This window comes from Podarcis erhardii (assembly GCF_964252035.2).
Source record: "Podarcis erhardii genome assembly, chromosome: 6".
Classification (NCBI taxonomy): Eukaryota; Metazoa; Chordata; class Lepidosauria; order Squamata; family Lacertidae; genus Podarcis; species Podarcis erhardii.
In genome coordinates, this window is record NC_138510.1 from 34,254,269 (window position 1) to 34,318,954 (window position 64,686).

At 40.7% G+C, this 64,686-nt stretch overlaps 1 protein-coding gene across 1 annotated transcript; it reads right to left on the reverse strand.

Annotated features, from left to right (window-relative positions):
- Nucleotides 1–8,021: 8,021 nt before the first annotated feature.
- Nucleotides 8,022–55,607, reverse strand: PKP1 (plakophilin 1). The gene is made up of 14 exons (XM_081864916.1): nt 55,189–55,607; nt 41,686–41,786; nt 29,915–30,333; nt 24,944–25,088; nt 21,702–21,909; nt 20,504–20,681; nt 17,117–17,231; nt 16,774–16,929; nt 16,327–16,503; nt 16,024–16,177; nt 15,011–15,197; nt 13,711–13,795; nt 12,929–13,032; nt 8,022–11,432 (listed from the first exon to the last, which is right to left on the reverse strand). The coding sequence occupies exons 1-13, from the start codon at nt 55,403–55,405 to the stop codon at nt 12,961–12,963; spliced, it is 2,214 nt and encodes a 737-aa protein (XP_081721042.1). The 5' UTR covers nt 55,406–55,607; the 3' UTR covers nt 8,022–11,432; nt 12,929–12,960.
- Nucleotides 55,608–64,686: the final 9,079 nt, after the last annotated feature.

Genomic DNA, 64,686 nt, shown 5'->3' on the forward strand with positions numbered 1-64,686 from the left:
CAGTGGTGTACTTCCATTGCTGGGTTCTGTTGAAAAATGGCAAACCAGGAAGTGACCTCTCCAGACACTGGAATGATCTCCTGGGTGACATAGACACCATTATGCAGTTGAATGTGCATGTGTACTGTTTCTCTCCCTTCCACTCCCCTCGCCCTTGCCGCTCCGGGCACTGGCAACCCATGCTACACCACCTGCTTGACAGTTTAGAATATGCAGAGGACAAAGGAAAGTGGTTTCAGAACCCTCCTGGCATTTTTCAGTACTGATAAAAAAATTATGCGTATGTATCTGTGTTTGTGGGGAGGGGGGAGAGGCAGTGATGGTGAACTCTTTGTGCTTTCACCTCGGGTCCTTTTGACATCTGGACATGATTTTTATATTATATTATTTATTAAATTTATATCCCACCCTTCATCTAAAGATGTCAGGGCAGTTTAAACATAAAACGTTGGGCACCCCAATGGCAGCTTGGATACTGGAGGAGTGACCCTGATTGTGCTATCCGTCATCACAAAAAAGAGATCCTTACACTGCCAGTCTGCCTCTTTTGGCTAATTCTGTGTGAACAAGCCCAGTCCCAGTGAAATGAACAAGTGCTGACTTTGCAAATGCTGAAGCCATCACTCTATCTCTGAGCCTTCCTTTCCCACATTCTCTTTGATTGAAGTGGAGCTGTGATTCACCTCGGAGTTGCCTCTGTGCCAAGAGTTGAGCTGAGCCGAGTCCTCTTTCTCCCTCCTGTTCCCATGCCAGTTAACCACAGCCAGAATATTAAAGTGCCTCCGCAGAGCTCCTACAGGACAGGTTTCAGGGACATAAAACCCACATGGGTGTGTCTTTTGTTCTGCATCACCCCGCCCCATGATGTCATGGCTTTAGGGAGTGTAATAACAATCATCTGCTCCACCCAGGACAGTCCTTTAACCCTTGTAACTGCTGGTTCCTCCTTCTTTCTGATAATATTGAGTCATTCTCCAATCACACAGACTTAAGTGCTATTAACTCCCTTAAAAAAATATCAGACACGATTAGATGACTACCAGCACCAAAACAGTAACTAGTAGTAGCTGCAATGTTACAATATACTTTCCTGTTGCAAGAGAAGAGAGGGGTTTCTACCCTAGAGCATGATAAGAAATTGCTGTCCCTGAGACTACAGTATTTACTGGAGAAGTGGTACCCGCTGTCAATCATGCCGACAGTTTTGCTGTAAGAAGCCATGCTGGTAAAATCAGCCATGCACAGTTGCTCTTCTAGTGCTTTGGCTAGAATGGGAGAAACCATTCAACAATGTTGTCAATTCTAGAGCACACATCCTGCTTTTGTGAAAGAGACTCTTGATGTAAGTGAGAAGTGACTAGCACTAAGACAGGCATAGGCAAACTTGGGGCTCCAGATGTTTTGGGACTACAACTCCCATCATCCCTACCTAACAGGACCAGTGGTCAGGGATGATGGAACAAGCATCACATCAGTGCAAGGATTTGCTTGCACCATGGAGAATTCACCCTTCTTCTCCTTGCACCCCTAAATCTGTTCTAGAGGTTTCCCCAGTTCCCTAGAGCAGATCTGGGTAGGGTACAGGGCACAGGGAAGGGGGCAGGAGAGGGGGAAGTCCTGTTCTTGTGCAAGTGGACATATTTGTGCTGATGGGATTGGCTGGCTGAATACTGCCTATTGTGTATATCAAACCTTGAAAACACTCAGTTCAACCAGTTTAGAAATTAAAGGTAAATGGGGTCTCTGTAGATCAGTGGCGCAGCGTGGGGGGTGCAGAGGGGGCCGGCAGCACTGGGCTCAACATCGGGGGGGGGGCACGCTCGCACTCACAGCTCTCTGCCCCTACCTGGCTCACTCAGGTTTAGGGGGCGCAAATTACTTGCCTTGCCCTGGGTGCTGACAACCCACGCTACGCCACTGCTGTAGATAGATATATGTTGAGGACTCAGCTAGGGACCATCTGACAAAAGACCCCTGGACCCAATAATGGACAGTGAGGGCAACCTCCCCACTGCCTTACCCTTCTTGCTCTCCCTCATGGTAAGCAACGGTGACTCTTCTGTCAGGAGGTCAGGTAAGCAACACCCTCCACCCTGTTGTCCACTACTGCCTGGGTCCTCTTCACCATTGTAATCAGCTTGATTGTTCATCTGCTTCTCGCTTCAGCTCAGTCAACTCTGGTGGTAAAGGAGATACAGTAGCTGCTACTGCCTGCTTGCTATTTGGCTCTCTGCCTGGTAAGGAAGTGAGTGATAGCAATGAAGAAGAGGAGCAGCAGTAGTTGGTAGATGCAGTGAGCTGGTAGATGCAGGGAGTGGGGGTCCATGAGAAGGTCTTGCCGAATGGTCCTCCAAAGTCTGAAGCTGATACTAGAACCCATTGTCTCAGGATGGGAGTGAACATTAGTCCAAGTGAACTTCAAAAGAGAAGGAGGGAGAAGGAGGAGCGAGCTCTGCTGTAAGTGGGCAGTTTTGATGCAGTCTAAAGCAGCCTTCCCAAACTTGGCTGGGGTTGATGAAAGTTGCAGTCCAAAACATCTGGAGATCACCAGGTTGGGGAAGGCTGGTCTAAAGGAATAGTCTCTAAGTGCCCCAGTAGACTATGTCAGCATATGTATTGATTAAATGCCCCAGTGGGTTGTGGTCAAAAATCATAATCATAACTTTTTAAGTTTCCTAGTTCTGAAAGCCTGAAGCTTTGCCTTGTGAGTGTAACTATAATCATGAGTTCAGTACTTTTGTGCGTGCTTACTTTTGCTTTATGGCCCTGTCCACATGTGTGCATCAGTATTAACTGCTATGTGCTTCCAAGGAAAATGCACAACACATTTCTGTTTATTGTTTATATTGCTGAACCTTCATTCAGGTTAAATCCCCTGTGATCTCATGTGTGTAACCAGGAGGTCCCCCCACCTGCCCCTGCTACTGGCTGCAGGTAAAGTTTGTGTGGGCCATTGCAGCTGACCAGGGAAGGGAACACATCCAATCCCACATACCATCTCACTTTGATCTGCCCTCCATTCAGAGTAAACCGTAAATATTAGCAGGGAATTGCTTTGCCAGGTGTGCTTGAAGGTTGAGAAGACCACCCTACTGACTTATTCACTAAATATAATGATACACCTTGCAGCATTTAGTATCTTCCAACAATGTCAGCAATATCTGCTGGTAAGTTTTGTAGTTGATGATTGGCAGTCGTAATCTAGATGTCAGCATCTTACCAAAATCCCAGGGTAGCCTTATTTGCATCGCTGCCCTCTAGGCTTTACTTTTAATATGGTAAAATGTTCCATATCTCTGGCCTCTTTGATGTTGTGTAATGCTTCAACCTGGCTGCAAGTCTGTACTCCATAAAAGGGCCTCAGCTGCAACTATGGTGTGAGACAAAGCTCAAGGGGTCATCTTCCAGCTCTTCATTATTTCTGGATAAAAACATCAACAGGATTAAGGCTATATTCGCATCATACATTTAAAGCACTGTGATACAACTTGAAACAGTTATGGCTTCCCCCAAAGCATTCTGGGAGCTGTAGATTGTTAAGGGTGCTGAGAGTTGTTAGGAGACCCCTATTGCCCAAACAGAACTACAATCTCAGAGCTCCCTGTGACGAGAGATTGACTGTTAAGCCACATAACAAACTACAGCTCCCAGAATTCTTTGGGAGGAGCCATGACCATTTAAAGTGGTATCATGGTGCTTTAAATATATGGTGTGAATGTGGCCTAAGAATGACATGGAATTAGATGGAATTCTCCATAGATAGACCCTCTTAGGAAACTGCTAGGCACAACTGTGCTGATTTCTATCTGGTTGGCATATTCTTTTCTACTTGGGTACTACTATTCCAGTTTTACAGTAGCTTTTTGAAGTTTTGTGGCCATGATTTATGTGGGCAATTACTTCATTCCAAAGTATAAAAATGTCACTCTGCTTAAACTTTCCTGAGAATCTGCTGGGGGCTATAAAAGGTTTGCCTTTGGCTATCTTGACTTTATTTCAAATGATGAAGTGACTTAATTTCATGCAACAGCAGAGCTTTGTACCTGCCTGTGCTTACAAAGGGAAAATGAGGCAGAGTGACGTGCATTCTGCTGCAGCCGATGGCATAAGCAAACATTAAAAGATTAGGCATCTTTATTGCTGTTTTTGACAGCCCTTGTCTAATAGATATGCTGGATAACATCAACACAGCACACAGAAGAGCAGCCAGTATTTATTTCTATGGGAAATTGCAGATTTAGTATTTAGCCCCCCATGTTGAATATCTTTGGGAGAGAGACTAGAATAAATGGACTTCAAGGTTCAGAGGGTCTATTACAGTAATTTATTCTTTTTTTTAAAAAAAATACATGATCTTTATTAAACTGTTCATATTACAACAAAAGAACAGTACAGCAGACTGAAATATCACATATGTACATGGAAACTTCCATTTTCTTTTATTATCAATACCTTTCTATGCACATCTCCACACTCCATGACTTCCTGTAAAGTACCAGATGGTGTCCCTCAAACATGTTCTTCTGTCATATCTCGTGTTCATCTGGTGGACCTGCATGGCTTTCTCTGTCCCAGATAGCAGATTTCAACTAAGGAATCTTGTTTAACCACTCCCCTCAGCCAACTGATGTGCTGTGTCAGCTTTTTTGATATGCCACATGACAGATCCTGCCATATCACCTTTGAGCAGTGATCTAGTGTCGAGAAATCTCCATTCATGTTGTGACTTGCAAAAACGCCACTAGGGGTATGTACTTATTAACAGCTTGGAACACAGCAAGGCCATTCCCCACCCCCACCCCCAATTGCATTTCAAGATGTATTTGCAGCATTGCCCACATCTGAGAGAGAGTGATGATGATGTCACCCATTGGGCATGATGTTTTTGGTCCCTGCTGCAATTCCCCCCACCAAACTCTTATTCATTAAGCTATCATCTGTGCACATAAATTCACCTGTGGGTGTGTGACGGCTGTTAGGGTATATTCGTGTTATCACTTTCTCTATATCCAGATTTGTAGTTGGACTGAAGCGAGTTTGAGGGGAAAAACACATCAAACTGCAGTCTTTGTCAATGAGCTGCTAGGATCATTCTGGGTAATGCTATGTGAATGCACCTTCAGAAACCAGCAGTGGGAGTGCAGTGGATGTAGAGAAAGCTGTAATGGGAATGTAGCCTAAATCTTTATAGGGTATCTGTTCTGCAAATTCCTAATACATTCACAATAATACAAGCCACATTTTTAAAATATGAAATGGATACATTCATTGACACAAAGTGAGACCTATGTTGAATATTTAGTTCAAGAAGTAAATATGAACTATGTTTCTCCATATCAGTCAGGGCTAGCATACTTGCTGTATACAGACACTTAGAAAGGACTTAAAAGTTTCATGCTTCAGTGCTAAAGCTCACCAACAAAGCAATGATATCTGATTATTAAGTGTCAGACTCAAGCTGTCATGGAAGAGAAGATCTGATATGACTGTGAACTAGATGTTAAGCAAAATAACCTCCAACGATATAATCCAGGCACCTGCATGCTTCAAAAACTCTAGATCTAAACTTTTAATCACAAAGCTTCATTTTGTATCATATGGCAAAGGATTAACTGGTGCAATTTGGTGGTGTTCAAAGGAATTCTGTAACAGCATATAAGTATAAAATGAAACAACTTAGAAATGAAACAAAATACCTAACATATGCCTTTGTCAAGAAAGAAAGAAAGAAAGAAAGAAAGAAAGAAAGAAAGAAAGAAAGAAAGAAAGACGGACAATTAGATGGTTTTAGCCTGGGGATGATGTATAATTTACAGAGAAGACACAAGAAGGCCCTAGCTTAGAAAATGATGCAAGTGTACCTGGTCATTTTGTATTACTTAATTTTGCATTACATAGGTATGGGACCTATCGTTGGTCTGAAATTCCAGCTAATTTCTCTTGGGCTCTAGTGCTTCTGTGGCAACTACATTGTTTCTTTTTTAAGGGAGGTGGGATTTCTAACACTCTGCTGTGTCAACACACTTGCATCTCCCTTTGAAATTGTGAGATCCTCATGGCATCTGCTTCACCGCAACAGGCATGCAGCTGCAGGTTCCAAGCTTTGGTGTAGCGTCAGGCCTATTATCCCCTCCTATCCTTGGAGTGAAACCAGATGCAATCGGGAAAGCAGGGCAGCCAATAGGAGCAGAGGACTATTCATTTCTTAAATTAATTTATGTTTTCATATGCAGTTGTTTCATCTGGTCATGTCTCCACAAGCTGCTACTGTCTGCAAGCCAGTTTGGTAAGGGAAAAATAAAACCACCTTCTCAAAAGATGCCAATGCTACAGTTTCTTATCATGGTGTATCTAATTCCTTCCACCACTCCCTACTCAGATGAAGGAGTGTGGTTAACATCTGCAAGTGTCTATATGGAGCCTTTTTCTCTGAACAGCTATTGCAGATTGTCAACTGATGCTACTGGTAGCACCAGTCAATGTTGGTAAAGCTGTATTTATATGGCAGCCCTGAGAAAAAACCAACAGCCTCCCGTCATCACCAGATATACCATATCACAGGCCTTGGGTTCTCCAAATGTAAGTCAGGCCCAAAGCGCAACATTGCAACTTGAAGAGCAAGTGTTTTGCTTTAAATGTGCACAATCCAGAGTGAGATGAGATCACTGTGGCTGCTCTCGCCCATTTGACTGACCACCCTTCTGCCTGCAGTGAGGGTTTGCTTTACTGCAGGCAGAGGAGGAGGGTGGAGACCATGACAAGCAGAGGGATGGGCAGGAGCTATCTCCTTTCTCACTTAACTGGTGCATTGAAATGGAAAATCCACATTCTCTAGATAGCAATTGGGCAACCCTAAGACAAGCATCTTGACCAGACAAAAATAAATTGCTAGGTGAGGTGCCAGCTACTTCCAGACTCCCTCCTCCAGCTCATCATTTAGATTTCTCTTCGCTGCTCCAAGAGAGTCTAGAACTATTCCTTCGTGTTTTAGTTTTTATATGTACTTTTTATTAAATTTTCTGTTATATAATTTCAAATGAACAGTTTACATACTTTAAAATATCCAATGACTTCCCTTCTTCTCTTTCTATGGTTCATTTTGCATATCTTACCTCCCTGCATATTTTACAATAACTATTCCAATGGGTTCTCCACTATTACATCCTTCAAAAATTATTTACTCTGTTGAACTTATCTTAATGCCGCCTGCGTTTTCAGCTGTACACAGTTATTTTCCATATACTCAATAAACTTTTTCCAATCTTCTTTAAAAGTATTTTCTTGCTCTCTTATTCTATATGTTAAATGTGCAAGTTGTGCATATTCTGTCAACTTAAGTTGCCAATCTTCTTTAGTTGAGACCTCACTCACTTTCCATTTTGGGACTAACAAAACATGGGCTGCACTTGCTGCATACATAAAAAACCTTTTCTGACATTTGGGGATTTCTCTTTTCAGGAGAAAGGACTCTGGTTTGGGCAGGGGGGAAGTAATTTTAAACATTTTCCCCAGTTCATTATAGACCATTTCCCAATACTCTTTTACCTTTTTAGATGCCCATGTTCTTCTATGTTTTTGAATTAATCCAACTCTAAGAATATCCACTGTCCTTAAGAAAACAGTCTTTTTTTTTAGCTGATCCACAAGGCTGGGAGTCCAAGAATAACCTTCCTCCTCCTTAAGGAGTTCATGTTGCTGAAATATACCACTGGCTTGTGAGAATGTATTTATGTGCTGAGGGAGAAGCAGTATAGATAGCAGCTCCTAGAAACACAGTGCTATGATCTATAGTGAGACTGAGGCATGTCCTCACCTACTACCATAGTCCTCCTGCTTCTGTCTTTCATTAAAGCTGCACAAAGCTGATGGCGCATAATAGGAAATATGTTTTGAGATCTTTAGAAGAAAGGACAGTGTTCCACTAACTGCAAAATGAAGAAAACTGAATTATTTAAGTAATTTGCTTTATTTATCAATATATTTGGTGGCAGACAGAAGCAAAGTAAGCACAATAGCCAAGGTGAAAAGTTAAAAGATCTCCCAACTCTTTATTGATTTCAGATGTTCCAATGAAGCAAATACACATACAGTACAGGAAAAAACAAAGTTGACATGGAATTCTTGTACATATATATTACAGAATACTTTGTATAGCTGGGTTAGTGATATGGTTGGTAATAAAAGGTAGTAAATTAATACAACAGAGGAGTAAGCTTGCAAAAGTTCATTTCTTCTAGTTGTGCCCATGAGCCTTCTGAAATGATGCATTGGACATCCAAGACATCCTTTGACTAGCATTTTAGAATGCATAAAACAAAGCAAGCCCTAATAAGGTAAGCACTTTTTGCTATCTTGAGGTCATAACAGGCTCTAGCATTTATTTACATGACTCATGTCCTATGCAAACATCAGCCTGTTGCATCTTGCTTCTCATGTGGCAGGGCCAAAAGAAATGTTCAGCCCATCCTCACAAATAATATTCTGTCCATCCATTCCATGCTAGCAAATGATATATACACTGGAGCCATTTCTCTCTGGATAATAATTTAGAAGAAGAGGGCTGATCAGGGATCATGAGCCATTGTAGAGCATTTGACTTTACTGCTCACGTAGATCTCTTCAAGATCAATTTGCCTTGCTAAATACCATAACAATACCAGTCGTAAGGATTCTCTTACTACATGCCAAACATTGACAAAACTGGGTTATGGAGGGCAAGTGCAGATGACAGGTAGTTCTTGATTATCTGATAACTGACTAGTTGTGCCAAAGCCTTCTATTAACTCAATGATAATCATTCTGCTAATCATTCTGTTAACAAATCTGGTGTATGTGTAGACACACACTTTATGCTTACATATATGAACACTATTAAGACTATTAGTAGCTTTTCGTTATGAAATATCAAATGTTAAAAATGTAGTTCATGACCAGGTCTGGCATCACCACACAGCAACTCTTGGGACCTGACTCTGGTAGGGCCTCCTAATGACATGTGACCTGTGCTTGCCCCCTCATCTACCCCCCCCAGCAGCCAGGACTCTAAATCAACACTGGGCACCACTTTTACAATTCCCACAATACCATGGAGTGATGCAACATAGGCATTGTGGGAAATTAAACATCAGCATCATGTCCCTGTAAGTTAGGCAGGAGTTGATTTTGCTGAGGGTCCTCTGAAAACTTGGAACCAATCAAACTGATGAAGATGAGATGATGCACATGTAATCCAGAAACCTACTGCCGATACATTTGATTGGTTAATTCAAAGGTAAATTGCAACACTGTTAATTTCTACAGTTCCTGGCCATGTGCAGCCTTCCTGTTTGCTCATTCTCTTTCCTAGTTTCTTTCTCTCTTGGAATCCTCCCTCTCCTCTCAGCTCCACTCCTCTCAACTCCTCTCCATTATTCTGTACCACTCCTTGTCCCAGTCTTCCTTTCCAAGACTTCACTTCTTCCCTAGGTCTCTGCTCTCTCAGCTGCCTGATGGCTCCTTTTCCCCTGCATGCCATTCTACATGGTGCAGTAGAGTCCCCCATCCTCTGGAGAGTTCCCCACCTGGAGACTGCAAATATCTGCAGGGAGAAGGAGGGGACAGGAAACTTTCCCGCCCTCAACTTCTTTGAATTAACTTACCTTTGTCATTTATTTGGAATGACACAGCAACTTGCTTTCATAAATGTACTTTTATCACTGAATAACGACGCACCATTTGCCCAAGCTAAAGCTCCTCTACAAAATGCCATAACCACCCCAGGAGTATTACAACACACCACTGAAAAACGTACAAAAACCTATGACAGGATGCCTCTGAGGTGTGAAGACTGAAATGGTAGTCGAAAAGCATAGGGCAAATCCATTTTAGATCCAGCAGAAACTGCTTGAACATATTTCTTTTTTAAAAAATAATGAAAACCACCATCCCTTTCCTCCCATGCTTCTAAAATGGTCTGACAAGAAACAGTTCGATTTCATAGCTACTTGTTAAACACTGTAATTTCATTTTGGTTCCTACTCATGAGCCTTGGGAGAAGGCTCTGGGTACATTCAAAGTGAAGTCAGAAGACTTCTGTTCTCACAATGGAGCGTTTCTCTTTCCTTTTCTCTTCACCCCCAATCCAATTCTATGACCTCCCCCTACATCTTCAAAATCTACTTCAGAGGCTTGGAAGATCCTGTGAAGGGGGCTTGGGGCCCACAGGGCAGAGGAGAGGAGAGGAAAGTTCCATTGGGTGAGAGGAAATTGTTTGTGCAACTGAGTGAACATGACAGGAATTCTCAAAGAGTAGATCACGTCTATTTTTCTTTTTTCTGAGTATATATCGGCAGACCTGTTCAGCTGATGGATTTATGAAATAGCAAGAATCCGACTTTGGTAAAGCAAATTTTTTTGAAAAGCCACATAGAAGCTTGTGGTAGATTATATCCTTAGTAAGACCTTGGGGGTCTTCCACACAATCCATTACTTATATATAGTAAAAAAATAAAGTTTTCAAAAACTATCAAGAATCAATTCAGGAGAAATTTATCTGACATGAATTTGCTTCTTGGGATTTGGAAACTAAGTGACCTATAGGGAGAAAAATGCTTAGCCATAAAATGGAATACGAAAGCAGAACTGGTGCCCACACCCTCACCCCCCCCCCAAAAAAAAAGATGAATGCAGAAGAAACTCTGTGATGTCAGTAAAGTTTAGGGAGAAATAATTTCAGCAATCTAAAACAGGAGCTCTATACTAATTATCTATGTAGAATGACCACTGACAAAGAAATAAACACATAAGGTATTAGTAATTTTACACAATTTGTTGGAAATGAGGAATAAAAAGGACTTAAAGCACTATCCTGTGCATGGTTATTAAGAAGGAAGCCACGCTATGTTCAATGGGGCTAACTCCCAACCCTTTAGGTTGTGCAATCCTGTGCACATTTTCATGGGAGTAATCCCCAGTGAACTCAGTTTTCCAAATAAACAAACATTGAATTGTCCTGTTAGACAACTGAATGGTACCCAAATGCCTTTGGTGACACTGGAATTCCACTTCTCCTGCTCTATATACGTATGCCCACTAAATATATACATACATAGGTGCTACCTCCTTAAAAGTTTCCTAACACAGCATCAATTGGGAGGTAGGTGTCTAACTTATTCATCGTACCTCTCAAAATTGTAAGCCCCCGTTTGTTTTTAAAAATACTAACAATTGACATCAAGTACCATTAACCTCCAGCCTCCCAGCCTATCCCCAGAAAAAGAGAAAGAAATATTTAAAACAGCCATTAGAACATTTTAAGATATGCCAGACAATACAGCTTTTGTACCTAGTTTTACAAGTGTCTTGAAATCTGGCAACATTCTCTCTGTGTGTATGTTAATGTCCAAACAATTTCTTGACGGCAGAGGCCTCTAGGCAGAAAAGAGTTACAAACTCTGAAAGAAAAAGAAAAAGGCTGAAGAATTAGTCATTTCCAAGTGTCCCTCATGTACATATTGAGAAATGCCCCTGTGCGCCTTTAATGCGCAGTTGTACCTGTGGAAGGAGATACCGTATTTTTTGCTCCATAAGACTCACTTTTTCCCTCCTAAAAAGTAAGGGGAAATGTGTGTGCGTCTTATGGCACAAATGCAGGCTGCACAGCTATCCCAGAAGCCAGAATAGCAAGAGGGATTGCTGCTTTCACCGCGCAGCGATCCCTCTTGCTGTTCTGGCTTCTGAGATTCAGAATTTTTTTTTCTTGTTTTCCTCCTCCAAAAACTAGGTGCATCTTATGGTCTGGTGCGTCTTATAGAGCGAAAAATACGGTACATAACACACATAGGAGTCAAATCCTAGGGGCTTCAGCCCCACCATAAAGTATTTGAGGGGGCCATGCCCGCACAAAGTTGATGAGCATTCTCATTCAAATGGTGTGTGTACACTGTATCATGTGATCAATTTATTCAAGTTGGCACCCCTGATAGGACACAACTCAACTGAGTCTTCTTCCTGTTGCTTTTCTGTTGAGCTATGAGTTCATAGCTGCACACAGATCACAGTGCGCTCAGAATGGGAGGGTGCTATATGCTCCCTAAATAATCCTTCACTTCTCCCTCTTAAGGCAGCAACTTAACCCACTAATAACCCTCTTGAAGTACAACCTTTTGGGGGGGGGGAGATAAGAGGTTTCCCTTGAGTCCTGTACCCAGCAGTGGATGATGTGGTGGCCTGCGAGTGTACCCCTGCCATCCAGTTGGTTGTATTGCTGCTGCTTAATTAAAGTCATGGTTTTCCCAGTAGTGATGTATGGAAGTGAGAGCTGGACCATAAAGAAGGCTGATTGCCAAAGAATTGATGCTTTTGAATTATGGTGCTGGATGAGACTCTTGAGAGTCCCATGGACTGCAAGAAGATCAAACCTCTCCATTCTTAAGGAAATTAGCCCTGAGTGCTCACTGGAAGGACAGATTGTGAAGCTGAGGCTCCAATACTTTGGCCACCTCATGAGAAGAGAAGACTCCCTGGAAAAGACCCTGATGTTGGGAAAGATGGAAGGCACAAGGAGAAGGGGACGACAGAGGACGAGATGGTTGGACAGTGTTCTTGAAGCTACCAGCATGAGTTTGACCAAACTGTGGGAGGCAGTGGAAGACAGGAGTGCCTGGCGTGCTCTGGTCCATGGGGTCACGAAGAGTCTAACACGACTAAACAACAACAACCTGCTGTGGGGGAAGGCAACGGAGAAGTTGGCATGGTGCAAACAAACCAGCAGAGCCAATCCAGTGCTTCTACCAGTTTATTTGCACCATGCTGACCTGGCCATCAACTCACATCTCTCCCTCTACCTCCCAGCAGTGATATGACTGACCAGCCCCACATACTGAGGCTAATCTAGATGTGACTAAGGTTCCCCCCCCCCCAGCTTTGAAAGTCTGATTCAGTTGTTTACCTGTAAGCCAAACATGCAGGAAAGGTATCTTCTTAGAACCTTGAAGAAAGGGTCCTGAGAGTGCTTCCTGTTAAGGATCCCATCATATTTCTATCATATCCTTGCTGCAGAATGGAAGGTTGTAGATCACATAAGGATAAATCAGATGAAGAACCATTATGTTATGAGGAGTCAGGTGTTATGACATAAGCATGAGAGAAGTCAAATTCAGGCAAATGTTTGGATGCACTCACAAACTATATATGTTGCACGTGTAAAACTCTAAGGCACAACAAGAGTGGTTTCAACTGAAGACTTCTAGCAGCCTCACTTAATAACTCATATATAAATGCAAAAACATTTTGCAAAGCTTCTGAATTTTTTTGCTTCTGTGTCCACAATTAGTCGACGTATATCTTTCTGTTCTTTTCTTTTTAATTGTCATCCATCAGCAGACCAGAGGAGCAAAACTAGCAAAGCACTAGAAAATGCATTGCATTTTTTTTTTTAAAAAAAAGATATGTCACAGTATATATTATTTACACTGAAGATCTGAAAAGATAATTCCTTTTCATCCAGAAGAGATGCCTCTAAAACAATTCTGTATGAAATGAAACAAAATGACAGCTCTGCTTTCCAAGACAGCTTACCATCACAACTTTTTGTTAAAAAAAACACTGTTTCTATTATCTTAGGAGACATTCACCACAGGGCTAGCTACATCTTTTATTATGTGAGTGGGGCTGTCCAAGTGCCATGCTGTTTTATGAGAAACAGTGAAAAAGACCACATTATTCTCTTACCTGTTTTAGTATAGTTTGGAGCTCCCTGTTTGACCATAGGTCAGACAACAGCATCCGAGCAGCTTCAGCTGCTTTTGGATAAGATCTACAGAAAAGAAAGATGGCAAATGAGCTTTCCAGAAAAAGATGGATGACAACAACTTTCTTGCTGTTCTTCTGCTGGCAGGTAAAGACTTTCTTGTTCCAACAGGCCTTTGGAAATTGACTAGTTTTTATTGTAATTATTGTTGTGTTTTAAACAGATTTTATATAGGTATATATTATTATATTATATTATATTATATTATATTATATTATATTATATTATATTATATTATATATAGCCTCGATCCTGTATACCTGAAGGAGTGTCTCCACCCCCATCGTTCCACCCAGACACTGAGGTCCAGCGCCAAGGGCCTTCTGGTGGTTCCCTCACTGCAAGAAGTCAAGTTACAGGGAACCTTCTTGGTAGTGGCACCTGCCCTGTGGAACGCCCTTCCATCAGATGTCAAAGAGAAAAACTACTACCAGACTTTTAGAAGACATCTGAAGGCAGCCCTGTTTAGGGAAGCTTTTAATATTTGACAGACTATTGTATTTTAATATTTTGTTGGAAGCCGCCCAGATAGGCGGGATATAAATAAATTATTATTTTTATTATTTTTATTATTATTATTATTATTATTATTATTATTATTATTATTATTAATTATTATTAGTGGGCCTTTGGGGATGAATTCAAACCACTGGAGAGTTATAGCATCTGCTGAGGTTGTAGAGACCAATATGGGAAAGACATGTTTGATGTGCTGTTGCAGGTGTACTATGGCATTTCTTCTTTCTGTACTCCTCCCTCTGGCTCAGTGTTACATGCAAATCTTCAGAATGTAGTTTACAAAATAAGCTACAATAGCCAAAGTTTAAAATGCCATTCAGTAGACAGTAGCCACCACCAACCCCATTCCATGGTATTAATGAGTGTCTAGGTTCAAAGTTAAGGGCAGCGCTGAGGAGCTTTATAAAGCCCATCATCTCTGACTATTGGCCATGCTGGCTGGGCCTGATGGAAACTGGGATCAAATAACAAAAGAGGACCACAGGTTTCCCATCAGTGGTTTAGGAAAACAAACTCAGTATCTGAGACTCACACTAACCACAGCTTTTAAACATGCTTATGGTGAGGTGTCAGTGTTCTGCAATAAATAAATTAGAAATGGAAAAGTTCTAAGTTGCACATATATATGATATGCAAAGAAAGGGTATACTCAAATCATGGTTCAAATCTCTCATATGCCCACTTTTCATCACCATTACTCACCCATTACGGCATAGGCCTACAACATTATTTATCAAGCTGCCTGTCAGGTAGGGCTTGGCCATTTGTGGATTGGACATGATTAGGTTCCTCAGTGTGTAGCAAGCAGATGTCATAATGTCCCCATAGTTGCTGGAACCTGGAGCCTGGAGGGCCAGGAGACGAGTCACATCTGGGAGCACCTGATTAGCTGAAGGGCAGAAACAGATTACCATTAAATACAACTCAAAAAAGCTATTGAGTTGTCTAAAACTCAAAAGGGTTACTGAAACTAAATAAGCATTACTCAATAAGGTCTACAATTGGGCATAAGGGGAATATTAGTCACCCTTGGGAGTTGTAGCAACAGATCCCACTTTTGCTAAAAAGCAAAATTATCAGGTGGGAAGAGCCACAGCAGATCAGCTTTAGGTAGTACTGAAGTTCATGTAGCTGTGACTGTGGTACCAAGCCTAACCTAACACACATGCCCCCTCCAAACCCCAGCCAACAGCATTTTACATGAGAGAGATAGCATCATCCGGAGGGTAAATAATTCTTTGCTTATTCTCTTGTTCAAGATCATTCAAGACCTGCTGATCTTGAACAAACATGAAAGCACAAAACTGGATAAGAACACAAAGAATGTTGAACCAGCTTCTCACCGATGAACACTTTACAGTGGTACCTCTGGTTACATACGCTTCAGGTTGCAGACTCCGCTAACCAAGATATAGTACCTCAGGTTAAGAACTTTGCTTCAGGATGAGAACAGAAATCGTGCTCCAGCGGCGCGGCGGCAGCAGGAGGCCCCATTAGCTAAAGTAGTGCTTCAGGTTAAGAACAGTTTCAGGTTAAGAACGGACCTCCGGAACAAATTAAGTACTTAACCCGAGGTACCACTATATTGTGATAGAAGAGATTTAAACACTCTGATCATTTAGCAGAGTGGGACTTTGGAAAATAAACGACATATATGAAGAAAAGCATGTGAATGTAAAGAAAGGAAAATAGGTAGAATACAAAATGGTGCCTACCCATTGTTTTGTGTAGAATAGGGTGTCGAGACATATTGCTCAGCAAGGATGTTCCAGAGCGAACTACTTCAGCATTATTGGACTGCAGAAGGCGTGCTATACGGGGCAAACCTTTCTCCTTTAGACCAATCAACTGGCTCATTGCATTTGACATCTAGAAAAGTAAATAATTAAGCATTTCTTATTTCTAGAGTTTTGGGGTGGTAGCCAGCATACATCATACACAGAGTGTCTACTATCATCAGTCAACAAAGTGCTTTTCCAGATGTCTAACCAGATGTGGGGTCAAAATAAGGCATTTACCAGTCCTCTGCTTGCAGTCAGATTTTGCAGGGCTCCAGCACAAGCCTCCAGGGTAGCATCTTTCTTGCTCTGGTCCATCAGAGACAGATATGTGCGGATGGCATCTGAATGGTACAACCAGCTGGACCCTCTGGGTTTATAGTCCTCTTCAGGAAGAGGGAGGTCATAGTCATCATACTAAGGGTAAATAAGAATAATTAAAAAATCAAAGAAGTTGAAGTTTTACAAAAGAACCCCTTTTTTTAACCCATGTTTTGCAAAAGAACCCCATTTTACCTATTTATTACACAAAACTAATATTAAACTGTTTTTGAATATTGCATTTTTGAATTGCTGACATCCACCCTGGGACTTTATGGTGAAAGGCGGGCAAGAAATTGAAATAATCGTCATCCAATGTTGCCTTTAACACAAGGCAATGATGTAGCTCTATGCACCAAATCTCACCTCCAGTTTTCCACCTCTGTTGTTGAAGCAGCCAGTCAGGGTTTTGTCTGTGTAACTGTTCCTGGCCATGTGGTTGAGCTGCGTGTATTTATTAGGCACCTCAGCGTCAAGGCGGTAGGACAGATTGTGAAGGATACAGATGCAGTTCTCCACAGACTAAAACAAAGAAAGCGAGATAACCAGTCACTTCTCTCAGTTGTCAGTGCATAAATACTTTACAGAGGGCAGGATTCTTTAAAAAAAAGACATTGCTGTAAAAATACTTCTGGGTTTACAATTCTGGCAATGTTAACAAGAGTTATATCAGCTGATGAACAAACATTACTCTACGTCTGACTTGTACCTTGTCATCTGGCCGGTTGGCAGCCACACAATTCTGAGAATAAGCCATTACAGAGTCAATCAGTCCAGGGTGGTTTCTCATGGTTTGACGTCCAACATCTGCAGAACTCAGGTTCCTAGAGGGAAGACACATTTTATAAATCAAAGGGAAAAGTAATCAGATCAGTCAGGCACCTCAGTTACTCTTGTCCTGTGCTCACCAATCTCTCTCTAGTTCTCTTTGATTCAATGAGGGTGAAATTCTCCTATACAGAGAGCATGTGGAATATATCGCAGACCTATTCCACAAAATAGATGTGCTCCTAAGCACAACTATTAGCTTCATGGCAGCTTTCTTTCTAAAGCTAATAGCTGGGATCACAGCTGGGGAATAAATGGTTAAACCTCCCCTCCCCACATGCTGTAGGCCTCAATGAAAATCATCTGCAATATCTATTAAGTTTTCTTTTTCTTTTTAAGCCCAATATTGGCTGTGTACATATTACTGGCTTAAAACACATCTCAGTCTTTCTTTTGCTGAATTTGGATTAAAGATGATTGGGGGGGGGGCGAGACGACACATCAAAATGGTGAATTTCATAAAGAATGGCAGGACAGATACAGAATAGATATGGATTATGGCTAATGTGGAATGTACACTGCTTCCAAAACCAGCGGTGGGAGCACACTGGGTGCAAAGTAAAAGGGAGTGTGTACACAGCCAGGGCTTCTAATAATGCATTTAGCATTGGGTCTAGCTTGGTCCCAAAAGCTGCATATGCTGAGAGAAACAGGGTGCTTTAATATTAGCTGATTCTAATCATCTAAATAACTATTCAAAAATAATGTTTTTAAGGGGGTGAATATAATATCTGAAAGTTCATTAATCCAAGTACAGTGGTACCTTGGTTCTCAAACGCCTTGGTACTCAGACACCTTGGATCTCAAACGCCAAAAACCCAGAAGTAAGTGTTCCGATTTTCAAACATTTTTTGGAAGCCAACATCTGATGCGGCTGTTGGCTATTGTTTCTGGGGCACCTGCACCTTGGTTTTCAAACATTTTGAAAGTCAAACAGATTTCTGGAATGGATTAAGTTTGGCGCTTTTGTTTTTGTTATTTATTTTGTGTTTTTGTTTTTGAGGCTTTTTCAGTTAATTGTGTGGAACCCAGTTCAGCTACTGATTGATTGATTGATTGATTGATTGTGTGACTAAGGAAATACATAAAAGCCCTCCATCCAAACAATGACTATCATCAGTGCAGGTAAGAATTTTTATTTTTTTTTATCATCTACAATACTGTCTTATTTATTTTATAGTACAGTACACTGATTATTGCTTTCATTTTATTGATCAATGGTCTCATTATATAGTAAAATCCATGTTATAATAGCTGTTTTAGGGGTCATTTTTAAAAGGCTGGAACAGATTAATCCATTTTGCATTACTTTCTATGGGAAAGCACGCCTTGGTTTTGGAATGCTTTGGTTTTGGAACAGACTTCTGGAACGGATTAAGTTTGAGAACCAAGGTACCACTGTATTTAATTTAACAATTCTGGTTGGTTTTCCAGGGGTTGCAAGGGAGTCTGAGAACTTTCTCCTTTCAATAGCTCAAACTCATCTCCTTTTGCTCAGCTACACTACCATTAAGTCTGATGCCTGCCAAGTTTCATAACACAACCATTAAGACGAAACAATCTTTCAAAATGTTTGAGGGCAAATGCAAATACTTCGTTTGATCAAAGGAAATAGTGCTGTTTGGATGGTTATAGCTAACGTCTTCAAGACACTGTTTTTTCTCACAAGAGGCTTACTTCACAATACTGTGTCAAGATGCTGAGATTTTTTTTTTTTAACAGAGACCATTTCTGATACACAAACAAGCCCGAACTAGTTTTAAGATCACTATGGAACTATTTTTACTGTTTTCCCTTCAGACTCCCAAAGGTTTGAAGATATGGAGCTTGGAATGCTTCCATTTTGCACTGAGTCATTTTATAAGGGAGCTCTCTCTCCATTATCTACCTAAGCAAGAATGGAAATAATTTACTATTGTACAGTGCGTTTACAAGCTGCTTATATCAGCTTCTTAGACCCCTGGACCAAGAAAGCTGCAGTCGCTGATGCAGTTCATCTTTTTCATTTCAGCAAACAATGGTACTTTTAGTTCATGTGTGTGCTTGAGGCTGCTGCTCAATCCCCTAAGGGTGAACTTCTAATTGTGTAGCTCTTCCATTGGCTCATTCAGTGATTCTCAGATGCTGGCAGCCAAGCATTGCTGGAGATCAGTAAGAGAAACTGCAAGTCAGGACTGATACGTTCATGCCAAGGAGTTTGATAGCTTTTCCTAAGCATGAATAAAACTACTGCATGCTAACTAAGAGGCTTCCTACAGTTTAAAAGTGGGTGGTTGTAGAGGACTAGGGCATCTAATGAAGAAAACCAATATGGAGGGCAATTCAAAGGAAAGTCATTGCCAGAGGCAGTCATTAAAATTCAATGAGGAGCAAGCAGAAGGTTTGTGTGTTTTTTAACATGCAGGTGAAGAACTTTTGGTCAGAGTACCAGCACACACCTGGTACCTGCGCCTCCAGTCTTTATGCATACAACAAAAATACATCTAGATGACTGCAATGAGAATGGTTGAGAAGCTACATTTTGTGCAGAATCGGATAGTGCTTGATGCAAACTTAAAGGAACTTCACTGTCTGTCAATTTAAAGGCTGGCACTTAACCTTTTAACCTTTACAACCCTAAATAGCTTTGTGCTCAAACTACCACACCTCACATGCTTATCAATGATACTGGGAATTTGCATCTACTGGGCCTGAAATCTCTGAGTCCAGTCCCTATTTTCATTCTGGTTTGTTACTAGAATAGGGAACCAAAAGCAGCGAATCAATGACCTTCTCGAAATACCACTTTCATTGGAATTTTGGCTTACAATTCCAAGTCTTTTTCAGACATGGAGCTCTACAATGGATTGCTCTACCCAGGAATGGTATGCCTGGTATATATTGAATTTTAAGTGACATGCAAAAACCTTTCAATTCACCCAAGCTTTTAAAAATTTCTTTTATCTTAAATTTTTAACCTTCAAATCCCACTGCTGGAATGTGAAATGCTTGCAACATTCTAGTGACTTTTGGGGTTGTCCCAATTGTAGACAATTTCTGAGAGTTTATTGTTGACCAATACGGCTATTCTTTGTTTCTTAAAATTTTTAAACTCTTGGACTCTTAATTGCACTTTCATGCATTATTTGTTTTGTTGCTTTAATTTTTGTATACTGACTTGAAATCATTGATAAAAGACAGTATATCAACATTCTAAATTACATACATAACATAAATGCACCTCAGTTTTTTCAATATGATCAAAATACTAATATGTCTGTTGACCTACCTCAGACAGCCAGTGGCATTGAAGAATACCTCTGGGTCAATAATTTCTCTTGATCTAGTACTAACACCATCAGACCAGCCAGAAAAAGGAATAATAACACGATCAGTCAGAACAGGAAGAGCTTCATGTATTAAATCTTCTTTCAGTTCATCTGTGGACGATAAGTTCCAGAGCAATCCTGGAAAGCAAATACATGAGACACATTGCTATAGCTTCCTGTCATTCTCATTTGGATTCATAATAATAATAATTTTATTATTTATACCCACCCACTCTGGGCGGCTCCCAGCAGAACATTAAAAACAGAATACAACTTCAGACATTAAAAACTTCCTTAAATAGGGATTCAAGAGGAAACTGTAAAACTAATAGGTATTCTGAAAGTGAGTCTCCAAATGTTCATGGAAGGCATTCAAGCTACAGTCATGTTAAAATAAATTCTACCTGCCTCACTGCCTGCTTATGAATGATACTGGGAATCTACGTCTACTGGGCCTGAAATCTCTGATCCCACATAGCTTTATTTCTGTTCTGGTGTGTTACTGGGATAGGGAAGAAAAAAACCAAGGAACCAAAATATCAGTCTAGAAGATTGTCTTTCCTTTTAACAAACTGGTAGTGTTTCTTTATTAAATTCCAACTTCTCTTCCACTTGCTGCATTAAATGAAAAAGCACCAATACTGAGGTTTTCCAATACAGTGGTACCTCAGGTTACAAACAGTCCTGTTTATGAATTATTCGGTCTACGAACTCCGCAAAACCGGAAGTAGTGTTCTGGCTTGTGAACTTTACCTCGGTCTACAAACGGAATCCGAATGGTGGAAGGGCACCGGTGGAGGGAGGCCTCATTAGGGAACGGATTTGGTTTAAGAACGTACTTCTGGAATGGATTAAGTTCGTAAACCAAGGTACCACTGTATACAAATATATTGAAGTTTAGTCAATTTTAGGTTACCTATATTGAGGGCTTCCACCTGCACAACAAGACTTCCTCTTCTCTCCCCAATCTGTTCAGGTTTTGGTGGGTAGCACAGGGAGCACACAGAGTGAAGAGATGGAAGAAGTTGCATTGTGAAGGTATAAATCCTTGCACTAATGGGAAACCTTTGTTGGACACAACCCAATATTTATGTACTAATTTGTATTAGCGATTTACTGTTCCAGTTGCTCCAACATTGTTATAAAAGGGTGGGGTACCTGTCAGCTGCTTCTGTATCTCTGTACTCCCAGTCCTTCTCAGGAGGCTCACACATTCTCGAATTCCATTCTGACGGCGGGTTTCTAGCTTGTTGGTTGGATTTCTGAAAACTAAGTTTCGGAGGGCCCCAGCTGCAGCCTGTTGCACGTTCTCATCTGGGCTGCGCAGAAGCTCAATAAGCTTGGAAATGCCACCAAGCCGATAGACCTAACAAAGAAGGGATTTAAATGTTTGTTGATCAAAACTGTTTAGAAACCTCTCTTGTTTTTTCTGCAGATAGGAAGCATTCGTGTTGAAGGTTAACATATGACGTATACTCATTGCAGTGACCAGTGTTGAACTACTACTGGCTTTACTGTTAATATTCATTCATTTAATTTATTTATTTATTAAATCTGTATACTTCCCTTCATCTGTAGAGCTCAGGGAAGTTCACAGCATAAAAATACAAAATAAAAATACATAATACATAATACATAATATAAACATAATAAACACATGGCAAAGTACATAATAAAAACAAAAACAAAACAATAACGCCCTCCCACTATATATGTATATGTGCCCCTTATAGTAGGTTTTATTGCATGCATAAACTGCTGCTTCCTATTGCACATGATAGCATTAAGAGTTTATAGTGTGTTCCTTGGGGCCCAAAATCTCTTCTTCCTTTAAAATAATGAACCAATGCTTTTGATTGGTTCAAAAGCCACCTTGGTGCAGAGGTCACTTACTATACGTGAAGGAAGGAACGCTTTGCTGATGAGTCAGGGCAGTTTCTGCAATTCATCAGTTCAGGTGATAGCAGTCTAAGTTCCAACATGCCATGTACCGTAGGGGAAAGGGTGTGCTCTTGTTCGTTGACTGCTGAAAGCTCTGGTCTAGACCTCACTTGGTTCAATGACCCTTGTACAATATTATTTGAAAAGGTGGAAGTGAGACTGGAAAGCTTATGTGTTAAAGAGGAAATGGGTGCTGCTCTAGGAAAGCCAGACTAGTCGTGATGTAGAAAGTAAATATAAATGAACTGTTTATTGCAAACTGTTTAAGTTGTTGGACAGGCAATTAATCAGGATCACTCCACTGATATTTTATGACATGGCACTATAGAAATACTTTTTATAAATAAAAAATAATTCAGAATAAGTGCTTTCCTACTGGTCATATTTATTTCTCAAAATACTTTTTATCTTGCTCCTTCCATTGCCTAGTGGATAGGCATTATTGTTTGATATTAGAGCAAATTATATGTCCCAAACAGGTACTTTTTCCAAAAGTGTGCAAGATTTATTTGCCCTCATTGCAAGTTTGTTCTGAGTAAATATTGGAAAAGACAGCATGGTTATGTTATTCAGTAAAGTATCATTTTTGTTAATGGCATGATAATATGAATAATAATATTAACTGGATCCTGGCCTGCACCCAGCTTTGGCTAATGGGGATGCAGGATCGGGACTTGGGCTGTGCCAGGGGGCAGAGCCAACGGAGCAGGTAGGCTTCCCTTGCATCCACCCCTTGCCCATTTAAACAACTCACACCTATTTGTTCCTTCAGCAGTCCCCTGCACACCCACCCTCGGTTTAAGCATATAGTCAATGACTTTGTGGTGGCTATGGTGGTTGCTGTTCTTTAAGGAGGCCAGGTAGGAATTTGCCCACCGGGCTAACTGGCACTGACCTGGTGGTTTTGCCTACCTCATAGCAATCGCCATAACTGGTTGGGCATTGGGCCAATCCTTTTTTTTGGATGGAGGGGAGGTTGTAGTCTCCATCAGCCCCTCCAAAAGCTGGGGTATCCTGTTAAAGGGATCCAGGGGGAGTGGCCATGTCTGCATGCCCAGGTGGGTTCCAGGGCCGAAGGCACTCTCCCAGACAGCGGTCCCTGCAGGGGCTGCCCTATTTGATGTAAATCTTAGGAACCCCCATCTGGATTGGCCACTCGTCACTTCCAGTAGTTAGGCCGGAAGTATTTTGATTGCCTCATGCATAAGCCAAACCTCTTTCATCTGTATTCAATAAAGTTGTGGTGTGTTTTGACCCCAAAACCAGCCTCATTGGTCTCTTATTTGCATGGGTAGGGGGAGTATGGAGTAGGGGGAGGGTATTTGTCTGACAGCTTACTTTCATAGAATCATAGAACCTTAGAGTTGGGTTCATCTAGTCCAAGCCCCTGCAATGCAGGAATCTCAACTAAAGCATCCATGACGGATGGCCATTCAACCTCTGTTTAAAAATCTCCAAGGAAGGAGAGTCCACCACCTCTTGTGAGAGTCTGTTCCACTGCGGAACAGCTCTTACTTTCAGAAAGTTTTTCCAAATGCCTAGCCAGAATCTCCTTTCTTGAAACTTGAAGCCATTGGTTCGAGTCCTACACTCCAGAGCAGGGGAAAACATGCATACTCCCTCCTCCACGTGACAACCCTTAAGATATTTGAAGGTAGCTAGCATATCTCCTCTCAGCCTCCTCTTTTCCAGGCTAAACATACCCAGCTCCTTCAAACGCTCTTCATAAGGCTTAGTTTCCAGACCCTTGATTATCTTGGTCACCCTCCTCTGCACACATTCCAGCTTGTCAACATCCTTCTTAAATTGTGATGCCCAGAATTGGACACAGTATTCCAAGTGTGGTCAGTGAGAATTTCAGAATGAGATAACCAATTTGTTCTGAAGGAACAAAAGTGGATATCCTAACTGTTTCGAAGCTGAATTTTGATACATTTATGGGATCTGACTGATGCATGCTAACGTTGGTGCTGTTTTAGAAGTCAAATACTCAAAATGAAAGTTTTCTCAGTTGTATTTGCAATTCTGACACAGTTCTTGAAAACATAAATTTAAAACAACTATATTTCAATTATCATTACCCAAAAAACATAATCACTCATATGCATCTGCATCAATTCAAATAACCACATCTGAACCTATGCCAAGAATTTTGAAGTCAGATGCTGAATTTTGAAGTCAGATGTTTGGAAGTTTAAACATAAGTTATTTGCAGAGAAGTAGAGCTTTGTGTGTGCCTAATACCTACCCAAAAAGCGCACCCAATGCACTAATGGTGAAGCCCCCTTTATACCCCTAGTATTACCTCTTAGTGTTGAATGGACAAGATACCTCTTCCCAATCTGACTTCCTCTTCTTTCTGGTGGAGCTACAGGAAACACGAGTCCTGACATAATTCCACACATTAAAGCATCTCCTACAAAGCCACACACAGCTGAAGTAGTGAGGGATAACTTTACCTCTTGCTTGGCAGATTCATCTTGAAAACAGGTGTGCTGCAGGTAGTAAGCCCCCATGGCATGGTACTTCTCATCTGAAGAACACAGGAACTGGATGGCTTTCTGAATAGTCATTGCTCCATAATCCATCTCATCATTGACTATTCTAAACGTTAAAAGGGGAAGGAAATGTCATTCACTGTGAGGCAGATTCCTAGCCGTTTAATAGCAAAATAGTGGAAGAGCTAAAAATGAGTTACATCCTCTTCTTATCTAGGTGACAAGTATTAACAGGGAAGTACAGGAACTCTGAACAGTGCATAAATCCCACCCTGTAAACTATGTAAACACTATCTATCAACCAAAAAGTTGTAAATATACAACAATAAGATTAAAATAACAAGATTACACTAAAGTTAAGATTCTAGCTACCTCCTTGCTCAATAAAACCATCCCACCATCTCTTCTGTACCATATTGAATGGACACCACTTCCCATAATGTAAAATCAGGCATAGGCAAACTCCGGCCCTCCAGATGTTTGGGACTACAATTCCCATCATCCCTGACCACCGGTCCTGTTAGCTAGGGATGATGGGAATCATAGTCCCAAACATCTGGAGGGCCAGAGTTTGCCTATGCCTGATGTAAATGATTCACCTAAATTAAAGGGTCAAAACCTTTATCCCATCCTCATCCCTTTTAGGCATAATCCAGCCTCATTTCCTCTTCAGTTCCTATTTTAGCATAAAATTGTCCTGTCATTCTCTTCTACTCACCCACCTAACTAGACCCCAGTATAGAAGTTATCCAACAGGATGGCAAACTAAGGGAAAGGACCAAGTGAACAATCTTCTAAGACATCTGGCTTGCATGGCAGCAAAGCAATTTTACCTCATTCTAAATAATAATAATAATAATAATAATAATAATAATAATAATAATAATAAAATAATAATAATAATAATAATAATAATAATAATAATAATAATAATTTATACCCCACCCATCTGGCTGAGTTTCCCCAGCCACTCTGGGTGGCTTCCAATCAAGTGTTATGGTCCCAAAGTACTTGCTACCACCCAAGAGTTGGGTAGCATAGGATAATTCTGTACCAACACAATCGTTATAAGCAGTGCTTATAGGAAAAAAGGTGCTGGTACTCACCACGAAGTTGTTACAATAAGTGCCACACTTTTAACATTTGTGTGTGGGGGGGGGAATATGCCAGTACTGCATACCCTTGAGTACCCCAAGAAAAAAAGCCATGGTTGTATACCTGTAGACCTTGGAAATGTGAATGTACATAGCTACATGCCTAAGTTATTTTGTCTTGGAGTTTTAACTAGGAGCTGCAGCATGGTGCCATAGATAGCACGGTGTACTAATACAAAACTTATTTACATCTGCCACATCCAAAAGCAGCTGCCAAGTTCTGCACTACAAGTGCATATGGAAGATCACGGTTGAATCTTTTTTCTTCAGGTGAATCTCAAATTACCAGTTGTGATTTCCTTTTTAATCATCGTTTCTCTCTTTTTTTGGACTAGAAGCATTGGTATCCCAATGGTATCCCAAAGGGATTCAGGGTGGAGGTGCTTCTGTCCAGGCACCCAGATGGGTGTTGACAGGTCAGGTGATCACAGGTGGGGTCACCTTGATTTGGTGTGTGTCATAGGGTGGTTCATAACCTTGGTTAACCCTGCCAAAATAATCAACCAGCAACTGGGCTGGTTGATCCAGGTTACACACCCAGTGCCTGCACCCAAAACCTGTTGACATCTGTAATCAATAAAGTTGTGACCTGTATAAATCTCAAGTGGTTTTCCTGCGTTTATTGCAATTCTACAAGGCTTGGGGCTGACCACCCACAGCTTCACTGTGCCTGGGGCCCACAACCATCTATTCAGTCTTAGGCAAGTCTTAAAATAGGTAATGAGAAAAAAACTCCATCAGGCAAGGCCTCCTTCCACCTGCCTTGCCCCACCCCCTGGTTCTGGGATTCTTCATAAGGAAGCTATGCCTGGAGGAAGAACTGTGAGGGGAGAGACTCCATCAGGCAAGGCCTCTTTCCACCTGCCTTGCCCCACCCTCCAGTCTCTGCTTCTTATTTTGTATTGTATTATGTTGTGCACTGTGGTTTGCTGTTGTTTTATTGATTGGAGTTTAGAAATTACTTATTGTAATTGCTGAGTGGATTTCTGTTTAATTTTGAAATGCTGATATTTAATATTATTCTATATTATTTTAATGAATGTTGAATGTTATTTTATTTGCATATTGCATATTGTATTATGCATATTGTCTTATTTATATGATGTTAGCTGCTCTGAGCCTGTCTTTGGCTGGGGAGAGCGGGATACAAATAAAATTTATTATTATTATTATTATTATTATTATTATTATTATTATTATTATTATTTTTCTGCTCAATCCTGATAAAATATCCAAAGTAGAAATAATTCTATAAGCATGTGATGGAGCTGGAATATCAGAGCTAACTGATGGAGCTGGAATATCAGAGCAAATGTTTGGCATACTTAGGTGTAGCAATCCATCCTGGAATGTTTTACACCCAGAGATAAATCAATTCTCAAGTCTCAACTGATAACCATTCTCAGTCCTCAGCCTGTCCCATATTTGTAGGTACACGGTGCTCTATTATGCAATGTGCCACTTAATAGGTTTTCAGGACACCAGGAATAACTATGAACATGCATCAGAACATTTTGCAAAAACCAAACAAAACCAAAAACCCTAGAAAATTTACCTAGTGATCATTGCACTAAGCCCCTGTTTCTGGTTTAAGTCTCATTGTTTCATAAAAAAGCCCAATCCCTTCCCATTTCTGCAGTTTAGGCAAATTAACATATTTTATTTGAAAGCAAAAGCTAAGGGCTTTTCTACCAAGTAAGAAAGTTACTTTCCGAAAGAATTTTCTTCTACAAGCCACTACACATTCATATCCTAGAACCACTTTGCTTCCTCTATTGTGAATATAGCAATTACAAAAATGTTTTGTAAATATACAAATAGGGCAGCCTCTCAGTTTAGACATGTTCTTTCATAGTTATCCATCTCTGCACTTCTCCTCCTTCTGTGGTCATAAACATGGGGGGGGGATGTGGTTGCAGGATGACCAGGGACTGACAAGCTTTGCTCTGGACACACTCCATGTGAAGTGACTTTGCCCAGCAGTGCATGGCCTAGAGAGCAGTGAAATAGGTGGAATTTCATCCTCACATCAGGGCTCTTGCACAGTCTTATAGGAGGGATCTCAAGAGAGAAGGATGGGGTCAGAGGATTTTCAAGGCCATTTTGATCTGCGAATTACCCACCCTGAAATTAGAAGCAGATTTAGGGGAGTTTGACCAGTTGCAATGGGCATGGAGCTTTGGGGATGTCACCAAAGACATCACAACTATTATTTAGAATGGAATGAGAGAGGTCTCTGCAGAACCAAGAGCAGCTGGCCCATCTCCCCCACTTGTCCTACCCGCCAGATTATTTAAAAACAGTTTTCAATTTGAAGATTCTGTTTTCAGAGGCCTATAGGTTATAGAAGCTTTTTCCCTTGGAGAAAGAATTGGCATTACCAGTGGCATCAAATCCTCTCCAAATTAGATACTGGACTGAATTTTCAAGTTCTACAGTGCTTCAGAACCATGCAGATAGTCTCAATTCTAGAAAGGAGACAACTCCCCAACAAGAACAAGTTCAACTGGCAAGAAGATTCAGCTACCAGGCCCAGTGCTTCAAGACAGACAACTCCCAAATCTGAACCAGTTCTACAAGGTGAACCACACCCTATCAGGAAAGGTGCTACAAAGAGACCACTCCTGAGAGACATTTGGCAGAGGACAGTGTTTCTCACTCAACAGTTATGCTGCTGATGAATCTTCATGAGCTGAAATGGCTCTCTCATTTTTTAAAAGCTCTATAATAAACCAGATCTGTAATAATATTTTCAATGGTAACTAGCCTTTTCTTAGGGAGAAGTTTGGGCAGGGCAACTAATTTGACACTCCAGAGTGGCAGAATCTTCTCCTCACACACCCAAAAGAGTCATGAGTGGTGTTATAGAGACTAACACATTTATTATGACATAGACTTTGGTGGACTAATATCCACTTTGCCATAAGTCTGAAGTGCTATCCTAAGTTAGCAGGTATGCAGCAGCCCATACTTGTCTGCTTAGGATAACACTTCAGGCCTCTAAATAAGTAGACTCTAGTTCATAAAAGCTTGTGCCATTTTCTGTTCTTTAAAGGTGCAACAAGACTTTTTGTAATTTTAAGCTAAAGTTCCATAGAGTTCCAAAACATTTTTCTGGATTCCATGTCACATGCCTCAAAATAATAATAATAATAATAATAATAATAATAATAATAATAATAATAATAATATACTGCCCTATACCCGTAAGTCTCAGGGCGGTTCACAGAATAAATCTAACTGAAGGGTCAATACATCAGTTTTCACTGGAATTTTCTTTATTCCAAAGCTTAAGACATTTTAAAATTACCACTAGTAGGCTAAACGAATTACTTGAACCTCACTTAAAACTTTAGTTCATAACTCTTTACTTGGGAAGAACAGATAGAGTAGAGGCATATGTTATTGGTGCTGAATATCTGACTGCCATTATTAGTGTCACAGACAAATGATCTGTTAAATCTGGTTTCAAGTTATATTCTTTAACATGGAATTTTCCCTTTCCAGCTGAGATCCAAACAGTGCAATCCTATGAATGGTTACTTAGAAGCTCCATTGTGTCTAGTCCAACTTGCTTAGGATTGCAAACTAAATGGCTCAAGTCTTGATTCATACAAGCCACATCAAAAAATCAGGAGGCAAAACACCAGAATAAGGTTCTGATGGGATTCAGAATTGGCAAACCTTTTCTTTCTGCATGGTGATGAAAATCAAGTAAATTGCCCCGCAGACCATGAAGAAGAAATCACAAGCAGAAAGGACACACATGAGAACTTACTTTGAGTTAACCTGTCCATAGACTGCATCCTGCTTGCTGCTAGCAACAGGCTGTACATAGACCATGCTGGCAGAGGTGCAAGAGGGGCTGCGGACTGGAACTACTTTGTTTGGCCTTGTTGCAGTTGTAATTCCATGCTGGTTGTTGCTTGTGCTGTTGTATAGGCTATGGCGATGCATACTGGCCTTGTGACTCACACGGCTTCCACTCTGGTTTCTCCTCAGCGTACCTCTTGGAGGGTCATAGTAGAGGTCTGGCTCACTCCGGCTACTCTTCATAGTCTGCACAAGGCAGTAATCACTGCCAGGAACAGTTGGGCTACAGACCTTGTTGTAGTTCCGGCTGCCCCAGCCGTCCATTTGGCTGTAGGAGCTGTAGCGTTTGTTCTCGGCTTCTCTTTTGAGAGTTCCATTGTACAGCTGGGGGAGATTGGGGAGAGGGAGAAGGGGGAGAATAGGAAATACAAGGATCAAAGTTAGAATTTCACTTGCTTTACAAAGACCACTTAGATCCCTGAGAGGTACCGAACACCATGTCCAATGAAAGTAGAGTGGCCATGTGCTCTTATACTGGACAACCTTCCATTCGAAGGGCTGTCCAGTCCAAGCCCAGCTTAAAGATGAAGTACCCTAAGAAGGCAAAGCAGGGGCCTTGACATTGCCCATCAACAGTTACTACTTGTCAGCACACTGATCAGTATTCCCCTCTATGTGTTTCTATTTAAATTAGAATATCTATTTTTCAAAATAAAATAAAATGCATCTATACAAAAAATATCCTATGCAAATTTTATGTGTTTCTTCTATCTGGGGGATGCATAAGTAACCACTCTAATCAAAAGTAGCATTCCACTCATTACCTTTGATAGGAAGAATGAATGAGCCATGTTCAGTAGAAGCAGTGACAGCCCAAGACATTTTGCTACCTGAAGCAAAGTCCACATGGCATACCCATCACCAATATTTGGGCCAATATTTTTTTTTTAAGGCTTTCTGCACCATATAGGAGGCACTCTTTTTCTGCCACACCTCACCAGTGCTGCTTTATGGAGCCATAGCCAGATCTACTCATGAAAGCTATAGCGAAAGGGGCAGGGAGCAGGATAATCAGTCCTGAATCAGGCTGGTGCAACAATGGGGCCTGGATCCCCATACAGCTGTGCCACAGATCCTGGCCTGGCTCATCCCCACATGTGAAACATCCCTTTAAGGATACTGCAAAGCCTTCCATGAGACTGGTGGTCAGTGGGAGGCTGCCAGAACTGGATGGAGCCCCTCCTAATCCAACACACAAACACACATCTGGTAGAAGGACAGTTTAGGTTGCTCTGGACGAAACCAATTCCTGCCTTCATCTAGTCTCATAATGGTTCTGCCTAAAGCAAGTCATTTCACATTGCTGGTGAATTTCACTCTACTCAGCACCCCTCAGGATTTTTCTCATCACAGCGTTACACATTAATATGAACCGAGTGTATTTTTACCCCTCCACTCTCAACCACAAAGTAGAGGGGAAAGGACAAAAAGTGCAAATAAAATAGAGAATTGCAACCACAGGCCAGAGCTGCCTCAGCAATTCACTGAAGTTCAGTGCAGCAATTTAAGAACTTCCTAATCCCCCCCCCATTTTCCCCCCACCTCACTGAGGCTTTTTGCATCTACTTAATGAACATATGTTCAGAAATTTGGATTTGTGAACAATTTCAAGTATGTCCTGGCCTACAGTGTAAACATGTTGAACCATCTCCAAGCCTGGAGTATCTCTATCCTGTCTGGCAAAGTAACTCTCTTAAGAGAAGGAGAGAGACTGTGAAACACCTTAATATGGATTCATTCAGTCCAAGGCTTTTTGTGTGCTCATTTGAAGGTTACTCTTTTACCACACATTTCAAGCAGAATATACATCCATGTATCCATGTAACAATAACAACTTCAGTAATTTGTGCTTGAGCTTGCTTTTCCCTCCATTCTCCCACCCTCCTTTTCTTCATGTACCATGTCCTTTTAGATGGTGAGCCTGAGGGCAGGGACCTACTACAGATATTTGTAAGCTGCTCCACGAGGCATTCTGCCTAAAGGGTGGGTTTTAGAAATGCAATAAATAAATAGCCAAACCAGAATGTGCAGCAACATCCCATGGTGTTTACTCAGGATAAGTAAATCCCACTGTATTCACTAGGATTTTTGCTTTCAGTTAGCACACATATTAAGGCTAGATCTAGACACATCAAAGAAGCGGTTCAGTTAAATGCACTGTAAACTCATACAGAGAAATCCAGTAGTGAAAGACAGGACCCCACAGTGCCATCTGTTGTCACAGTTTTATATCGCATATACAACGCTTTTTCTTTACCAATCTAGCTGAGTCCTAAGTGTCTGTGAGACAGCTGCTAATTATATCCCTAACATGATGCATTCAACCAAAGTGTTAATGTCATAACTTCTGAGTTTGTTTTTTAAGCATGCACACCAGCTCTACTGCAGGCTTCCTCAACCTTGGCCCTCCAGATGTTTTTGGCCTACAACTCCCATGATCCCCAGCTAGCAGGACCAGTGGTCAGGGATGCTGGGAATTGTAGTCTCAAAACATCTGGAGGGCCGAGGTTGAGGAAGCCTGCTCTACTGGATCACTAGGATTCAGTGGGTTCTCTGAGACCTTCTCCCTTGTGTAGAGTACTATTCCAGTTAAAATGCACCCAAATTTATGCCTAAGTCTTCCAAACTCAGGGAAGCGTTTCGCTGACACAAAGCTTGCCCTGACAAGAATGTGCCCTTGTTGGAGACAGAACATTTTCCTTTCCTGATAAACATGAGAAGTGATGGCCCTCTCCTGTCCATCTTACTGAGAGACCATCTGCTATCTGACATGGCAGAAAAAAAAAGAAAAGAAAGCTGAAGAGCAAAAGTAGATCTATGCTTTCAGTATAAAATAGCAAACTGCAATGCTGTCTATTAAAAAACAAACCATCAGCTAGAATCTTGGGAAAGAACGAGATGCAGAACTTTGGAGCCTGTGATATCAGGGTTCAGCTTATAGCAAAATTCAAACATTGGTTTTGATAATGAGCTTCTTTTAACACCATAGAAGCTGTTTTTCCACATCTCTGCAGGATAAATCTTGTGCATCTCACTCCACCCAAGCTGTGCTTGCATTGACTTGTTTCTAAGAACTTGTTTAGCAGAAAGGTGTCTTCCCAGAGCTAATAACTTGGCATCCACAGCTCCCAAGCTTCACTGGGAAGAAGAACGTGTTAACAGCTCAATAGCACAGAAAAGGAGCCTGCCATTCCAAAATTCAGGATACCCCCCTTGATAATTCCTTCTCATAAACACATCGAAATGAACAGTGTACAAACACACTTGTGCACAAACATCTTTTTCGTTTGTTCTCCTTCCAGACACTTGATGTGAATAAATGCAAAAGAAAACAGAAGCCCTACATAAATAATATGTTAAGTCTTTAATGGAAACATAATAGCTAGCTTTTGTTAGCTGCAAATGCCCCAGGGACTCAACGTCTGTGCCAAGCTGCTATCTCTCTATTATTCTCTCTTTTGCTGCTATAAAGGTGTATGGCTTACTAAAAAAAAAAAAAAAAAGAGTGTAGCCAAGGTAAGTCTCCAGCCATTCAAGCTAGATCAGACAGCCTTGAACATAGCCCACATAGTTTGAATGCAGCAAATGTCAACACTGGAGCAGCAAATAGCTGATCAAGCTAGCACTCAACTTGAAGTGCAAGAAGTAGAATGATGGAGAAGGGGACTACAATGCCATGTGGAATTTAGTATAACAGCCTTTGGGTATCTCTCATTTAGCCCATACCACCAAGACTGGTCCTGGTAGTTTCCCAGTCTGTGTTTGGTTCTGGGATGAGGAATCAGCAGTAGGATTAGCACAGCTGAACCAAGACATTTTGGCATCCAAGGTGGACCCCAAAATGGTGTTCCTTATCCTGCCAGGGAAGAAAGTGTGAGAGGAGATCTACAGCAGGAACAAAGAGTAAGGTTGATAGTGGGATCTGCTGCCTCTATAGATCTTGCCACCTGAGGCAGTCACCTCACCTTTCCTCCTGGGTGGGCTGGCCCTGAGGATCAGCATAGTAGCCCTACCATCATTTGATTGTCTTAAACCAGTATTGAAGAGTCATCTTTTTTCCATAGCCTTTACTGGCTACTGCACATCAAGCTGTGGAAATGGTTCCTGTTTCCACATATGGTCAATTGATAATCAAAGAAGGAGGAAAATGGAAACTAAAGCCATACGAACAAGTTAGAGAACATGTTTATGACTGGTTGCATTACTTTCAGGTCAATGAAATGTTTAAAAAAGATATTAAAGAAAAGGGCTATGTAGAAAAAGATTCAAAGTTCCAGACGGAAGTGATAAATAATGATTCTAAAATTCTGTCAAAAATGTACAAAATATTGTTGGAATGGAATATGAAAGATGAGGAAGTTAAATTGGTAATGATACAATGGGCCAAAGATTTTGGTTATAATATACAGTTTGAGGATTGGGAAAAACTGTGGATGGAGAACTTAAGATTCACTGCTTGTATGACACTAAAAGAAAATGTTATGAAAATGTTTTACAGATGGTATATCACACCGGTAAAATTAGCAAAAATGTATAAGACATGTAATAAATGTTGGAAATGTAAGGAAACAGAAGGAACGTTTTATCACATGTGGTGGGAATGTAAGAAAGTGAAGGGATTTTGGGAGATGATATACAATGAAATGAAAAAGATGTTAAAATGTACATTTGCAAAGAAACCAGAGATATTTCTTTTAGGGATTACAGGAAAGGAAATAAGAAGAAAGGACTTTAAACTTTTCCAATATGCAGTTACAGCAGCAAGAATCCTATTGGCCCAGAATTGGAAACAAGAGGAAATACCGACAGTAGAAGAATGGAGACTGAAGCTGACAGACTATGCAGAACTGGACAGACTAACTGGGAAAATCAGATATCTTCGAGACCAAAAGTTCATCGAGGACTGGGGGAAATTTGTTGAATATCTGAAAAGAACATGTGTTGTGCAAACAACGCTAGTGGGGTTCCAAGAAGCACTGTGAAAGTTGAGATATATTGTTTGAACAGAAATAGAAGTGGGAGGGAAGGTTAATGGCAATATAAACAGAAGAAATGCGTAACTAGGAGGCAAATATGGATGATTGTCAGAGAAGCTGAAGGAAGTCCAAATAGAGTTAAATTTGTGGAAATTCTGATATGATTGTTTATTTGTGTTGGAAAATTAATAAAAATTATTATGAAAAAAAAGGAAATGGTTCCTGTTTGTCTAGGTATTTGTTGGGTTATTTGTTGCTTTTCTGATGGCTCTTACAGTTGTTATGAAATAGATAACTTCAAATGGTACAAATTTTATTTTATTTTATGTCCATATTGTAAAGCACCTGGTGATGGAATTTCCTTGAAAAGTGGGTCATAAATCGTATTTGATCCTATAAATAAATGGTGGGGTATCAAAAGCACTAAATCAACACAACTGACACGATCCCAACCCACCTCCACACAAAACAAAACCCTTTATGCAAAGGCAGCCTGAACATGTTGAACCCTTGCAGCTTGACATGAAACAAATATGTTTGGACATATTGTGTATACCTTACAGACTGTTTAAATGCCAATCCACTCTTTTCAACAAACCTTTTGAATAGGCTCAGGTTCTGGCTGCCAACTTTGTGTGCATGCCAAGATCACCAAAAACAAGGAACTACTGATTTGGTGAACAGACTCTCTGCATTCTTCTGCCAAGTCCATTTGCAATTGAGGCTGGCCTGTTAGGTGAAGGGGCACTGCCTCACTAACCTAAGCTTGCCTTCAGCCAGCCCTCCAGCTGCCTGTTTCTACTACAACAACTCTAGGTAATGACAATGGCTATAACCTTCTTTCTCCTGAGTCCCAGTGTTGTCCCTTGCAGAACTTAGCAGGGACGAGGTTGCAGACAAAGACAGAATTAGTTGGCTCTGCCTGTCAATGACTCTGGCTACACCCACTGTTGACCTGCCTGCCCCACCAGTCCCAACAGACCCCAGCACCACTGTCCATTTCCAACAGAAGGTGGCTGCTTTAAGCAAATATCTCTCACTGCTTGAATTATTGAGTACCGCTATGGAAGCAGTCAATGTCAGATCCACTAACATGTGGCTAACAAGGGCAGTTGGCAGGGGCAAGTTTTTCACATTTGTTTTGTTTCAGGCTAGAGCAGCTGAAAAGCATTAGAATCAGGTTCCTTGGGGGATCCATCATGCTTTGGACCCAGTAGATCCATAGATTCAGTTTTAGCGTGGGTGGTGCTGTGGTCTAAACCACTGAGCCTCTTGGGCTTGCCGATCAGAAGGTCAGTGGTTTGAATCCCCACGATGGGGTGAGCACCCATTGCTTGGTCCCAGCTCCTGCCAACCTAGCAGTTTGAAAGCCCGTCAAAGTGCAAGTAGATCAATAGGTACCACTCTGGTGGGAAGGTAAATGGTGTTTCCGTGCACTGCTCTGGTTTCGCCAGAAGTGGCTTAGTCATGCTGGCCACATGACCCGGAAGCTGTATGCCGGTTCCCTCGGCCAATAAAGCGAGATGAGTGCCACAACCCCAGAGTCGTCTGTGACTGGACTTAACTGTCAGGGGTTCTTTACCTTTACCTTTTACTGGCTACCACTGATAGTAGCTTCTGCCCACCAATGGCACTCCTCTCTGATGGCAGAAGTTTATGGGGATTTTTAAATTTTGCTCTAAACTATGACTGAGGCCAAGCAATCCAATTTCTGCTAATGTATATCAGCAGCTTGTTAATGTCAGCATAACACCAGTGTATCTTAGGATCCCATAGCAATCTAGGTGTCGTAGATGGAAAATATATTAATGCCTTATTAATCATCATCCACTTAGTAATAATAATTTGTACAGTACTTTAGTGTTGGATTATCTCAGTAATCCAGGCCTGCACAACTTGCCACTCGCCAAGTCAAATGTAGTCTATCTTCTTTTTAAAACATGGTTAATTAAATATATTAACACCCCCATAAGTTAAGTAAGTAGCAATTATTGTAAATGTTCATATCACCAAAATGATTCACAAAGCACTTAAGTGACATGATAATACATTTATAATTTTTATTGTGCGAGGCTGTGGTCACCAAGAACTTTTCAGAAGTGGATCCCTATCATTCTCTACCCTGTCTAACTGGAGAAAGTGAACCACAACCTGCACACATAGACACAGACACACAGAGACAATTGGAAGTCAATGGGAGAGACAGGAATTGAACCCACTCATGAGCCTACTTATTAGGTGGTTCCAATTTCTATAGCTAGCAAAGCGATTAGTAGAAAGATAGGAACCGAACAAAAAAACTACAGGTGGTTTAGTTACTTCTACAGCAGCAAATGGTGTGGAGGTAAAACAATAAAATTGCACAAACACGTTGGGAGGAGGTGTCTCTCAGGCCAGAGGGGAAAGCCAAAGCAATGAAATATGATGGAGTGCCACCCTGAATGATGTATTGTGCACACCCTGGATCCTGCTTGCGAAATGCACTCATTCCAGTCTGTTACACACAACTGGAACAGAAAAACTTGGATAACAACTAAAAATAAAATAAAATAAAATTTCATCTGGATTTGAAATATTTCTTCCCTTCACTTTCATATTTTTCTTTGACACTTTCCCATTTCTTTCAGAAAGCACAGGTGTCCAAGTGTCTATTTATTTATTTATTTATTTATAAAATTTGTTATTTTGTATGCTCTCTTTAATCAATTGATCCAAAGACAGCTTGGGCATAATTTGATCAGAATGTGAAAATGAATTCAGATAACGTTTCTTCTCACACTCACACATAATTTTTTTTTGGTCATCTTATAGTGCAATCTATTTCATATTGCCCTGGTATCCACATGGCAGAATTGTTTAATATACAAAAACAAACAAATAAATAAACACCCCTATGTCTGACATATTGTCTGACACTAGCCTCAATCACAGGCAAGTTTTAAAAAAACCAATTTTGTTCAACTGGCTGGTGTTATGAGAATGCATTTGACTCTGAAATTATCCAGTTCTGCATAAATCTCACTGCAAGATGACTGGGGGGAAATGTTTCATGCTCAGTACAGATCCTCATTTATCTGTCTGGGTGGTATGATGCTTTAATCCCCAGATAAACAGACAATTCTCCTTCCTTCTCTGCTGGGCTGCAAAGAGTTTAGCTCTCAGTGGCGTCCCACGTCACTATTGCAGCTCAGCCAGCTGGTTTCAGAGGATTCCCCGATGCAAGCAGTATGGGCAGAAGATTACAAAGATTTCCCTTTCCATCTCTCAGACTTATAATACTGGTGAAACAGGATTACCAGGGACAGCGTTATCACATTACAATACATTTAGATGATGGCTATTTGAATGTTTTAACAGGATCCAATTTGCAGAGCCATGAAAAACAGCAGCTTTGTAACCTGGCCCGGTCATGGGAAACTCAGACAGCCGTGGATTTAACCAACACCCAACATATTCTTTCTCTCTCCCACCTCCTTTATTACTTGCACAGCATGATTCTTCTCTCATGTTTGCCTGAATCTGTCTGACTGCAGCATCACCGACTTTGAGTTTATACAGTACATTGTTAGGCGTGCCCTCTGCAATGAGTAGCTTTCGTTCTCCCCAGCCTGTAAATTCCCTCGTTTACAAAAGATTTAACATGCTTCGGCAGTAGTCATTTCCATGACTAATTAAAGAAATATTTCTAATGAAACTAAGAAATACAGAAGCCGAGTGACACGTGTGTGCAATGAGAGAAGATGTTCTCCTGAGAATCTCTCCCTAGGTTACGGAATGTAATACGCAGCAGAGTTTCGGAAAGCAATGATGCCCATTCAGTTAGCTTTATAGGAGGCAGAGAAACAGCTTGAAGCCAGTTTTCACACTGAATCTGGGAGACAAGAGAGTGTGCATGCTTACACTACGCTCTTCATACACTTTGTGGCTGTGTGTGAAGAAAATGTCAGTTATGTGTGTTTCATTTTGTAGAAGAGACCAGGGAAATAAGACATGATATGCACTCTGTCCTGAGACTTATTGCTGAGCACATGCTGTTGTTGCTGGGAAGGAGAGATCTTCTGTTATGTTGTAGACTTCAATATCCCAAAGAGACAAAACCAACATAAAAAGTTTCATTAATGAGAATGATCAAAGAATTGCTCAGAAGAGAAGGCAGCCTAAGGGAGAAACATGGTATGCAGTGGGATGTCCTATTGTCCTATCATCATGCTCTCCAAGATAGGAAGTTCCCCCACAGCTGGTGATTATTTAGGCAACCCAGGTTAGTGAAGGATGTGGTTCTTCTCCATTAGGGCAATGAGATTCATCTTTGGAGGGGTGTGTGCTCTCCATCTTCCTTGTTTGTTTACGAAGGCTACTGCTTTTGTTTTGAGGTTAGTGAGAGTGCCAAGGAAACCAAGCTGAGCTGGCTATTTCCTGTGACAGGAGGAGGAGTGTATGAGAAGCAGCTTGGAAAGGCAGTGAAAACCATCCTTAAATGTGACTTACACAAGGAAGAAGAGAGCAGGAGTTCTGCAACAATCTCTCAGCGGGAGGCACGAGGTGGACTGCACACAGCAATACTGGGAAGCTGCTGGGCGGAGAATGCTTGTACATGTAGGATTGCAAATAGGGACTGGCTCAGGATTGAGCCAGAAAGGCAGGGATTGATTTTGAGTGGCAGGACAGCCATCTCAGTACAGTTTCCTTGGGTGCCTGATTAGAAGCTAAGCACACTTGCCTCCACACTAGTTTCATTGCCATTGTAATCTTAGACAGAGATAAAAATAAAGTTGTGTTTTGTTTCTAGTCAAGTTCTGGTGCCCCTCCTTTATTACTCCACAATGCTGCTTGCTCTGTTGAAACATTGCTTCTGCTTGGCTCTGGCAAAATTCATGAGATCTTGAAATACTATGTAATATAAATGCACAAATAGAGCAAAAATATAGTTCCATAAACGTCTTCAAGCATGACCAGCAACTGAGCCTCAATTCGCCCCCCATGGTAATGGACTTGTAGCCTAGGCCAAGTCCCTGCTTTACATGACTGCCCCCACCCCAAATCCAAGCAGATGATTGGGATCTGAGTAGTTTTTAGAGTAAAATTGAGTTATGCTAAAGCTCAAAAACTACCAGGTGACTGTCTGGTGACATTAAATTCACGGATAATTAAAGACAGAATCCTACAGACCAATTTTGAGAAGAAGCTGCACATAGGCAACCAAAGAATAATCATACTTAAAGAAACTCCAGCTCGAATTTTGAGAGAAAAAAATAATTATAAATTTTTGACGGAAGCACTAAAAACACACGAGATCTGTTATAGATGGGAATACCCGGAAGGCATCTCATTTACATTTAATGGAAAGAAACAAAGATGTAGAGACCCAAATGAGGCAGAAACATTCTGGGAAAGAAATAAGAAAAAGCTGAAAGCAAAGAGACCTGAACCAGATGAGGAAGAAAAAGGAGCAGTGGGAGGATGAAGAGAACAGGATAAAGATAATCTTAAGGACTCTAAATAAAGCAGAGAAATGGATTTGACTTGGAACATTAACAGACTGAATAATAAAAAGAAGCAAAACAAAATAGAATATATTTTACAAAAACAAAATCTGGATATAATTTGTTTACAGAAAACACATGCTGCTAGAAGACATAAAAGAGTGTTAATAAATAAAAGATCGGGTTTGGACTTTGTTTCTTCAGATGAAAGCAAAGAAAGAGGCATGATAATCTATATAAAAGAAAAACTTGAAACGGAAAAAATATAAGGACAAAAAGAGACGAGTGATAGTGGTACAGGTATCATCACAAGGGGAAAAAATAGTAATTGTGGGGATTTATGCACCAAATTTAAAAAGAAATCGGAATTTTACAAAGAATTAGAGGGGGAAATGTTTGAATTTATGGACCAGAAAATAATATTAATAGGTGACTTGAATGGTGTTCTCTCCCTAGATATGGACAGAACAATAAGAAAATCAGATTCTAAAGAAGGGAGACTACCTATAAATCTTTTCAATCTGGTTGAGAATTTTAAATTGAATGATGTACAGAGATATAAACACTTGTTTGAAAGACAATTTACACATTTCTCAGAGCCTAATCAGTCTGCTGGAAGAACTCACTCAATATGTATCTCAGAAGAAATATTGATAAGAACAAGAAGGACAGAAATACAACCTAGGAACCTCTCGGACCATAATCCAGTATATCTGGAATTAAAAGGACAGCAGAACTCAACATTCAGATGGAGACTAAATGAAAGCTTATTGGACAGCCAATTGACCCTGGAAAAGGCAGAAAATCTTTTGAAGGACTATTTTGAAATAAATTTAAATCAAGATACAGATATAAATGTGACTTGGGGCACTAGCAAAGCTGTGATGAGGGGCTTCTTCATACAGCAGAGTGCTTACAGGAAAAAAATAAGAGAAGAAAAAAGAAAAGGGGGGAAAAGGAGATCATGGAAGAATTAATGGGAAATGGGGAAAAAATGATAAAGGCCCCCACCCCAAATCTAAGCAGATGATTGGGTTCTGAGTCAATATATTCAACAACACATCATATAGCATAACAGTGACATATCATTCTTGTTTCAAATGAGTTATTGCCTTTCCAAGGAAGAAAGCTATTTTTGCTTTGTGACAGAAGAGCCCCGCCACTGTTTCTCCCCTTGCCCACCATCAGCATCCCAGGGTTCTTAGAGAAAACCTTACCCCATGTCCCCAGTTGTTGCTCCCTGTGTGAGCTTTGGCATAGTAGGAACCACGGGCTGTTCCATAGCTGTGACCATCAGCCAGACCATCGTACATGGAACCTGGAAGCAGAGCAAAAGAATTAGGTGTGAAAAGGAGGCACTCTGAATCCTGATTTGATTGAATATTTCAGTGACTGAAGTTTAGTCTCTCAGGAAAATAAATCTCCCCCCCCCTCCACCCAATAGGTAAAGCACAATGGACTCAACAGTAATCAAGAAGATATGGATATGGCTGTACTAGGCACAATGTCTGCCCATTAACCTACATCAAGTGAGAACTAGTGATGGATGCCAGTTTTGCAGGTTCACACATCTGTTCCATCACACATTAATCTTCTAGTTTTAAAAATAATACATTTGCAAATTGTATTTAAACATGTATTTAAATGTGTGCTATATTTTATTACAAAATGCACATATTTTATCTCAATGTGCACATTTCATAATAATAATAATAATAATAATAATAATAATAATAATAATAATTTTTTGTTTATATCCCGCCATCCCCAGCTGAAGCCGGGCTCAGGGCGGCTAAAAACAATAAAATAATACAACATTCTAAAATCATTTCATTATAAAATTAATTCAAATCAAATTGATGGCAACCATTGGACTAGAGTTCTGTGAAGATTGCTAAAGGAGGGAGTCAGGCTGTGCCTTGGCCAAAGGCTTGATGGAACAGCTCTGTCTTGCAGGCCCTGCGGAAAGATGTCAAGTCCCTAGTCTCTTGTGGCAGAGCGTTGCACCAGATCGGAGCCACAGCCGAAAAAGCCCTGGCTCTGGTTGAGGCCAGCCAAATGCATGTTGTCCTAAAATATATCTTTTCTTTACACATCTGGTACATTTATTGAGCCAAAAATTATGTCATAAAATTCAAATAAGTGCAAAATCTGAGGAATAATTATGTTCCAATCTCTGTGTTTTTCTTGGAGATATGAATTTGGCTGGTTCACTTAAAAATGAATGAAATTATCCTCCATCCACAATAATAGCCAGTTCACATGACTCCTATCTCATGAAGAATTTTTTTTAAACAAAAAGCTGAATTCTGAATTTTTCCATGTTTTGAATTTGTACGGAATTTTGTTTTAGCTCTAAAGCCGGTCAGATGAGATATTAGACAACTCATCAAACTTGGTGTTAAGTACATGATAAGATTCCTCCCAAATGATGTATCGCATAGTAAATGATGACTGGTAAATGCCATAGTATATTTCCAAGTGAGATTTCTCATGTCACTTCTATCATATAAAAACCCCACTTACAAACTAGGTTATTGACATGATATTCTGGCCCCAGAACACTGTATTTAGGCTAGGAAATGTGATTCCTGATGATATGACAGCCCCTCTGCTCCCCCCGCCCCCCAACAGTTTACATTGTACCCCCTCGAATCTGTGCCCCAGTTATCAAACAGCCCCTAGAGACCTAAAAGCTCAATACGAGTAAGGCTGATAGGATTTATTCCTTAGTTTGTAAAAATAGATCTGCTTGCTAGCACATATTGTTCTCTCACAGAAGTCTGGAGTGGAGAAATGCCTGCCAATGAATCCTTACCAACTGTGCTCATTTACACAACTTTCACTTTGCTTCTGTTTGAATTTTTTGCACAGTGTACAATTACTGACCAATGCCTTCTTTACCTTCTTCATCCACAAAAATGGAAAGCTGTCAAAATGGTAATATTTAACTGTTAAGGCAGCATAATGTAAACTAATGTCCAAAATTCTGAGAAATGGGGCATGCAACAACTGCTTCAGAGGAGGTGCACATGAAGTCAACAGTTAATCAAAGTCCATTGTATGCAATGGCATTTTACTCCAATGAAATGTTAAGTTAGGTCCATTAATTTCAATGAGTTTACTCTGAGTAAAATGTCGTTGACTACTATCCACCGAGTTTCAGTTATTAGTAATCAACAACAAATTAGCAACAAAGTCCAACTCAGAATAGACCAATTAAAATTAATAGAACTAAGTAATACTCATTCATTTCAATGACTCTCCTCTGAGTAGGATGGGAATTGGATACAACCCATGTTCCACATAGGGTTGGGGCACCACTAATGACTACTTCATATGTGGCCAAACTAAACATAAAATTCTAAAAGAGAAACATGTTCTATTTGTGGCCTCCAAGGTCAAACCATGAGCAAAGGAATGCAGTCTTCCTGGTGCATACATATGAAAGAGCCCCAATGATGCTGCAAATAACTGTGGGTGAAGTCCAGCATTAGTCATGCTCAAAATAGACCCACTGAAATAATTAAAGTAATTTACGTCCATTGATTTCAATGGCTCTACCCTGAGTATGACTTAATTGGACCTTGTCCTATAATTTAACACTCCTGATGCAGAAATTGTGTATTTGCTGTTGCAGATAATTGTTCCTGAACTGGAACAAATATCATTGGATCAATAGGGGGGAAATAATCATTGGATGTCCAAGCCTTTCTGCAATTAAGCTAATTGTGCATACGACACACAGCAATTATTTAGACCTGCATTATACTTCTCATACAAGTCTGGGATTTTGAACAAGAACACAACATGATGCACAATTATGTCAGTTGTGAGTGGAAACACAAATAAATGTTGAACAGTTATTCAAATGTCCATTGAGGGGGGCAGAAACATGTCTTATAATGCCAGTATGTAAGAAGTTAATGGGACATCCATAAAGAGCTTAGTAAAGCAATATAATGTTTACTGCTTTGTTGTTATATATATATATATATATATATATATATATATATATATATATGAATGAGAGAGAAGCTGAGAATGTTGCCACACAACCTATATATATATATATAGGTTTAATTATATATATATATAATTTAATTAAACCTTCAGCCATCTTTTGTTCTAGGAGGTTGTTCTTTGGCTGAGGGCAACCTTCTGGCCAACAGCAGAAGTGCTCCGTAGAAGGGGAAGAGAAGGTGGAGTTTCATTACAGGCTTAGCAAGTTTCTTCAGCCCAGAGCACTTTTGCACCAGCTTTTTGCAAGTGTATTATTTAGCTCTATGAGAACAGGGAAACCCATTTGAAATTAGACATGCTAGAAGGAGGAAGGAGGCTGGGTTAATTCCATTCTCAAAGTGCCTGGATGTACTATGCTGAGAAAGCCTGCGTGGAACGTTGATTACATATAGTATAATGCTCCCAGGGCAAGGGCTAAGTATGGGCTAGTGATACTAACTGCTAATACTAAGCAGGTTTGGGTTGGGTCACTGCCTGCAAGGGAGACTACCTGGGCATTCTGTGTAAGCTGCCTTGAAAGAATGGAAGAAAAGTGGAATAGAAATGGATGGAATGTAGTAAAATAAAATAATGGAGTAGCTTCACAGTTTTCTGTGGCATTAATGTTTCTTGGGGAAACAGCTTGATGCTTTCGCTACAGAAAATATATAAAGGAGGAATTGGGCCTCCAAATTAGGGAAGGGAGAAATTCACACTTCTGAAAACTATATGCAAACTGAAACACAGCTATTCTTCGAAATTCATTCTCAAGATTTTGTGATGTAGTTCTTCAATCCAGAAATGGGTACACAAGTGTGTACAGTGGGGAAAGGTGCACAAAAATGCACCTATTAGTGAAAACTACACACAAAAATGCTTTATTACAGGGAAAACTGCATGGAAATATGTGCATATTCAGCAAAATTGCACACAAAAATGTGCACTTAAATGATGATGAATTTTGGTGAGGCCTTAAAAAAAAAAGCATGCAGATGTGTTGAAATCAAACTTAATGTAAGAAAAACAAGAAACCGAGAGAAACTGAAATTGACAGATGTCTCCATTTCCTACAAATACAAAGTGGACACATCCAGGGATTCCTGACTCATTGCATTTGCCTGGCAGAAGTCTTCAAGCGCTTCAAGGAATGCATCTGACTTTCACATTTCACATACCCACAGAGCAAGCCCTAGTATAACTATAGGAAACACTATTACTACAGAAACAATAAAATAACTATAAGGCTGCAATCCCAGCCCCACTTACATGGGAGTAAGCCACACTGGATTCAACAGATCTTACTTCTGCACAGTCATCCTTAGGATTATGCTGTAAACCAGGAAACTAGCTAGTTGTCTTTGAGCAAATCAGTGTCTCTTGCCCTAATTTCCTTCACTGGTTGCTGCTGTAAGGCAAAAATGCTGTTTTGGTATCTATTTTCTAGTCTGCAGTTATTCTAATGGGCACAGAACCCACTTTGCATTTTTCCTGCACATGGAACTCTGTTGGGTTACCGATATTGCAGTTTAATTTGTAGTGCTGTATATTTTCTGAACATGATCCCCATTCACAAATATCTTAAACCCGATATAAATTCAATGCTAAAGCACATTGCCTCTGTGGGATGGGAATAGCGTCACGGGACCAGTATATAAAACAGCATTTTCTCCTTTTCTTGCTCTCTTAGGTAGTATACCTAAAGGAGTGTCTCCACCCTCATCGTTCAGCCTGGACACTAAGGTCCAGCGCCGAGGGCCTTCTGGCGGTTCCCTCACTGCAAGAAGTGAGGTTACAGGCAACCAGGCAGAGGGCCTTCTCGGTAGTGGCGCCCGCCCTGTGAAACACCCTCCCATCAGATGTCAAGGAAATAAACTATCTGACTTCTAAAAGACATCTGAAAGCAGCCCTGTTTATGCCCTGTTAATGTTTGAAGTGTTATTCTGTTTTTAGTGTTCTGTTGGGAGCCGCCCAAAATGATGATGATGATGGATGATGAATTTATAGAAATAAATTGGCCTTATAAATCACACTCACACATTTCTTTGCCCTAGTCCTCTGGGAATAATTTTATAAGGCAAAACTCTTCTGATATGTATGTGGTGCTATAATAACATACAGGACTTTGTGTTCATTTCATCAGGTCCCCACAAGTAATCCACCAGGTGTCACACATACATGAAAGCATTTGGGTTCTCATGGGAGAAACGATGTTATCATTTTATCCTAATTGACACCTAGTGAACCATGTATGGTCCCAACATGCAACAAAGTGGGTCCCATTTCCCACCCAGACACTGTCAGTGAGAACTATACTGGTTCATTCATAATCATCTTTCCTGTGTGCACCATAATGCCAATAGGGAGAAAAATATATGGCACAACTCAGCCCACTCACTTAGTTACTGTAATGCGTAATCCCTTGTAGAAGCAAGGTCTTTGATATACAGACAGATGCTTACAAGGTTCTGGAGTGCGGGAGACGAGGGTTGCTGATCAGTCAGATTTTACAGTCCCTGCCAGAACTGAAGGATGCCAGAGAAACCTAAAAAAGAAAACTTCAGCAGAGTAATTTCTGCTGTTCAGTTTCGTAGAACAGTGTAATAAAGCAATGTGCTGTGAATGTAAATATATGTCAAGTTTGCAGCACTGTGTAGGGATCTGCCCCTTAATAAGAAGTGCATGGAGGTGGCTGGTGCCATTTTGCAAAGTTGCATGTGTTAGGTCTGCACATATGTGCACTGTTCCCCGCCATCACCATTCAGCTGAGAAAGCCAGTCCAGAGGAGGACCCAACCCCCTTCCACTAAGTTGAGTCTTATCTTTTCTCCCACTTAACCTCTCAGTGTGGTATCCCATTGGAGGGGTGGACGGAGAATAAGATGTTAAAATCTAGACAAATCTTTTGCATACTGGCATGCGCAATCTGGATAGATGATGATGATGATTACTATTCTCATTACTATTATTATTGCTTTCTGCTTTATCTGTGAACTAAGATGGCATTCATCATCAGAAATGAGCAACCACAAAGCATAACAACAAAACCAGAAACTAAAGCAGACAAACAACTTGTTCCCTTTTTCAAAAACATTGCTACTTGTTGAAGAAAGAGGCGATTAGCCTGAATTGCCAGAATTTCTGAAAACAAATATTGGCATGCTGACTTGTGTTTGTACTTTGCAGCATACCTATAGCTCAGGATTGCTGTGTGTGTGTTTTATAAAGACGTGTGTCTATCCAGCTGGTTAACCTTATCTTTGAAATGGAAAGTGATAGACAAAGGTTAAGCCACAGTTCATGTTTAGAAAGATATCAGCGGTCCAGGAATCCTGATGGTACTGAAGGAAAGGACACACATCTGGAATCTCACATGTGGGCATTCTCTACACCTTTCTGCACATTACTAGAATTCATTTTTTTTATCAGCTGACAGTAATTGGTGTTGTGAGACCAAGTATTTTGTATTGTGCAATCCTCTACTCATTTACATAGGTCCCACTGAAGCCAATTGGGCTTACTTCTGAGTAGACATGTATAATATTGCACTGCAAGACTCTCATGAAACCCCCAGTGGCCCTGCATTTTTAAAAACCTGGTTTAAAAAATCAAACATTTAATAGTAGCAACACAGTGCTATAGTGTGTTATTAGTGCATTTAACATGAAAAATGAAGAGAAGAGAGGTGCACAGTGAGTGATTCATTATCCCAATGCATTTCTGAGTAAAAGAAAGATTGCAATAACTAAAAGAAAAGGGACTAAAATGCAATGTGAAAGCAAAACAGGGTTGTAAAATATGTAAATAGCCAGCATTTGGGGAAACAAATGTTATTTCTCTTTAAAAGTCCTAAACTATGCACAAATGTTCTGAGGTAATGAGCACTCAAAAGATGTTGATCTTTGAAGCATGTGACACACCATAAGAGACTTTGACACTATTTAAATTCTTAACATATCAATATCTACAGTGGTACCTCGGGTTAAGTACTTAATTCGTTCCGGAGGTCCATACTTAACCTGAAACTGTTCTTAACCTGAAGCACCACTTTAGCTAATGGGGCCTCCTGCTGCTGCCGCACCGCCAGAGCACGATTTCTGTTCTCATGCTGAAGCAAAGTTCTTAACCTGAAACACTATTTCTGGGTTAGCGGAGTCTGTAACCTGAAGCGTATGTAACCTGAAGCGTATGTAACCTGAGGTACCACTGTAGTTTCAGTCCTTCTATATGGATTTTCAGCTTAATTTATATGGTGTTGTGGATGTTCTACACAATTTTCACCTCATGCTACTTGCCTGTGTTGCTGTTGTTGTTGTTGTTGTTGAGGAGTCATGAAATGGCATTACTATCTAAGGATCCCCCTCACAATTTGGGGAAGGGCTCAATCCCCAGCATCTCCAGGTAGGGCTGGGAGAGAACCCTGTCTAAAATCCTGGAGAGTCGCTTCCAGTTAGTGTAGCCATTACTGAACTAGGCAGACTGATGGCATGACTCAATATAAGACAGCTTCATACGTTCCTAATCTGCACATGAACCCTATAGCATTGATCAAGGTGTGCCATATTGTCTCCAAATGTGCAGAGAGTCTGAGTTCATGTGCTGCAGTTTCATTCCTTGCAGCCATGATAGGCAGTACATCTACATTCCCAAGCATTAGTAAAGATCTGACCTCTTCTACTCCTCTCAAGCTGTAAATCTGGAAAATACCAATCAAAGAAGCACGATGATACTTTCTGTCTACAGTGGTACCTCAGGTTAGAAACACCTCAGGTTACAAACACTTCGGGTTACAGACTCTGATAACCCAGAAGCAGTACCTCAGGTTAAGAACTTTGCCCCAGAATGAGAACAGAAATCGCGCACTGGTGGCGCAGCGGCAGTGGGAGGCCCCATTAGCTAAAGTGGTACCTCAGCTTAAGAACAGTTTCAGGTTAAGTACGGACCTCCGGAACAAATTAAGTTCGTAACCAAAGGTAGCACTGTACTTAGTTCACATACTTCTTTTCTTTTTGCCTTTGTCATTAGTAACACTTTCCAGAAAAATAAACAAATACTTTATGGATTCCTTTCATTAATGTGAGGGGTTGCAAGTATCACCAATATTATTATTGTTCAGCATCTAAAAATTATACTAATCTGCACAATGGGGGGTAGGACACCTGCTCTAAAAATGTTACGCTTCATATGTATATACAACCAATTGACAACTGAGTAAACCTACAAAGCCTAGTGTGTGTTGCAATGAATGCAAATACATTATATTAATGTGGAACGTCAATTGCACAAAGAGGAGGTGGAGATGGGTGGGGCCATGTTAGCACGACAGAGCCACTACCATTCTTGTTGCATTATGGGTAAGATTCAGCAAGACATATGCACTTAATTTCAATTTATTTCAATGGTTCAACTTCCGTGGTTGAAATTTTCCCATGGTAGCTAAAGAAGCATTGCAAGTGCTTACATTTGGCCTGATAGATGTAAAAATATAAAGTATAATATATATGCTTAAAACCGGTAGCATACAGATTCACACTCCAGTAAGACAAGATTGACTATTGGCCAAATACTCATTTTACTAGAGTATAATATATATAATATTATACATATACAAAGTATAATACCTTTTTACCTTTAATATGCAAAATAAACCTAAGATGCCTTTGATCAGTGACAAGCAACTCCTTAAAAGAAAGGCTAAGAAAAAAACCAAAATACGTCTTCCTTAAATTAACAAATCTTGATTTTATTCTGTTTAATAGCCATTTACATCATCAGAAGCTCACATTTACTGATTGACCAAGGCAAAATCCTCCTTCCCTCTCTCCTTGTACATTGATGCAAACTGCCATTGCTCACCAAAGATGCTACCTTGCTACCATGCTTTCCATTTGCAGAATTTCCATTTATCTGTCTTGTTCAACATTATCTACATTGTTCAACAAGCTATCTACAATGATAACAGTTAATCTAAAACCAATCATCGTGACATCATGACACACACAAATGTTTCCTATTATCCAGGGACTGTTAAAATGTCTATAAAAACTGAGTTTGTGACAGCTTTCTGAAAATTAATGGACTTTATTACCCTTACGAATCTATCCATTGAGAAAAACTGTGTTATTTCCTTTTCTACAATGACGTCAGTCACTTATGTCTACTCCAATGTAATAATTCTGTTCTTAGTTATTATTTTTACTTCTATGATAGATGCTCAATTTAGGCTTAATTTTTGATTCCACTTCTTTTGCACTTTATGTTAGCAACCCTTCAGGCAGGCAGGCTGCCAGCAACAGCTATTTCTCTGCAATTTCTTATCTGTGTTCCATCAGGACTCTAGAGAGATTGCCATCCAATTTTAGCAACTTACTGTTGCTCAGATGTTAGTTACACAACCACTTTATGAACTTTACATCCATCAAATACTATCCTGCCATAAATCATAAGTTTGCAATGTACAATTAATTTGAAAAGGGTGTGTATCCCTTATCCAGCCTAAAAAAAGAATTCTTTTGGGGTATTGGTATTTTCTGGACAACATCTAATAGAAGACCAATGCATGAAACCATTTTGTTTCTCAGGAACAGAAGGTCTGTGGGATTCATCTACAACTCCTAAAGGAGATTATGTTAGAAAGCAGATGACATATTTTCACTAAAGGTTTACTCAGAGTAGATCTACTGAAATTAATGGACCCAAGTTAGCTGTGTTCATTAATTTCAACAAGTCTACGCTGCATAGGAATAGCATTGTGTCAAAATTGAAATATTGATTCTTTTAGAAAACATGCAATAATTTTATTGAATTTAAAGTAAATTATAGAAATAAATACTTTGGGTTACTGCTCAAAACAAATGTGTAAATAATACAGTTGATGGATTTAAGTTACTGTGTTTTCTGTTTTTACTAGATAACATCCACCTAGCTGATCCCACTAAGCCGTCATTCTTACATAAAAAGTAGACCTAACATAATAAACACAAATTCCAATTGTTGCTGTATTGGTATCCTGAAATGCCTTTTTAAACATGCAGGGTGCTTCCAGGTGGGTATTTATTGTGGGATGGCATGCTCTTCATGTGTGCAATTATTTTATTTCATTTTATTTTTTGCGGCATCCATGCAACATTGTTGACATCAAAATGTCAGCAAGGACTTTTCCTCGTTTAATCCAGACTTACTCTTCCCAGTGGACAATCCAATAAATTCTTTTAAAAACAAAAAATTTGTGGAGTTTTTTTTCTTTGTGACAGGAGTTTCAATTATATCTCAATGGCTGTTTAAAATATTAAGCTCTCATCTGGAAGCACTGACACCCTTCTTCTCCACAACACAGAGTTCTGTGTCTCTTTTCCCAGTGCTTTTCTTAAAACTGAAAAGCAGCCTTGGAAAGCTGTGGTTGGAAGCTGATGAATAATGAGGGAGGGACTGCTTTAACCCTTCCCTCCCTGCCATTTGTCCTTCAACCCCAAGTTCCTTTCCCACTCATATTGGAAAAGAAATAAGGAGTCAGTCACAAGGAGACGAGCAACTCAAAGGAATGATCCTTAGCATATCCCATAAGATCAGAAAACAGCTTGTCGGGAGGGGGCAATTTTTGGTAGACAAACTAAAGGAGTGGAATGGGGAAATGAATACTTCACTTTCACACTCTGCAGTTCTCAAATAAAGCCACATTAGATTGCTTTTTATTTTAAAAAGACAAAATTTGGCCTCAGATGCATATGTGATCAAAAAGAAAGAAAGTGTGAGCCATGTCTTTCAGAGTTCTCCTTGATACCCAAAACCAAAGCTGAGAACATCTGATGTTTGATTCAATCTGTGCTGCAACTAACCACTCCTGTTCTCATAGACTAAGGTTGCTGGTACAAGCTTTTCAGAGCAAACCAAGTATCCCAAGTTTATGAAAGGCAATTCATATATTATTATTTTCCAACTTGGAAATCAATCTATTCGCTGGAAAAATTGTGTAGCTAGCATGGGATTTTAACACCCAACAAATGTGCTGGGTCATGGTGAATATCTTCTCTTCAGCACGTACGTCAAGAGCAAATAATTTTTTCACCCAGTCTCTCAAACGTGAAAAAGTCATACGCAAAGTCTCTTTCCAGAAGTTCACTGTTGAACTTCAACACCGATCAGTCCAAGCCAGCACAACAAGGATGACAGCAATAGTAGCCCAGAACATCCAAGGGGCCTTGATCTAAGTAACTGTTATTTATCTCTTGAATAAAAATTGTCACATTTCTAAAAACTAGCTAAGCCACTTTCCCATAACACTTAACCAACCAACTGAAGTCTTAACTATAACAGAAGCGGCCTACAAAGGATAGCCTTGGTGCAAAAGATAAGAGTTACAAGGAGCACACTGTTTTATCAAACCCAATTGTGAATAAACAGGTGACCTATTTAATCCCAGGAGGATTGTTTGGGGTACAATTATTTGTTTATAAGCGTCTTTAAACTGCCTAATATTAACCGGAAAAACCCTCTAAGTGTTATACAAAATAGCATTAAACCAATAAAACAGTACAATAAAAACAGGGACAAAACATTAAAAACCCATAAAACCCTATTAAATAAAAACAGATGAAAACAGGAATTCAGAAATGACAGTCCAAATCTTGTGGGTCAGTGAACGTTTGGATAAAAAAGTATATCATCACAGGAAGTCTGAAGCTGCTAACAGATGATGCTTTGTGTATGACAAACAGAAGGGCATTCTGCAGTGCAAGGCCAATGACAGAAAAAGCCTGTTTTGGGGTCACCACCCTGTGATATTTGATAGGGTCAGAGCCCCAAGTAAACTTTCCTCAGGTGATTCAAGTGATCTTACTGGTCTATGCAGCAACAGGCAATCCTTCACGTAACCTGAAATCTTTCATGTAACAGAACATCAAGGGGTTTATATCCACACTCAGTTGTGCATAGCTTTGCTGAGTGACCATAGGCAAATCCTTTTGCCTTGCTATGCATAGAGGATACACAGAGGATAGCCTTTCCTGATAGAATCCTTTGCTATTTTGATCATGGAATATATAGATATCAATGAAAGAAATGCCAAAGACAATTGCTTCTTGTCACACATTACTTCACTCTTTGCTTTTAATGGAGTCTTATCCTTTCCGAAATGAGCTGAAATTTACAGGGCCATGGGTCTGGCTCTCAAGTCTGAGATATGAAGGACAAATTATCTCACACACGGATCAGATGTTAAGACACAGCTCCACAGTGTTCTTCAGCCAAGTGTCCTGCCATGCAGACCACCAGGGACATAATGCACAACTACCTGGCATTCGGCTTAATTTTAGGATTCTTAATTCACATACTTAGTTGCTTCTCACAATCTCCCTACAATGCATACAATCTGCTGGAGTAGTTTTAAGTATAAATTCCTCAAGACGTGAGTCATGAAAATACAAAGTACATCTAGAAATGTGGTTTTAGCCCGAATGATTCACTCCCAAAGATTTTCAAAAGAAGCAGCAGCAGCAGCTTGAAATCATGAAACTTCACTGTCTCATACAAAAAGAAGGTGTGTGTTAAAGTGCTCCCAAATTAGATTTTTAAAAACCTCATTCTTTGAATAACAATGTCATGAACTGGGGAGACAGAAGGCAAGGCTTTGGGGTTTGCTCAATAATCTTAGAGCACTAATTAAGAACAGTGATGTAAAAAGCACAAAGCCACACACTTTGCTTAATTGATATATGTGTGTATGTGTGTTTTTCAAGATCATTTGCAGTTTAAGGTGTGCAGAAGTTGACACACGAGCTGTAAAATAAAAACCAGGGGGTGGTTAAATCCAACTAAGTTATACTTCTGGAGGTACCATTGAAATCAATAGACTTGGGTTATGTAAATCTATTGGTTTCAGCGCGTCTGCTCTGTGAATGACTAATGTTGAATATTCTTTCACTGTCTGGAAAGTTACAGAGTACTTAGATCAGTGGTGCAAATAAGTAGTAACAACATTCTCTGTTTGACAGTCACAGCAGATCTATGGACATGCCTTAATTTCAACCAGACAACTTTCCTGCTGGGGTGCATACCATTTCCAATTTGTAGATAAATAGACTTGAAATGCTGTCAAGACTCCAGATAATATCAAACCCTTGGATCTAAGTTAAATTGTGCATTACAAATCTCATTGGTTTTAGTGGGAATTGCTTGACTTCTATGATTCCATGACTCTAAATTGGAATGGTTTCCTCTCCTGCTGAAGTCCATGGAATTTATCTGTGGTTAACTTTCGCAAAATTGTACCAGCCATTCATGATAGAATTAGGGGAATCTTGAGGATGAAACTGGCTAGAAGATGTTCAGCTCCAACCTATTTCATCTCAAAGCAGAAGCATTTGCTCTTAGCAGCACCTTGCAATTCCAAATCAACCTACACAATCCAAATCCAAGTCCTTCAGCTTAACTAGATTCCCATGGCCTATCTTGAAACCATTTCGGCACTAAGTTGCAAAATTACTGAGACCGGGATCCCCAAATCCCTAGTTATCCCTCAAGATGTTGCAAAACTTCCTTGGTATCACCACAACACAAACCTGCCAAGAGAACCAAATGACACCAGCTGTATTGACTCCAATGGACAATGCCCAATCCCACACATTCTTAAGCTCAAAGAACCATCAGATGGGGCAAGCGCTGTATAGCCAAATTTCTCACACTCAGCGGTCATCCCTTGTTAATCAAGCAGTGATAGGTATTTACCTCGGTTGGAGTGTCCTGCTGCATTCGATGCTGATGAAAGGGAGGTCTTTTGCTTTTGCCGTTTCACCGTCATCATCACCTGCTCCTGGACCCTTTGTTTTCCTGTCCCCCTAGTTTTCAGCTTGTGATCCGAGGGCAACGCTAGAGTAGAATTGGCCTGGTCCTGGAAGCACTCATAAGCCAGTGCTGTTTTCAGTGGAGAAGGAGAGTGAAGCATGGTTGCAGATGGGGTGGCAGTGGGTGGGATGTCACCTGTCTCTCTTTTGCGACTTAAAAAACAAAACAGAAACAGCAGTACCAAAAAAAAAGGTCTTGTTCGGGTGTAGAATGTCAGGGAGCCCTCCTTGCCATACGTCCGTCTGCTGACAGCTGCTCTTTCCCCACACTTTGCTCTCCTGTGTGTGAGTGAGCAGGCACGCCCTCTGCTAGACTGGATATACAGCCTGAAGACTATGTCTGCACACACCCACTTCTGTACTCTGCTTGCAGATCTAAGGCAACACAAGACACTCATCCAGGTGCAAGAGAGCTGGTGACCGCGTTGTTGCTGCTATTTAAGTGACTGTGCTTTGAAAAGTTAACATAAATGTAGCAGAGGATTAGCAACCATGGCAGGTGGGCAGTGTGGGGTAAAACGTAACATCGAGGTTGCGTCCTACATAATTTTATCTTCTCCTTTCTATCGCTGACAAAAATGATTGCTCTGAATAATTTTAATTTTGGCATGTTTCCCTCATTGCACCTGGTTAATACCTCCTACACTGAATAGGGATGGGCAAATTTGTCAATTGCAGTTTTTTCCTTTTTCCACTCTTGTTCTTCATATTTCCGTATCAGTTAGTGAATATTTCAGTCCTTGTGAACATTCAGCAGCATTTTACTGCAAGTTTATCCTAAAATGCACGTCTTTGCATGAAATTCTGCCTAATACATATATTTCTGCAAAGCCATTTCCCTTAATATAATGTATTTTTGTGTGCTGTTTTCAAGAATATATGCATTTTTATGTTGACTTTATCCAAGTATATGCATTTTGTGTATACATCCATTGATTGGCTGAAAAACTGCTGCAAAATTTGGCGAAGCGTACATTTTGAATAATGGTTGCATTTTAGTTTGTGTATTGTTCTGCGTATTGCTTCTTTAATCAATGCAAACTGATTTGAATTTCACCCCGTCCCTATCTTTGAATGAATCTTTATTTTCTTTCCCATGCTCCAAATTAGATCACTAATTAGCAATCAGGTGTTTCTTGCTAATCCACAAAACAATTCCAGACATATTGATTGCAGAGAGAAATGGTGGCAGTAAAGAGGAACCGTGCCTGAATTCCACATGGGCTGTGCCATAAATGCTCTAAAACAGCTGCTGCAAAATGGTGTTGAAAAAGAGTTATCAGCCTACTTTAAGGTTTCTGTGGGTGTCACTGAATCTCCCCCCCCCCCCACACACTATGCTTTCACCTGCTTAGGCTTTTGCCACTCCTGTGGATTTGGGGTTCAAAAGATCACTAAGAGGTCTGGTATAGTAAGGAAAAATTATGCTGTGTCCTGCTGGGATGTGCACTGAGTGAGCAGGAGGCCTCAACCCTCCACCAGACTCCCAGCAGAAGGAGCAGGATGTGGCGGCAACAGCAGATATCTTATTCTCACTGTGGGGCCAAAGTGGGGCTTCATTTGCTTCTACAGAACATGTCCAGTAGCATTAGAGTAAGAAAAGTGATGAGGTAGCTTTTTAGGTGGTATGCCAGTGAGGGGTGTGGAACCACATTGTATGAACTGAAAGTAATGTTGCATACACACTGCACATTTAAGAGTACATCAAAAGTGTATCCCCCCCCCAAAGAATTCTGAGGTTTTCTGCGCTAAGGGTGGCTGGGAACTATAAATCTGCAATGCCCAGCATTGGTAGGGCATACAAGGCTCTGGTCATGGAAGTTAGAGGATAAGGGCTGGAATGACCAGGCATTTATCCATCAATGCATCTTATTAATTACAGTCTGGTCCCTCTTTTAATTCAGACTGCTCTGTGGAACACAATGGATGCGCCTAGTGTCAGAGCGCTCCGTTTCCATAATTTTTATACAGATTCCAGCACCCCAATGTTTATAAAACTATGGGTTGAAAAACTCAGCTATGTATACCTTGGCTCCAACAATGCTCTGTAATCTCTTTCCAAAAACACAAAACACTTTGTCTCTAGTGGCAAAGCTAATTTTGTTTCTGTTTTTTCATCCCATTCCATCTATGAATAAAAATAAGCTCCCTACTGCTTAGGAATGAACATTGTTTGTTCACTAAATAGATTCAGCAAAAATATGCTTGTGTATCTAGAGAAAAGGGTCATAAAACAAACTCAGATGAAGGATTATGTGCATATTGTTTTTTAAAATTATTAGAACTTTTCCTTGATTTCCTTGTTTTTTGTAAATAGGTTTGAGGGTTTTCTCAAGTGATGTATCAATTCTATGAAACAAACAAACAAACAAACAAACAAACAAACAAACAAACAAACAAACCATGAATTAGGCATTAATATGCTAGCATGAAAATGTAGTATATCATTATATGTATTATGTTTTTAATATACATTGTATTAAATCTATAAATAATCTTTTAGAAAGCAAAAAAGGTGGATTTGAAGGCTCAGTTCCTCACCTTTGCTTGTTTTTGATCTCTATACCTGCCCAAATTGCTCTCAGAGTTGCCTGCAAGTAAGTGAATACAATAAAATACTTTTGCTGAACGTAAGTGATGAGGAATGGTATATTTCAGTGACCTTGTTTGCATGTCATGGTAAGCCATAAATCATAGCATGCTGAGCTCAAGCAAATGACTTCTACTTCACTCTGCCCCACTTCTACCAAGTCGCACTTGGAAAATACAAGTCATGATCCCTGTCGAAGCATTGTGTCCAAACCAGGTCAGATTGTGGTCAGACACCATAGTCATGATCCTTATTTCAGGCATAATGTTCAGACAAAAAATCATGGCTTGTTTCTCCACAGCATGAGCAGGAAGGAACAAAACACCTCAACATTTTCATGGTAATCCATTAACTACAGTTTATGGTGACGTGTGAACTGAGCCAATAAATTCACACCGAAAGAGAAATGTTCTTCCATTAACTACTACGTTGAGCTAGAACCTAAGTTCCTGCCAAGTTTACCTTGTTCATCTTAATTTACTGTGGAAATTTGCTCTTGATCTGGCAACACTATTCTAGGGCTGCCATGTGTCCACTTTTTCCAGGACACGACCTCTTTTTCACGGATAAAATGTCTGTCCGGGTGGATTTTTTAAATCTGCCAGAATGTCTCTGGTTATACTTTCTGGATGAGACTTAGACATAACTGGTGGTTGAAGACTTGCTTTCCTCTTCTCCGTTCCTGTTCCCCTCAGCAATATATCACAGCTTCTATAGCCTACATATAGTAGGGGTATTCAAAATGAGAGTCATCATAGTGTCCTCCTTTTTGCTCTTCAAAATATAGCAACCCTTATTATGCAAATCGAACTTGGGCTTTCTTGCTTTCCATTGTAGCATTTGTTGTTGGCACCCTTTGGAGGTGGAGCCAAACTGTTGAAGTTGCAGCACCTGCTGTGGCTGTAGAGACTGATACAGGAAAGACATGTTTTGTGGCAGCTGCCGCAAGTGAAGATGTCCGGTTGTGTTACTGCAGATGCACCATGGCATTCCTTCTCCCAGAGGTCATTCCTCCCCTGGTCACTGCTATGGATACATGACCTGACTGTTGAACACATGCCTTAGAATACCTGCTCCAGTCATCTGGACCTATTATAATACAGCCAACATATCTCCTTGCTTTGATCTTGGAGAACTAGGCAATGATGATAGTTGGTGGTTATGCTTTGCTTGTTTTCTCATGTCAACAGTAATAGTCAGTGCCAAACAATTAAGTAGCTATTATAATGACAAGTATGTGTCACCTTCTTTTTATAACCCATGCATGTTATCCTTACACACATATCAACTCCCCTTCAGCACAGAACACCCTGAACCTGGAACAGAAAAGCAGAACGACTCATTTCAACCAGTTATTTGCTGAAGTGTAACAAAACATGAGATATAGGAAGCTTTCTTTTATTTAATGACCACAATAAAACTATTGCAAATAAGTAATGAGGAAAGGTTTCAGAAGATGAGCAGACACATCACAGATGAAATTAGTTTGCTTCATTTGCATCCATGAAGAGGTTACAATTTGGGGAAAAGACCCTCAAGATAGTGACTAATGTAGATATGGGCAAAAGTTACCACCTTCAGAAGATAAGAAAAACCTGCAAGAGCAAAACAGCAAATAAAACTAAAGTCAAGAACCACCTCAAGAGGAGGGTTGCCAATTTTTAATTCAAGATGGTTTTATGTATGTGTTTTCAAACTTCACCAGCTGCATGGCTGGGACAGCCTCAGCAGATGCAACTTTTTCTGTTCAGGGGACTTCCGGTGATGGACCTCTTCATGTCGCCTGGCAATAAAATTGCACATAATCAATTCCTCTTGGCAACTGTTAGACTTGTTCATTCTCAAGGTCTACGGTAAGCCTCTGATCATGATTAGTGTTAAATGCTTCACAGTGAATCCATCCCTCAGGCAGCAGGAGTTTGTGGAGGTGGGTTGGTTGCCTGAGTCTAAAAAGGTGTTAATTAAGAGACTAGATAGAGCTTTAAAAGGAGAGTTGCTGCAGCTTTTCGAAGGAAACTTGGATGGTGGAAGTCAACACCAGGAGGAATTTGAAGAAGCCACAGCTCAGGTGCTCATTCTCACACATGCAACATGTTGTGCACTCGGTACAACAGGATAATGCTGTGAGTCATCCTGCACGCCCTGAAAACTAGGGACACACCCTGAGCACCAGGCTTGTTCAAAGCATTTTTGTTCTGCGTTTCTGGGGCTCTGCCAAGCCATTGATTGCAATCAAAGGTCTTTCTGGTCCTATTTTCCTGCCAAAATGCTTGAGATCTTAAGCTGGAACTTGTCAAAACCTCTCAGAGTGGTGGAAACTATAAACCTTTGTCTTCCGGGAAAACCATCGTTTATGTTAGGGCAACATTTTAAGGAAAGCTGCTGTACTGAAGTCACATCCTAATCTACCACAATCTTACCTAATTGAGGGAAATGGATTGGCTATTCCGTGGGAGACATGTTGGGCAAAGGTGTCTTCCACTAGGTGGAGATACATCTCAAAATAAACACAGGTACCATATATTGCTAATTAAGAAGTTAAATGTAATAAATCAGAGAATTACAAAATGGGAGTTTAAATCAAATGGGTCTCTAAAGTAGCAAGCAAGTAGGAAGCCAGCCAGTCTCCAAATCCTCTTTTTCTCCTTTGAAAAAGATCCAAGGCAGGGTAACTGAATACCATCTCAGTTCTTTTACAAAGGGAAATAGGAGGAGGAAAATGGAGAAGAGATGGGTTAGAGAAAGAAGTTAATGGATGTTCTCCTCAAAGAAAGAGAGCAATATGCTTAGGAATGCACTATAGTTTGGTAAATAGTGGCCTTACACGAATGATTCAACTGCTTTTGCATAAATGGTGAGGGCACATCAAGCAAGAATTTTAACAGATATAGGCTCCTGGAATGGCAATGTGGTTAACGATGAGCAAGCAAGTACTCCATTTTCCCCAGAGGGACTTGTGCCTGATGCAAGCACACCCACACAAGGCACAATTGTCACCTGATTAAAGGAGAAATATAATGTAATAATAGAAAGATTAAGTCTGAATACAAATTTGATGATATAGATAACAGGGATAGCTGGCTATTATATGCCTTGGTAGGCAGGATGATTAAGGAAGCCAAGGGCAGGGACTCTTTTTTTCTTTTTCTGCTGAAGGCCATATTCCCTCAGGAGTAATCTGTCAGGGACTGCATGCCAGTGGTGGGTGGGGCTGTAGCCAAAAGTAGGTGGGACACCATTTTTATGTTTCTGCCATCTTCTTTCCTTTATGGCTATCTCTCCCTCACTCTCTTTCTGTCCTCTTCTCACTCTCTCTGCCACCTCATTACTCCCCTCTCCCCACCTTTGGACAGGTCTACCTGTCCCTAGTACCCTGCTATGGTAGACACCAGAAGGAGCAAGGTTTTGTTTCCTCTTCCATGCATGCTGCCATCTAAGTGGTGGGAGCAGCCACCACATACATGGGTGAGGGGGGACATGGAGGATTGTGGGTAGGTGGGAGGAAAGTGGGTTGCTGCTTCATGGGGGACCCACCTCCCCAGAAGAAGAAGAAGAAGAAGAAGAAGAAGAAGAAGAAGAAGAAGAAGAAGAAGAAGGGGAAGAAATACTCTAAAGCATACCCTGCAACTGTCTTGGAAAAACTGGGGCATCCTGCTTTCCCCCCATGAAAGCATGGGACGTCTTGCTCTCGCAATCTTGCCCCCAAGAGTGTTTTTTTCAGGGCTAGGATCTTGTATGTATCACGTGACCCATGTGGGAGTGCAGCCCCAGAAGATGGTCTCCTGGTTTTCTCCCATGTTGCGTTGAAGGGTATGTCTAAAGGATTCCCAAAACTATCCAATGAGGAATGATTATGCTGAGCCAGCATGGAATACAGGCTGGCTGTTGGAGAGAAGAGGGAGCTACAAGCAGGAGAGAGGAATGGAATGAAATGGAGTGGAATATCATGGAAGTGGGCATGACTGGCTAACTGGTACCCTCAGTGGGAACACTCCACACAGTGACTCTTGTGTGTGTGGCAGAACCTTTTCATAGAATCATAGAATCATAGAATCATAGAATCATAGAATCATAGAATCATAGAATCATAGAATCATAGAATCATAGAGTTGGAAGAGACCACAAGGGCCATCGAGTCCAACCCCCTGCCAAGCAGGAAACACCATCAGAGCACTCCTGACATATGGTTGTCAAGCCTCTGCTTAAAGACCTCCAAAGAAGGAGACTCCACCACACTCCTTGGCAGCAAATTCCACTGTCGAACAGCTCTTACTGTCAGGAAGTTCTTCCTAATGTTTAGGTGGAATCTTCTTTCTTGTAGTTTGGAACCATTGCTCCGTGTCCGCTTCTCTGGAGCAGCAGAAAACAACCTTTCTCCCTCCTCTATGTGACATCCTTTTATATATTTGAACATGGCTATCATATCACCCCTTAACCTCCTCTTCTCCAGGCTAAACATGCCCAGCTCCCTTAGCCGTTCCTCATAAGGCATCGTTTCCAGGCCTTTGACCATTTTGGTTGCCCTCCTCTGGACACGTTCCAGTTTGTCAGTGTCCTTCTTGAACTGTGGTGCCCAGAACTGGACACAGTACTCCAGGTGAGGTCTGACCAGAGCAGAATACAGTGGCACTATTACTTCCCTTTTCATGGACCAGAGCTCCCTTTGTCACATGCACAAAGCATCTCATCCTTTGGCAGATCACACCACATACAGAGAGAAGGGAGAATGTTGTTACAAAGTGAGGCCAGAGGCCTAGGAATGCAAGAGGTGGGTGTGTCACATTACTATGCAGAGCAATGTACTCCTATGTGCTCTGCATAGTAATGTGACACTCCTATCTCTTGCAATGTTAGGCCTTCTAGCCTCATTTTGTAATAACATCCCTCTCCCTTCGCTAATTATCGGTATCAGTGTTTGCGTGTGTGCTACTGACAACTGACAACAACACTTTATGCAAATCAGTTCTGGCCTACAGAAGGTTATGCTGCCATAAATTGGTTCAGGAGTTAGTGAGATCTCAGGAGAGCCTTGATTTTTCCCTGTGTTATTATGGGATGTGTTAAAGTAAAGGTAAAGGTACCCCTGCCCGTACAGGCCAGTCGTGTCCGACTCTAGGGTTGCGTGCTCAACTCGCTCAAGAGGCCGTGAGCCGGCGCCATCCGAAGACACTTCCGGGTCACGTGGCCAGCATGACGAAGCTGCAGCTGGCGAGCCAGCACCAGCGCAGCACACGGAAATGCCGTTTACCTTCCCGCTATAAAGCAGTACCTATTTATCTACTTGCACTTTAAGGGTGCTTTCGAACTGCTAGGTGGGCAGGAGCTGGGACCGAACAACGGGAGCTCACCCCGCCGCGGGGATTCGAACCGCCGACTATGCGATCAACAAGTCCTAGGCACTGAGGTTTTACCCACAGCGCCACCCGCGTCCCTGTGTTATTGTGTTATTGTGGGATGTGTTATTGTGAGTCAATTTGGACAAGCAGATCTGGCAAAGGAGAGGAGGAGGCTGCTTCATATATGGAGATTTGTTAATAATAATAATAATAATAATAATAATAATAATAATAATAATAATTTATTATTTGTACCCCGCCCATCTGGCTGGGTTTCCCCAGCCACTCTGGGCGGCTTCCAACAAAGATGAAAAATACACTAAAATGTCACATATTAAAAACTTCCCTGAACAGGGCTGCCTTCAGATGTCTTCTGAATGTCAGGTAGTTGTTTATCGCTTTGACATCTGATGGGAGAGCGTTCCACAGGGCGGGCGCCACTACCGAGAAGGCCCTCTGCCTGGTTCCCTGTAACTTGGCTTCTCGCAGTGAGGGAACCGCCAGAAGGCCCTCGGAGCTGGACCTCAGTGTCCGGGCAGAACGATGGGGGAGGAGACGCTCCTTCAGATATACTGGAAGCAGAAGAAGAAGAAGAAGAAGAAGAAGAAGAAGAAGAAGAAGAAGAAGAAGAATAGTTTGGATTTGATATCCTGCTTTATCACTACCCGAAGGAGTCTCAAAGCGGCTAACATTCTCTTTTCCCTTCCTCCCCAACAACAAACACTCTGTGAGGTGAGTGGGGCTGAGAGACTTCAAAGAAGTGTGACTGTCCCAAGGTCACCCAGCAGCTGCATGTGGAGGAGCCGAGAGGCGAACCCGGTTCACCAGATTATGAGTCCACCGCTCTTAACCACTTCCCCTTTTCTGAGTCCATACCCTGTTTACACTGCAATCCTAAACACACTTACATGGGTGTAAATCGCAATGAGACTTACTTCCAAGTAAAGATGTTTAGGATTGCACTGTTAGTCATCCAAGACATATAATCAGCCAGCTATTGTGCTTATGAAGGCCAAATTTATTTATTTATGTATTCTATTCAACATAATTTATATACTACATGATTGTCAGCAAACCTCTTAGCAGTATACAAAAGAATATTTAAATTGTCAATAAACCAGTTAAAAACTATTAGAATTATTTGAAGATAATTAAAATTAAAGGGAAAAAAGATTAAAACACATCAGCATCTACTGTACACGCTTACATGTTTTTAGCAGGCACCAAAAAAAAAAAAAAAATACAGTGAAGTGGCCTTCCTGATGTCCATTGACAGGGAGTTCCAAAGTTTAGGTGCTAAAAGACCTGTTTTTTTTACAACTGCATAAATGAGTGTTCCACAGTGGTTGAATGGGCACATATGGGTCAAGCAAACCTGCAAGTCAACCATTTACGATCTTATATACCAAAAGGAAAACATTGAACTTGTCTTAGTAACAAGTTGGCAACCAGTGCA

Coding starts and splice junctions, on each gene's coding strand:
- PKP1 (XM_081864916.1), bottom strand. CDS start 55,405: ATGCTTCACTCTCCTTCTCCACTGAAAACAGCACTGGCTTATGAGTGC. Junction 25,089..29,914: donor TATGGACAGGTTAACTCAAA/GTAAGTTCTCAT, acceptor TTTAACGTTTAG/AATAGTCAATGATGAGATGG. Junction 20,682..21,701: donor GATACAGAAGCAGCTGACAG/GTACCCCACCCT, acceptor TTTGCTTTCCAG/GATTGCTCTGGAACTTATCG.